Source organism: Peromyscus leucopus, chromosome 9 (genome assembly GCF_004664715.2).
Source record: "Peromyscus leucopus breed LL Stock chromosome 9, UCI_PerLeu_2.1, whole genome shotgun sequence".
Classification (NCBI taxonomy): Eukaryota; Metazoa; Chordata; class Mammalia; order Rodentia; family Cricetidae; genus Peromyscus; species Peromyscus leucopus.
The window spans coordinates 12961524-13033612 of record NC_051070.1 but is presented as its reverse complement, the minus strand read 5'-3'; positions in this window follow the sequence as shown (position 1 = coordinate 13033612).

Here is a 72089-nt window from a genome sequence, read left to right as displayed (position 1 = left end):
TTTATTGCAAGTCCTTATTCAAGTAGTCTTTGAGACTGGATCATCTCAGCTAGTCATCTCAAAATTGCTCTGAGCACCTTGTAGTTCAAAGCTGATCTGTGGATGATGTTTGTCAGCTTAATGATATTATTGTCCATGTGGAATTGTTGTTGTTGTGGGGCCCCATCTTCTTTCTGGAGACTTCAGTTGATGTTAGGCCTGGCCATGATTTCCTGCAGAAAACTGATAAGAGACTCAAACACAAAAACATATATATGCAGCTAGCCTTTTTTCTAGAATTAGTTAGTACTCTATATGACCATTCATATCTTAACAAAGTTTAAAATGTATATATATATATATATATATATATATATATATAAATCTTGTAAATTTTGATATAAAATTTATACTTTAAGAAAAGTTTAAAGAATCAGAATAGAATCAAAGAGTTGAGATTAGTAATAAAATAGTCCCTTAATTAATTTTGCTTTTGTCCTCTACCATAGCAGAAGATGGCTCTTTTATTCTGGCATGATACAGGGAGTTTGCATTTTCCTTTTAACAACATGCTTGATTTTAAAGAAGGAGAGAGCCATTCTCCAAATCCAAAGTCAGCTTTAAATTTTAATTGAACTGGGACTATTAGAAAACCAATAGTGTTAAATCTTTAGAGAAAAGCAGAAACAAACATTTAGGAAGACATAAAAAATTTTTTAGATAATATATACCCATACACCGTTTCACTCTGTTTCTTGGGATAGATGATTTGTCCCTTTTCTTCAGTTGTCTCATTTGTCCAGTGTTCTTCAGATTCCTTAACCTTCATTCTCCTAAAAGACAAAAACAAAAACCTTTCCCCAAGACTAATTTTGTGGATGTTTCCTTTTGGCAAGTTATTATCTGATTAAATGAAAAGGCATGTGTTATTGATACAAGTTAGTTTAAATTGGATGTTCATGTTGGTTGATGAACTATCACCTCCTCTAATTAAGAGGTCTCTCTTGTTCAAATCGAACCCTTATCAATTTTGATGGTACCCACAGCTTATCTTCTCCTGTAGAAACAAAAGCAAAACCTCGTCCCCAACGTAATACATACCCTGGTTTCCATTCTGAGGTTAGCACATCCTTAAAGTATATAGGCTGATTTACTTCTGTAGTTTTTTCTATTATCCAATGTCTCTCTGCAGCTGTTGTTCCTTTCTCATTGGCATTCAGAAAATTCAATGTTAGAAGAGCATTATGCAGTCTATTTCTAGGGGTTTTTGTTACCCATTTCTGTTTGTTTAGCATATCCTTTAGAGTTCTGTTTGATCTTTCTATAACTGCTTGACCTGTAGGATTATGTGGTATGCCTGTAATATGCTTTATATTGTAATAAGCAAAAAACTGTTTCATTTTAACAGAGACATATGATGGAGCATTGTCAGTTTTGATTTGTGCAGGTATACCCATGATGGCCATAACTTCTAGCAAATGAGTGATTACAGAATCAGCTTTTTCAGAACTCAAAGCAGTTGCCCATTGAAATCCTGAATAAGTATCAATAGTGTGGTGTACATATTTCAATTTTCCAAATTCTGCAAAGTGAAACACGTCCATCTGCCAGATTTCATTTCTCTGAGTACCCTTTGGGTTACATCCTGCTGGTAATGGCGTTTGATTGTAGAAGGAACAAGTAGGACATTTCTTTACTATTTCTTTGGCTTGTTGCCAGGTTATGGAAAAATCCTTTTTTAAACCTTTACTATTGACGTGATGTTTTTTATGAAATTCTGAGGCCTCCAGCACATTTCCTATCAATAATTTATCAATCTCATCATTGCCTTGTGCTAGAGGGCCTGGCAGACCAGTATGGGATCGAATGTGAGTTATATATAAAGGATGATTCCTTTTCCTGATTGTATCTTGTAATTGAATAAACAGTGAAGTTAATTCTGAAGCATCAGGGATAAATTCTGCAGTCTCAATATGTAACACCACTCTTTCAGCATACTGAGAGTCAGTTACTATGTTGAGAGGTTCTGAAAAATCCATTAATACCAACAGAATAGCATACAATTCTGATTTTTGAACTGAATTATACGGACTTTGAACCACTTTACTTAAATTTTCTGATTTGTAACCTGCCTTTCCTTCTTTGTTGGCATCTGTATAAAATGTACAAACTCCAGATATGGATTTTTGCCCTACAATTCGAGGCAAGATCCAATCAGCTCTCTTTATAAGATCAACTCTATTGCTTTTGGGATATTTGCTGTTAATTTCTCCCAAAAAATTACTGCAAGCTCTTTGCCAAGGTTCACTTTCTGTCCATAATTTTTCAATGTCCTCCTTAGTTAATGGTACGACAATTTCTGCTGGTTCTATGCCTGCTAATTGACGAAGTCTCAATTTTCCTTTGTAAATCAAGTCAGAGATTTTTTCCACATAAGTTTTTAATTTTTTATTTGGTTTATTTGGTAAAAATATCCATTCCAATATAATATCTTCCCTCTGCATTAATATTCCAGTAGGAGAACGCCTAGAAGGTAAAATAACCAAAATGCAATCCATCTTTGGATCAATACGATCCACGTGTCCTTCGTGCACTTTCTTTTCTACCAAGGCTAATTCTTTCTCAGCTTCAGGTGATAATTCTCTTGGACTATTTAAGTCCTTGTCACCTTCTAAGGTTTTGAACAAATTAGTCAGTTCATCATTTTTTTACCCCAACAATAGTTCGTAGATGAGAAATATCTCCAAATAGTCTTTGAAAGTCATTAAGAGTCTGTAGTCTATCTCTCCGAATTTGCACCTTTTGGGGTCTAATTTTTTGTAGCTCTATTTTATATCCTAAATAATTAATAGAATCTCCTCTTTGTATCTTTTCAGGAGCAATTTGTAATCCCCAGCAAGGCAAAATTTTCTTTACTTCTTCAAACATTATTTCTAAAGTATCTGCATTTGAGTCAGCTAGTAAAATATCGTCCATATAATGATAAATTATAGATTTAGGAAATTTTTTACATATCACTTCCAATGGCTGTTGTACAAAGTATTGGCACAGAGTTGGGCTATTCAACATTCCCTGTGGGAGGACCCTCCATTGAAATCTTTTAACTGGTTGAGAATTATTATAAGTAGCTACTGTAAAAGCAAATCTTTCTTTGTCTTTTTCTTGTAAGGGTATTGAAAAGAAACAGTCTTTTAAATCAATAACTATGAGAGGCCATCCTTTTGGTAACAGAGTAGGCAAAGGCATCCCAGATTGTAGAGAGCCCATTGGCTGAATTACTTTGTTAATTGCTCTAAGGTCTGTTACCATTCTCCATTTACCAGATTTCTTTTTAATAACAAATACAGGAGAATTCCAAGGGCTGGTGGATTCTTCAATATGCTGAGCATTTAACTGTTCTTCTACTAGCTCCTCTAAAGCCTGGAGTTTCTCTGTTGTTAAAGGCCATTGTTGGACCCATGCAGGCTTGTCTCTTAACCATTTTAAAGGTAGAGCTGTTGGTATCTTTGGAAGATCATCAGTTATTGTGCCCTGTTCTTGTATAATATGGATGGCTGGTGACCACTCATTAGAACAATATCTTCTAATATTTCTCTCAGTAACATGTGCTAGTTTATGATTTGTTTCTGAGATTGGAGGGATGTTAATCTGAGTATTCCATTGTTGCAACAAGTCTCGACCCCACAGGTTCATAGTTATGTTAGCCACATATGGTTTTAATTTTCCTCTCTGTCCTTCTGGACCTATACATTCGAGCCATCTTGCACTCTGTTTCACCTGAGATAATGTCCCAATTCCTAACAGTTGAACGTTTACCTCCTGAAGAGGCCATGTTGGATGCCAAAATTCTGGTGCAATTATGGTAATGTCCGCACCTGTGTCTACCAGACCGGACAACAAAACACCATTTATTTTTATCGTTAATTTTGGTCTTTGTTCATTAATAGAAGTTTGCCAAAAAATTTTATGTTTTCTCCTGAATTTTCTATTCTCTCTGTTTCATCAACCTGACCAGCATGATTTATTCCAATAGGCATTTGGTTATTTAATCGCTCTCCAGAGCAGGGATTTCCTCTATGGCTGCAGGAAAGGTTTGAACTGGATTTGCACTGGGGGCCTGCGCGAGGCCCCTCTGGGAGTTTCCCGAAGACTGAGGCAAAGGATTACCCTGTCTGTCCTTTGTTGATCTACATTCGTTGGTCCAGTGTTTTTCCTTACCACACCTTCTGCATACTCCAGAAGGAAGGGGCATTCTGTTGCCATTGTTCCTTGAAGAAACATTGTGTCTGGGAATGACCTGTCTACAGTCCCTTTTCAAATGTCCTTCCTTTCCACATCCAAAACATCTAACACTCCTCAAACCTTTTGAAATTACTTCTCCTACCCATGTATCATCATGCTCATCAGCTTCAACATTAATTGTTTCTCTAATCCAATCTTCCATAGGTGCAGATCTTGCCCTTAATGGCCTGATTATTCTTTTGCATGCTGCATTCGCATTCTCAAAGGCCAAAGATTCAATTATTGCCTTACCAGCTTCTGAATCCGAGACCATTCTCTTTACTGCTGAAGCCAGTCTTTGTAAAAAATCTGTAAAAGACTCTTTTGGTAAAAGACTTTTTTTGTAAAAGACCTTGCCTCACCTTTGTAAATGACTCAGATTTTTTTCCTTTCCTAGTTCCTCAACTCTGTCCCATGCATTCAAGGCTGCCGTTCGACATAAAATTAAGGTTTGGACATATATAAACATTGTGTTTGTACTGAAGCATATTGGCCTTCTCCAGTAAGCTGATCCTGGCAAACTTGTATTCCTTTATCCCTCCATTGTTTTTCTATGTTTTTGGCCTCCTCCTTAAACCAAGTCAGAAATTGAAGTCTCTGGCTGGGTTCCAGAACACCTTGTGCAAGGTCCAGCCAGTCCTGTGGTACTATCCTATTATATGTTGACCAAGAGTTTAACATTTGCTTTACATATGGGGAATGCATGCCATAAGATACTATTGCCTCCTTAAACCTTTTTAAATCCAACATTTCAATTGGAGCCCAAATATTTTGTGTAGCCATTTGATCAGGCATCTGCTGTACGGTTACAGGATAAATTAAGGGTGACTGTGTGAAAACAGGCTTTCTTGCTGCAACCCTATGATCCCGACTTGAAACAACTTCACTGTTAATTTCTTCTGTCTGAATTTTTACAGGTTTAACAAGTTCTTCTAAAGCTGTTATCCTGGCACTCAAGTTGACTATCTTTTTAAATATTAAAATGTGGATTACTATAGTGATAAGCTGCATAATTCTACAATACTAATATTATATAGTTGTTCCATTATCAGACTGCCTAAAATTTCGAACAAAAACCAATTTTCTTCCAATGTACACATAAAACCCATTTGTTTTTTAATGTGGAAAAAATTCTCTTTTAGATAGTTTCCTTTAAAATATCTGATATGTTATGACTTACCAAATCTGCGTAGAACAGTAGAAATCCGAGGGGATTTTCAAAACAGCCACCTAGTGTCCCAGGTGTAAATCCAAAGAGAAAGAGAGAGAGAGAGAGAGAGAGAGAGAGAGAGAGAGAGAGAGAGAGAGAGAGAGAGAGAGAGAAAGAGAACAAGAAAGCATAGCTGGCTAAAGTTTAAATGCAGCCACGTGTTCCCTCTTGTGCCGAGTCAAGGCTTGGGTCTGGCTTCCTTAAGCTCCGACCACGTGCGTTGGCTTTACAGGCAGGGCCCTGTTTGGCAGGGCAGGTCTGAGTTGTTTGTAGCACCGGCTTTAAGCAAGCAGGATTTAAGCAAGCAGCTCACCGATAGTCCAGCCTGAGGTCAAGCAGACCTAGACCCAGGCTAAGAAGCCGCCGCTCGGACTAAGAAGCTGATCGCCGCCGGCCGCCTGCTGCCCTTGCGGGAAAGCGGACCTGCTGCCAAGCCAAGCGGTTTTTAATGGATTCTTGTCACGTTGGGCGCCAGATGTAGATGTAACTAACCGTCTTATTAAATAAGAAACACAGAAACAATGTAAAAGAGAAAGCCGAGAGGTCAGAGCTCAGAGCTAAAATCTCACCCTTCTGCCTGCGGTGTCCCAGCTTCTCGAAAAGAGACCTATTTCCTGTCTGTTCGTCTATTTATAGTATTTTGTTCTGCCTTCTCATTGGTTGTAAACCCAAACACGTGACTGCCTCGTCACTGTCTGAATGTACAGCCCCCTAGGTCTTAAAGGCATATCTCTCCAATGCTGGCTGTATCCCTGAACACATAGAGATCTATGGGATTAAAGGCGTGTGCCACCACCGCCACACTCTGTCTATGGCTCTAATAGCTCTGACCCCCTGACAACTTTATTTATTAACATACAATCAAAATCACATTTCAGTACAATTAGATTACCACCACATAAATTAAAACATTTTAAACAATAAAAGACAACACACACACATACACACACACACACACTGTTCCTCTAGTTCTGCTAATAATGAACAAAACCACATCCTTAGATCTCTTTGCACATCTTATAGGCAGTCCAGCAAGCCAGAGCATCAGCTGTAACTGCTTGTATAACCTGGGGTGGAGGGAACCTTCTAGATCCTTTAAATCTTAGAATATTTTTGAGTCTTGAATATTTCTGAGCTTCCTGAGTCTTCTTAATATCTCTGGTTTCTCTAGGAGTGAATGTTTTAATTTGAAGGATATAGTTTCAAAACAAAGGGATAGCCAAAATATCAGCTTTATGTTCCTTCATATTTTTCTTTTGATTTGGACTACTTCGTATAGGAATTTTATGTTCATATTCCTGGTGTGTCTTTGGCACTCAGTCCACACATTCCCATTCACTCTACAATTTTAAAAAAAGCAAGCAAGCAAACAAACAAACAAAAACCCAACCTCAACACAATGTTTATTCTTTAAGTGTCTTATAATATGAAATGACATTATGGTCAAAAATTTCAATATCAGCATTGCCATTAAACACATACTTTATTTATTAGACAAAGGTCTACTGATCCTCATTTTTAGGAAGCTGCTGCAGGGCTTTGCTACAGTATTAATGACAATGACTGACTAGAGTCATGGATATTGAAGGTTTCTCTGACTTGGAGAACTTCTTAAAATAATGGGTAAAAAAAAAAAAAAAAAAAAAAAACTGCTTCTTAATTTTATCCAGGGAATTTTTTTCCTATTGCTTTCTGTGGTAGTTGACAACATTTTAACAAGGGCACGCCTTCCTTCAAAATTAGATTCAACCCTCTCAAAACCTGTCACTGCATTATAAACTAAGTTTATGTAATATTCATAATTCTTTTTTTTGTCATGCAAATATCTTCACAAGCATCTTTCCCAAGAGTAGATTCCTTGTCAAGAACATAGTTCTGTTATTTATCTTTAAGAAGTAATTTTGCATCTGCACAATTTTTATCCAAAGGCAGAAGAAAAGTTACCAGCACTCAAGACTTCACCTCCAGTTCCAGTTTGCTCATTGTTTATATCACATGTGTAACTACTGGGGTATAGAGTTCCTCAAAGTCCACTGTTGATTTAAAATCTGTTGGCAGCAGTAAGCTTGCTGCCTTAATTTTAAATGCCCTTTTTTGTCCTGTCCCAGTTAAGTTGTTTGTGTGAAATGTGCAGTTGGGTTCCAGAAGGTGCTGGGGATCAGTTCCCCTGTGGTTTTTCCTGTTTGGAAAACAGTGTCTGGCTTGCCTATGGATACAGAGTAACCATTCCTTGACTCCTGCTGTTGGAGTGGTATATAAGCCCTTGTTGGTAAGAATAAAGAGCTGCTTCCCTGAAGAACTGAAACTGGGTGTCTAGAGTGCTGTTTAAACTCGGGGTCCCTTGCCAGATTTCCTGCTCCAGCTATGCGGGCCACAGCAAGTGGAGGTCACCACCGGGACCTGGAAAGAGGGGTAAGCAAACGGGCTCACCTTTACAAAGGAAGAGGGAGGATTGGATGTAACACAGTAAAATAGGGTACGTACCATGGGTAATTCTGCAAAAGCTCAGTTGGCCACTGAGGAACAGGAATTAAGTTAAGTAAACAAGGAACAGGAATTAAGTCAAGTAAGCAAGTAACAGGAATTAAGTCTAGCACTGCACTCACATTTGTGGACACCATAGCTGAAGCAAGTCCTTGCTTTCTGATGGCAGAAGGTTTAAATATTCCAGATTGGAAACAAGTAAAAAAAGATTTACAAGAGATGTTGCAAGAGAAAGGCTCAGATAAATTTTCTACAGCTAAAGTGAAAGTGAAAGAGCAACTTTCAGAGTGTGATCAAGCATTTGCTAAAGCATTTGCTAACGCTCAGGAGGCAGAGATGAATGAATCTTTGAAGGGGGAAAAGGAAGAGGTTGAGGTCCCCTGTAAAGAGCATATAAGATTTAATGTGATGAGGAAGAAGACGATGATCTTGCCTCTGTCTCAGATTTAGTAGAGGAGGAAAAGCTGGTAGAAAAAGAGATAAAGGAACTACAACAGAAATTGTGCTGTGCAAAAATATATTGGCAAAAAGGGGGGGGGTGGCATGAAACATATCCAGTCATTGAAACTCAGAATCAAGCTGGACAGGTGGTCTGGGAGCATGTTCCTTTGACTTTAAAAGATGATGCCTCAGGGAGAAGCTGAGCTGTTAAATGGAGTTTAGTAAGAAATCCACCTGTGTTACTACCTGTAAGTATTGATAGCTCTGTTGTTTTTCCTGCTTTATTTTCTTCTAATTGGATATTGGTACTGCTGCCAGCAATGTAAAACTCCAAGAAGGTTTTGTAAATATTACTTTGCAGTTAAAAAGATGTTCTTTGTTTTGAGAAAAATAGTACAGCTGTCAAGAATAATCTGAAAGGCAGCTTTCATGATTGCCTAGTCCTGAGTAATACTTCTTTGGCAGACTTTGTAGGGAGTTGCAGCATGTCCCATGCTGTGGATCTCCAAGTGTTCCTTTCCCTTTTGTTGTTTGGAATCGTGATGTGGGAGGGGAGGGACTACTAAACTCTTCAGTTCTAAATTCTAGCTTGAATAATTGATGGGGTGCAATTGGTCCCATGCAATGATTGTGAGAATACCTGCATTTGCAGTGATGCCTCTGGAGCGTCCTTCTGATCAGTTTCTGCTGCAACTGAAGAGGACAAGAAGAGACTTTGGCATTACTGCCACAATTGTTGCAGCTGTGGCTGCATCTGCTGTTGCTGCTACAGCTGCTGGGCTTGCATTATCTCAGACTGTTCAGCAGGCTGCCATTATCAACACATTATCTGAGAGGGTGGCTGGTGCCTTGGACATTCAGCGAACATTGAGGGACAATTACACTTTGGAATTCTGATGGTTAATCAGCAAGCAGCACTGTTACTAGAACAAATAGATATGTTGTGGATACGCCAACATATGTTATGTGCTTATGGAATGTCAGAAGTTTGTATAACCCCTCATGCACCTTTTAATGCATCGACCAAAGTTGCAGAATTGAATGCTTGTTTGTGAGGGCCTTGGAATGGAACATTTTGAACTATACAATTCAGTAAGCACATGCTATTGTAAGGATTAATGAAACTAGAGTTGTTCCTGTAAATGAGCAGACTTGATGGTAATGAATGTCTAAAGCTACTGGGTGGATTACTAGATGGGCAGGGTCTGTTTCCCTCTTATTAATCTGTGCAGGCGGTATGGGAATTGGGTTATTTCTGCTATGCCGATGGCAACGCCAGTTCACTCAACACCGACAGGTAACCAAGCAAGCCCTTCAGGCCATGTCACCCTCTGAATCTGCACAAGTGTAGTTACAAATGTTGGACAGATAGTACCCAGAGACAGGCAACTTCTGTGGTCCTCATGGGACCTAAGGCAGGGGGCATAAGGGCAGCCCCCTATGACAGATAAGTTTGGGGATTGCAGCAGGTGACCAAAGGCAGGGGCTATCTGATCTTTCACAGGCTCTTCTAGCCGATGTGTTCCTTTTAAAAAATAAAAAGGGAGGGCATGTTGGCAGCAGTAAGTTTGCTGCCTTAATTTTAAATGCCCTTTTTTTGTCCTGTCCCAGTTAAGTTGTTTGTGTGAAATGTGCAGTGGGGTTCCAGAGGGTGCTGGGGATCAGTTCCCCTGTGGTTTTCCTGTTTGGAAAACAGTGTCCAGCTTGCTTATGGATACAGAGTAACCATTCCTTGACTCCTGCTGTTGGAGGGGTATATAAGCCCATGTTGGTAAGAATAAAGAGAGCCGCTTCCCTGAAGAACTGAAACTGGGTGTCTAGAATGTTGTTTAACCTCAGGGTCCCTTGCCAGATTTTGTGCTCCAGCTGTGCAGGCCGCAGCAAAAATCCACTTTTTCCAAAACCTTGCTCATATCACTATTTTGACCACTTGCCAAAAATTGTAAAAGGTTTTAGTGACATCTTTGGTGTAAAAGGTTCTGGTAATTTGTAATTAGTTACACACTGACCTTTCATTGCAATCACTATTTATAGCAGGTACACCCCTACAAAGTACATTTAATGTATTGCAAGTATTTAAAGTTGAAATTAGTTTCCTTAGTTGTGAGTTATAGAATGGATATTTCATTATCAATCAAAAAAATGACATTAATCTCATACTTCTGAATCATATGATCACATCTGTTGGGTGACCATGTCTAAGGCTGATGAAAATGAATGTTTTGAAAGGAACATTTCTTAGAGAAGTACTTCTTAATGGTAGGCTTAAAATATTCAGCCGACTGATTCAAAATATGTCGAGTCATCCAGATTTTGTTTTTCTATTTGTAGAAAATAGGCAAAAATTTAGCATCCTACCCTGAGTTTTCAAAGTGGCAAATTGGCTTCCATTTGAAGTCATCAGCTGCAGGAGACTCGTGTAAGTGCCAACCTATACCTCAAAGCTTCAGAAAAGGCACAGAATTCACTTTAGTCATGAGAGTCCTAGAAGGTGGCTTCTGATATTGTGTTCTGTAGCTCCACCTACACCGCGAATTTGTTGGGAGTGTAGTCAGCTCTTGCATTGTCTCAGTCAGAAAGGCATAATTTGCTGGAGGTTTTCCCTTACCACGTGGCTCAGCACAAACGCTTAAGCTATGGAGACATTCCTCCCATTCCATCAAAGTTCAGTAACTCAGCTCTCTTCAATTGAAGCTTTCTTAACCTTCCTGAACTTTTGTAGTCTGCATAGAATGACAACCGTTAAAAATTAACACTGGCAAATCTTTGTCAAAGGAGGCCTAGCTTTTGGTCCACCATAGAATTAAATATAGTTTTTTTTTAAGTACTTTTTTTTATTCAAAATGAGAAAAAAATGACCATTACATTTGTAAAATGTGTTGTTCTAGAAGAATTATTTGTAATACTGTTTTTTTTTTTTTCTTACAGAATAAGAAAGTCCAATGACAGGGGGTGGAGATAGCAGAACAGCCAAACAGGCATAAATAATTATCTACTTAGTTCATTATTTAATGGGATTGTGGTTCAGAATTATTCAAAAATCACTAATTCCAGGTTATCATAATACAAAAAATAATATTTCAGTTGTCTGAAAATTTCTTAGAACTAGGGATTATGGCATGGTACAGGAAGCAAGCATTTGTAGTTGGCAATATTGTGCCAATGGACTTGCCCAATACAAAATGCACACAAGCTGTCCATTTGTATAAAATGGGATATTTACTAAATCAAATGTTTCAAAATGTAATAAAGTAGATCATGTTTGTGTTTATTTTTCTGTTGTACTGTTTATATGCACAGAAATAGATATAAAATCTTAATTAATTTAACAATGTGGAGTGCTAAACTCTAGCTGGTGGCTATTCTGTGAAGATGTGTGTGGCAGTTTGAATGTAACTGACTGTCATAATCTCATAGGATGTGTCACTATTAGAAGATGTGGCTTTGTTAGAATGGGAATGGTCTTGTTGGTGGAAGTCCCTATGAGGCGCCTATGCTTAGGATACCACCGACTGTCTTAGTCTACTTCCTTTTGCCTGCAAGATGCAGCATTATCAGTTCCAGCACCATGTCTACCTGCTGCTGCCATGCTTGCTCCCTGTCATGGCGATAATGAACTGGACCTCTGAAACTGTAAGCAAGCCACCCCAATTGAATGTTTTCTTTGTAAGAGTTGTTATGGTCATGGGGGTCTCTTCACAGCAATGAAAACCCTAAGACAAAGTGTCATGTATTATTTAAATTTAAATAAGAGACCTATGAAAGGCGTGTATCTGCTGAAGGTGCTGTTATCATACAATATGTGAAAGTGCAAAGGAATGCTGATGGTGATGCTAATGATATAACATAAATTGGATATAAAATAGCTTCACACTTGAAAATTGCAGAAAAACATATAACATACTAAAATAAATATGGACTTATCAAAGATTAATGAAATGAGTCATAAGTTTAATATATTAATTTTTCAAAAAAAAATCCCAATTCTTACCACAGCATTTACTCACAAAATTTTCAGAATAAGAATCTTTTCTATTGCAAAATCTGGGGGTTAGGGAAAAATTATTTTACGAAAGTTGGAATGTTCAGTAAATGTTATTAGAGATGACCACTTTTTGCCCCAAATCAAGAAGTATGTAAGTGAACACAAAATCATGGTCAGTGACTTAAAAGTAATTGAGAGACAGAAATTTCTTCTAGAAATTGTAAAATTCACAATGTCCTCAAGCTCACACAAAATACTAAATAAGCAAGATCATAATCTGGGACATAAAAATGTAACGAAATGAAACAGGAAAAAAATGTCTTATCTTATTCAACAGTGAAAGAAAATGGGAACCTTATGGCAGAAAGAGAACTAAAATGGCCCACTATATGTGTGCATGAAATAACACGTTAAATAATACATGGACTGAAAAAAGATCAATTGGCATTTATTTAAAAAATTAATTAAGTTGAAAATTAAATTAAAAATTTCTGTACTTATATAATTAATGAAATGAAAGACATTAGAATTACAAAGTAAGTTATACAATTGATGCTGTTAAAATAAATACAGGCTTATCACAGAAAAACTGAAATAAGCACTAATGGTAAAGCATTATTTTTCAAGACATCATAATAATTCTTACCATTGTATTGACTAAAAAAATCTTAAAAAAAGGTTTCTTATCTCTTGCAGTTAAGGAAATTTTAACACGAAATGAATATTTCAAAAAAGATATTTCTGTAAATATTCACTCATGCTTCCATGCCGGAAAATACAAAAAAAACAAGAAAATAATTGTAAGATAAATGGAAACAAAAAATAATAATAAAAATAAAGACCAAAATATTGAAACTGAAAACAAGAAACCAATAGAAAAAAAAAATTTTATTTAGGAATACTAAAAATCAATGAACCTTTTGTCTTTTTAAGTAAGAAAATTCCAGAAGGTAAACATAATTAATAGCAAAATGAAACAGGAAATATTAAAGCATATTAAAAGAATAATGTGCAAAATGGAATTTTATTTAGGTATAAAAAAGAATGAAATTATTATTTCTTGAAAAAATAGTACAGTTAATTTAAGAGTATAATGATAACTTATTACAAGCTGATTTAATACTGTGTCTCTTTAGAGGAATACTAGGAGCAGGTTTTCATCAGGGCCTATAATCTGTCTAACTATGGGTTCTTGGCTTCAGTAATGATGCCAGGTATGGGTTGCCCCTTGTTAGTACAGACTTGAGTCCACTGAGAAAATGGTTAATTCCTCCGATGTAGAGGGAAAGAGAGGGAAAGTGGGTTTTCTTTAGAAGGGTAGCCCTTGGTAGATTGGCTACACTTAAATAGAAGGCCACAGATTTGATTTACAGATTTACAGAAGAGGTTTTAATCTAGGAGAAATTGGGGGAGGGAACTGAACATGTGTAACACAAATTGCTAACTGGTCTTATTAATAAAAAAACCAGAGCCAGATATCAAGGTAAAAGCTGAAAGATCAGAGAGTCAGAGCAGCTTGCCACTAGTTCTTATCCCTATGAAATCCTCCCCTAAAGAGAGCAAGCTCCTCTCTCCACCCTGCTTTATCACTTCCTCTCTTCGCCCAGCTCTATCATGTCCTGTCTGTCAGGAAGTGGCTAGCTCCTCCTTCTGATTTTTAGGTAAGCTTTATTTGTTAGGGCACAAAATAAAATATCACTGCAAATATGATCAAAACACACTGAATGGATTATATATATATATATATATATATATATATATATATATATATGGAAACCTCTTTCCTATGGCACTTAGGTTTCATTTAGAAATGTAAGTATACTTAAAAATATACATTCCATTCTTAATTTTACTCAATTTAAATCTTTTACTGATTTTCCATTTCTTCATTCTGTGAGCTAGTACATCTAGAATTAAAAGAAAAATTTGAGATTCTATTCTTATAAAGGTCTTATGAGTACAATAATCTTTTATAGACACATAAAAAGGGTTGGCTCAAGCTGCTAGGCAAGCCTATGGACAAGTAACATAGTAATGTTCAATGAAGCAAGAAAGGCCATAAATGTGCACAACAGGCTTCCATTTGAATGTTACATTTTAGGAGAAGATGCTGAACTCAGAAACATTTGTTTTAGAGTTGTAGCAGGAAAGACAGTGTGAAACACAGAACAATAGTGAATTAAAGTTAAGCCAAGAATATTCATATTCTCAAATATACCTTAAAGCATTGGTTCTCAACCTTCCTATTTCTTTAACCTTTTAATACACCTCCTCATATTGTGGTGATCCCCACATTTAGAATTATGCTATTGTTATGAACTTTAAATAATATCTGATATGTGACACCCAAAGGGGTCATGATACACAGATTAAGAACCACTGCCTTGAGTTAATTTTAGTATAATGTTTTTATACACTGTATAATGAATTTTTATTTTATATATGTTATAGTGAGTATATTTTATACAATACAATGTACAATGTACTATTTTATATCCAATGTAATTTTTTTTTTTCGGTTTTTCGAGACAGGGTTTCTCTGTGTAGCTTTGCGCCTTTTCCTGGAACTCACTTGGTAGCCCAGGCTGGCCTCGAACTCACAGAGATCCGCCTGCCTCTGCCTCCCGAGTGCTGGGATTAAAGGCGTGCGCCACCACCGCCCGGCTCCAATGTAAATATTATATTATAAACTATATAATTATATACTAGTAACATATAATGAATATATGAATAATTATACATGAATTATATACTATATAGCATATAATATAAATGTAATGAATATATAATAAATATATAATGAAAATATGAATAAAATGAATGCATATAATGCATATAATGAAAGAATGTAATGAAAATTGAATGAATATAATAAATATAAATATAATGAATTAAATAACATAATGAATATAAATGATATAATGAATATAATAATATATGATGAATATAATTTTATGTACTATAAAATGATTGTTTATTTTTATATGTACTTTATTATAAATATTTTAGTATCAATAATTTAAGTATATTTTTATCTTACAAATATTTCCTTTTGTTTTTTTTTTTTTCAAATTCAAGGACCACATTAAATGATCAATTGCTACTTGCTTGTTTCTAGAAAACTCACTTATTATCTGCTTTGTTATACTTAAAACAGTATGATTAGTGTTGATCTATTGTATAGTTTATGATTCATACCTGAGAAAGAATTGGAAGCATTTGACAAGTTAGTATGATAGCAACTACAAATATTTTCCTATGCTGAAATGGAGGCGTCTCTTACCACAGGAAGGATACTGGGACTCATGCTACTCTGTTAATTCTCTGTCCTCCTGCACATCACCAGTGCCCCTTTGTTTGCTTTCTGACCTCTCCTGACCCCTTATCAGTTTCCTAAAGTTTCAAAGAATTTACCCCACATCATCCTTGTAAGTTGCCGATTTACAATGATAAAGTATTAAACAAAACAAAATTATTTTTGAAATTCAAAAAATTTCTTAGTACAATACTTTTGTGTTCAGAATTTCTTTAGTTCCTCTTGATCTTCTGTGTGTCATGAATCTCTCAGTTGTTTTCTTCTATGTATGATAAATTGCCATTGGAATTGTCATTGGGATTTAACTGACTCTGGGAAAAGCTTTATTGTAGGATGACCATTTCACATTAGTTCTCCAATTCATGAGCAGAGCAGGCATTTCCAATGCCTTTTTTTTTTTTTTTTTTTTTACTTTTTTAACTTTGTATCTTAAAAAGTTCATTTTAGCAGTCTTTTCTTTCCTTGGTTATGTATTTTCCCAGTATTTAATTTGTTTTCTGGCTGCTTGATTTCCAATGTGTCTTTTTCAGTCTGTTTGTCATTGGTATATAGGAAGGCTACTAAATTTTGTGTGTTAGTTTTATATCCTGCCATTTTGCTGAAACTATCAACTCTAAAAGATTTTTGGTGGGATATTAAGGCCTCTTTTTATAAAGTATTATAGGATCTCCAAGAAGAGATGCATTGTCTCCTCTTCCTATTTGTACTCATTTTATTTCCTTCTCTTACCTTGTTGCTCCAGAGAAGACTTCAAGAACTATATTGAAATGGGGTGGTGAGTGGATACCCTTGCCCTAGTGAGAACTCATTAAGAAAAATAAAACTAAATCTCCTTCACTCATTGTGCCCTAAACTAGATAGCAAATTGATCAAGAACTTCAACTTAAGACTGGATACCCTGTAACTGTTAAAGTATTTGCAGATAGCAAACAGACTTCAACTTATAGGCCTAGGTAAGAATTTTTTTTTTTGAAACAATAGCACAGAAAATGAGACCAGTGAAATTAGACAAGCATATCTCTTGTGCTTTACATACCACAGTTCATTGTCCTGATTGTCATAGGGCTGTGATTTGTACCTCAACTGTCTTATGTCATTTAGAAGTCATTATACAAGAATGTGCAGGCCTATGATATTCTCTTACTTGATCTCAGTGGCTTGAAGTGATAACAAATTCCCAAATTTATTTGAATATTTATGCTTTTTGAGCGGGAGAAACCATTAAAAAAATGGATGGCCTTGGTGTAACGTGCCTGTGCCTTTCATCCTAAGGGGGCAGAAGAAGGAGGATGACCACTTACTTTAGTAATTCTTTGATTTCACAACAAGCTTCTACCAGTCAAGGTGAAGTCTTTGGTTCTTATCTCAATATCTTAACTAACTAAATTAGGAATTATGAAAGTGAAGAGTGGAGACTGTTTTTACCTACAGGATTACAGAAATGCATTTACATGGATAAGTAGAACTGGGTTGCCTCTGTTTTCCATCCATGTTTCTTTCTTCATAGCTGGTGCTAATTCTATGATTCAGTTAAGGAACACATATAAAGCTAGGATGTAGCAATGTTTTATATTAGATATGGCTCCCGATGTTAGAAGTCTGTTGTATTACAAGTCTCATGGAAAAGCCAGAGGTGTCTTCAGTTGCCTTTTCCCCTTTTCTGGGCTCCGCCCCTTTAGACCTCCCTCTTCCTTTAAAATCAGCAGCGATTTTTCTCTGGCTGGCTTTCCCTGCATTTCTTCCAGACTTAAAATAAGCAGAGAAAAAAACAGATTTGAAGAATGTACTTGACTAGATATGGATAACCAAGAAAATCTAAGAAAAAAAACTGCTTATCTCAAGGTACTTAATTTAATCATATTTGTAAAATTGATTTTGATATGAAAGTAATATATTCATGGAACCTACATATTAGTATGTGGACCCTTTAGGAGCTTATTTTCAGGTTGGCATCACAATTTTGTAAATTCTGTTGAGGGCAAAAATTATAGAAATATAAAGAGCAAAGATTAGTTATAATAATAAAATCTCATTACAAAAGCAGGGTTTTTTTTTTATATATATTTCTTATAGCAATCAAAAAAGGCAATTAGCCGGGCGGTGGTGGCGCACGCCTTTAATCCCAGCACTCGGGAGGCAGAGCCAGGCGGATCTCTGTGAGTTCAAGGCCAGCCTGGGCTACCAAGTGAGTTCCAGGAAAGGCGCAAAGCTACACAAGAGAAACCCTGTCTCGAAAAACCAAAAAAAAAAAAAAAAAGGCAATTAATATATTGTAGCTAGAGTTTTCTCTCCGGGTCCCACCAAACCCTGGGAGTCCCTTATCCCACTTATAAAATAAACATACAGATGCTTATATTATTTAAACTGCTTGGCCATTAGCTCAGGCCTATCATTGTCTAGCTCTTACTCTTATATTCAGCCCATTTCTATTAATCTATACTTTGCCACGTGGCTCGTGGCTTACTGGTACCTTACATCTTCCTTGTCCTGGTGGCAACTACAGTCTCTCCCTCTGCCTTCCTGTTCCCCCAATTCTCCTCTCTGTTAGTCCCGCCTATACTTCTTGCCTGGCTACTGGCCAATCAGTGTTTTATTTATTAGCCAATCAGAGCAACACATTTGCCATACAGAACATACCACAGCAATATGTGTTATGAAAACATGAGAAATGTTTTTTTATTTATTTTAATCAATTACTTAGATAAAACAGTCCATAAATTTTAGTTTATATGCTATATATCTTCATGATATATAGCTTCCTGTTTGCATGAAGTTTTTGAAAATAGCTAGGACTTACATTGTAATGTGGAGAATCCATATTCATTCACAATATTAGTATGTAAACTACATATTAAGTATTATCTAATTGTTCTTAGTTTCCAATATGAAGAGACTTAATCATTTATAACCAAAAAGAATTGGTTTAAATAGTGGATGGATTAAGAAAAACTTAGATTTTCTTTGTCCTTCAGTTATCTCTGCCTCTTCATAATATCAAATTTGATGCTAATGGTTAGCCTATTAAATCTCTTATATAACTCATAAAATATTTTCTTATAACTAATATTTACATTTAGTCCTGAAAATATGATAATGTGTTAAGAATGAAGGTCATTTTTATTTTGCAATAACTATGTTTCTAAGAGTTCTGTTTCTCTTCTTGTTGATAAATGAATTAATTATACACAGTTTTGGTGTTTGTTCTACTGAAACAAGTTTCAATGTGAAACAGACTAGTTTTTGTTAATCCACCTAGAATAAAGAGAGACTTCTGTTGTCAGTCTGTGGAGGTTTGCCATTCATCCTTCATGTGAGAGGAATATTATTATTAAGCAATATATATATCATCAGTATCATCATTGCTAAGGCTCAAGAAGGAATGTGTTTGAGAAAAAGTTGGGTTGTTTTATATATTCGTTGCATACTGACCCCCACAAAGAGGCCCTGATAGGAAAGGAAAAGACAAATAAACAAATACAAAAGAAAACAGGCAAAACAAAGTAACCAATGAAAAGAAAACAAAGAATCTAAAATTCCTTTAAATGTTTGAGAATAAAGGGGCAAGAAACCTGAAATTGTAAAATATATCAATCACAAACTTTTTAAATATGAATTGATACCTTCCAGAGTCTTCTAAGTTTTCCCAAACATGTTCTTTAGTAATCTTTCAGCATTTACACTACAGTCATTGCTCACTTTAATTTATTCTTTTGAAGCAAATGGTATACCTGTGATCATGCTGAGCTTTGGTAAGACAGAAGAAATCATGGAAGCAGACAAAACAATGGGCAAAGCCGACAGAAAGAGAGAACGGAATCTTCAGAATTTAAATTGTGAAGAACAGACAGTGTGACTTGGATTAGGATTTGTTTAGACCTTGGTAAGATTCATAAATATGATGTGACTTTGCTTCCAAGAATAACAAAATCTTGAGTCATGAATGAATATGCATAACTGATCTTATTTTTAAATGCTATATAAATTATTTACAATACAAGAACAAGATTCTATGTTTTATCTAGAGTTAAGGAAAGAGCCCATCAAGAAGTATCTAGAGATGCTTCCGCTGTCTTGTAACACGATAGACTTTTATTGTTGAGTGAGTCCTTCATATGTTGTTCCAAATGGTTTAGTCTTGAAAACAGTTCATGTTTCATGTTCTCTTATGATAATAACCCTGGAAAAATGATCTGATGCTACAAGAGCCTCAATTGTGATTGTTAAAAGCATTAAAAAACCTCTTAATCATGAGCAATTATGTTCAATGAATAACAAGTGAAGGAAACTGAAATTCTAAAAATAATTACTCTTTGAAAGTTCTATTCATGCACAGAGAATATTTTACTGTACTTGCCTAACACCCTTTATTGTCTAACCCCCACTTCCACTCAATTCCTTCTTAATTCCCCCTTTTTTAGGTGTGTGAGTGTTTCTGTGTATGTGTGTGTGTGTGTGCGTGTGTGTGTGTGTAAGTGTGTGTGTACATTTGTGAGTTCTGACAAATTTAATCTGGGTGGATTTTATGAAGAAGCATGGGAGCTCATAGGATTATAAGAAACTTACCATAGCTTATACTACTGAATAGAATGACTCTCTGATATTCAGGAAGCATGAACTTTTTATAGCTCTTCTGGGATGTGGGAGGACCTGAGCTACTCCCCAATTCATAATGGAATGTTGACACCCTGATTTGTTCAGGTTCTAGGCAAAGAAACAAAGCTGAACGAATACACTGGCCATATCATGCTCAGAAGACAACATTTTACAGTATTCTTCCCCATCTCCTGGCTCTTAAGGTCTTCCTTCTCTTTTACCATGATGTTCCCTGAGTTCTCATGATATATATGCCCCACTTAAGGTGAACACCCACTTACTCTTAGCACTTAGACTAGTTAAGTGTCAGCATTATTTTAAAATATCAATTAAAATATTCACTGAAGTTATTTGAATAAAATATGTAAACACAGTACAGAGGATATAAACAACATAACTTACATATTATAAATAGTAATATATGATGAATAAATCATGTCCTGCATAATATATTGAACAAATATGTAAAATTATCAATGTTCCATAACAGAAAATATTTAATGTTTTTCTTTGCAAATTGTACTTAGAAGTGATTCAAATGAATAAAGTAAGTTTGAAAAGCAATGCACATTTTTTCATATGGAAAATATGGAAACACAGATTTTACACCTAGTGTCCACTTTGCAAACTTTAGTTTTCATAGGCAGTGAAGAGCAAAGGCACCGAGCAGAAGCATGAGCATTTAATGTTCATGATTTTATCCTTAAGGCTATGCAACTTTCCATTAGCTTTTTCAGTCTCCTCAGAGTTTATCAGTAAGTTAAGCAGAAATAGAGATATCTGACTATTGAATTGCATTCATGTGTTATTGTTTGAGTACTTAAGGAATTTTTAAGAAGTATGAACAGAATTTGGCTCTTAAGTGAAACTGACATTTGAACAAAGTTATTGATGTTAAATTTGATAGAGCCAGAGTAATCAGATAAAAGCATAAATACCGTGGACTTTATTAAAACTAAAAGACAACATAAATTATTTTAGGATTTCCTTTTAATTTTTACTTATGAGTATTTCTGTGTCTTGCTGTCTGTCTGTCTCTATGTATGTATGTGTGTGTGTGTATTTATATGTATGTATGTGTATGTATATGTATGTATGTATATATGTGTCTATCATCTAAGTTTTCTATTAGTCATTTACCTACCTACATATACATTATATATATATATACATATACATACACATTTATATCTACATACAGATAGGTAGACAGATGATAGATAGATAGATAGATAGATAGATAGATAGATGATAGATAGATAGATAGATGATAGATAGATAGATAGATAGATAGATAGAAGGATAGATAGATAGATAGATAGATAGATAGATAGATAGATAGATAGATAGATAATGCCATGTATATTGGGGTACTCACAGAGGGCAGAAGAAGGTATTGAATTGAATAGGACTGGAGTTATATGTGGTTGTGAATTGTCTTACACAGATAAAGATAACACAACTCAGATAAACTGTAGTTACTATCAACTACTGAGTAATCTTTCAAGTCTTATCATCAAAGAATATTTAAAGAATATAGAAACTGAATTTCATAATTATACAAATATATTGTTTAAAGTACTTCTTCCTAAGCTAATTACCTAATTTCTCAATTGACAAATGTCATGCTACTTTTCTGTACAACTTTAGAAACAGTTACAAATAAAATTATAATGTGTAATTAAATAACAAAAATTTTCATGGTAGGAAGTAGCTGAGTGAACATATAGAAATCAAAATGAATGCAGCAGGTTTAAAAGGCAATCATGGATATATAGGTAGCTGATGTTGGAAGCTTACCCAAATTTAAAACAATACACAATAAGGTTTGGTAAGAAAAAAAGAAAACTGCACAAATGGAACCTCCTAATGCCTCTTGTTAAGTGTTCATTCTATACTACAATATTGACTTTGCCATACTTCACAATAAATATCTTAATTGTCATGCCTTATGATAACATACGTGTTCAATGTATGAAGACTTTTATAAAGTCCCTAATAATGATTAACACTATTATTTCAAGCCTTTTAAAGTGAATTGATTTAGATTTCTCTATCCACCCATGGTTGTTAACTGAAATGTAGGTCATCTCTACCCTTCTAAGCTTAATTTAGTCACCAGAACTTAGTCCAGTTTCTGTCTCTAAAATCAACAGTGGGATCAAAGTGGATCCCTGTATAGCCAAAATAAGTTGAGAAATGTTTTTTTTTATTTCTACACTTCAGATTGATTTCATGACCTAAATCTTATGTTCAAAGAAATACTCAATAGTAAGGCATTTGTGTCTTCATTATTCATTCATTACTTCATTTATCTGTTAGACGGCATCTCTCTAAGTATCTAGATAGTCTCCGAATCATAATCTTTTCAACTCAGCCTTCTCAGCACTAGGATACCAAAATACAATGACAAAAGTGTTTTCATCTTCTGCTTTAAATAGTGGCTAAAACGTAGATAATTCAGTGGTAGAGTGCTTCCAGAAAATATACAAGGGTGTAGTTTCAATCTCAGTATTTATGTATGTGTGTGTGTGTGTGTGTGTGTGTGTGTGTGTGTGTGTGTGAAAGAGAGAAAGAGAGAGAAACATGTGGAAATTATTTATGTTATATATATATATATATGATATAATAAGTATATATATTAGTTATATATCATCATATATATATGTGGTATCCAAAAATTTCATACTGTGTTTTCACTATGTACTTGTTTCCTGTATATACTTTAAAGGACTGGATGCTATTATGCAAAAATTTATTCATCATTCAGAAAGTATAAGCAAGCTAATTTCTGTGAGTATGAGTCCATCATTGACTACATACTAAACAAAAGTCCAGCAAGGGCTGGATAGTGAGAAATCTTTGCAAGAAGTAATAATATCACATTGTGTGAAATTTTCAAGCATTGCTCTTCTCTTGACAATGTTTACTTCCCTCACTGCTGAAATTTCTCCAGCCACAGTCTTCTCTATCACATATAAAAATATTATATATATATTTTACTAATTCCTCCCTTTTCTCTGAAGGCCTGCTCATGTTACTTTCCCTAGTGGTTCTTTTCCATCAGTCCCAGAAATGTGCACTAAGTTAATTTCTCTAGTCTAGAGAGAACACTGGTCTTTCCTCGACCAGGTTACCTGACTCAGTGGAATATTTTCTGGGTAAATCCATTTTCCTGAATTATTTTATAATATCACTTTAATTAGCAGTTGAATAAAATCCCATCATGCATTTCTCTATCTTTTTATAATCCATCCATCAGTTGGTGCACACCTAGGCTACATCCATTCATCCATTTCCTGTCTGTTGTGAATAGAGCAGAAATGACTGGCAGATACTTTTAATGCTACCCAAATTTGTAATCTAAGCCCCTTTAGAAGAAAGAACAAATTTGTATTTGTTTGTATACAAACTTGAATATTCATAAAATATATTGTATAGCTCCTAGTTTTGCAGTGGCTTTGATTATTTAATATATGAGTTTTGTGTAGATTTATTTGTATTGTTTGCATTAGTATTCATATTCAGTCTCCTTGTTTTCATCCCAAATTGAGAATTTTGTCATTTGTAACATTTTTTTTTGTTTTTTATTTATAATCAAACTTGTTTGGAGTGCTATTACTGGTAATCACACATATACAATATTTCAACAGTGTTTAGATACATACAATTTTGCATCTCTACCTCTGTCTCTGTGTGCCTGTTTCTTCTCTCTCTCTCTCTCTCTCTCTCTCTCTCTCTCTCTCTCTCTCTCTCTCTCTCTCTCTGTATGTTAGATCATGGGGGTAATAAGTAAACTAAATGTTGAAAACTGAGTGAGTATTTTCATATATGGCAACAATCTTTATGATGTTCTGCTGGAATTTGTACATGAACTTTTTATGATAAGTTGTTCTTAATATGTTTCAGGCAATATTCCTGAAATCAGAAGTTTTAACACACTATAACTAACAAACATACTTGAGCTGCATAATTTCTCTTGACAGTAAATTGGAATACTTAGGTTTTCAAAGCTAATTGCACTCTCATTTAGTTAATGAACATTTTCAGTAGCAATATTATGATTCTTGTTTCTTTGGGAAAGAGCAAATGATACTTACAAAGTGTTCAGTTGTACTGCGTGAGACATGTGGCTACTTGGGGATTTTTTAAAACTTTTAAAACAATTATCTTAATTTTACACTGCCAATTATGTCTTATGGAAATCTAATCCTTTACTGCAAATGCATTCATAATGCCTAGAATAATGAAGGTGCTGTTCAGCAACATCATTACTATTCTAAAGAAAAATTGGCTTGAATATATCAGCTGTAATTATTTTTTCTTTACTAACAAGATTATCTCTGCCAAAGATCAGTAGCTGACATCTCTTCATAAAAAAGATAAAAGAGTGAGAATCATTCTAAAACACTTAGACAATAATGGTCACTTTTAGAATTATTTTAATCATTATTTTTATGTCATTTTTTTTAATTTAAAAATTAATTAAAATATGATTTTATTATTTACTACTTCCTTCTCTGTCCTCCCTCCAGCCTCTTACAAGCCACCCCATCACTCTATCTTTATTTTATGACCTTTTTATGGTTGTTACATATAAATACATCCTGCTGGGTAAACTGAGTATGGCTTGTGTATTTGTGAATTCAGGGATGACTGGTTTGTACTGAGTAACCAATTGAGGGTTTTATTCCTGGGACAATTTAATTCTTCCTCTCTGTGCAGTTATTAGATGCCTCTAGTTTTTTGCCTGGCATGTTAGCATGTCTATTGGCAGAAAAATTGTTCAGATCTTTCTTAGGTAGCCATATTGTTGAAGAATCAAGGGTTTAATATAAGACCCAGGAGACATCAAGGAACATGGAACAGAAAGACTGTATTATTATTTTAAATATGATTTTATGTAAGTGAATTGCTATTATGTTGACATTTTGTAATCTTTAAACATCATTTTAATTAAAATATAATTGCATCATTTCTCCATCCCTTCAAGTCCTAGCTCTTGTTTAAATTCATGGCTTCTTTTTCTTGATTAATTATGTTACACACACACACACACACACACACACACACACATACACACACACACCGCATGTGTATGTGTGCAAATAGAATCAATTGACTTAAGTTAGTGTTGCTTGTTATGTATATGTTTTTCAAGCCTTAGGTGCAGGAATTATGTTAAAATATTTGATGGCTAAGTTATGTCCATTTGCATAAGTCAGTTCTTTGACACTTCTATATTGAAGATAATTGATTTACATATACACCCTTGTATTTGCTTGTCATATTCCATATTCTTTTTTTTTTTTTTTTTGGTTTTTTGAGACAGGGTTTCTTTGTGTAGCTTTGCGCCTTTCCTGGAACTCACTTGGTAGACCAGGCTGGCCTCGAACTCACAGAGATCCACGTGCCTCTGCCTCCCGAGTGCTGGGATTAAAGGCGTGCGCCACCACCGCCTGGCCATATTCCATATTCTACAGAGGGGACCTCTCATGTTGTCATTGAATTTGGTTGTATATGAATGTGCCCAATATCATTCTTCATAATAGAAACTCCTGCAGGTTTTTGTATATGAATATTATTAAATTATAACTTTATTATGAAATTTTGTACCTTAAAAAAAATTCAAACATTTGAAATTGACCAGATTCAACTTTGTTCAACACAGTGAATATCTACAAAGTTAGAATAGTTATTCATTCATTACTCATCCCTAACATTTTCTTGTTCTTTCTCTCTTTACAAGATGCTATAATCTACCCATATGTGTATTTATTTACATACATACAAATATTATTGGCCTGATTCCACATGTGAGAGAAAACATGATCATTTCTAGATCACATACAAAGGCTATTTATTTCACTTTGTATCTTTTAAACTTTTTAACTTTGAGACTGAAATACAATAACACTTCCTCCTTCCTTTTCTACTTTCTCTCTCTCTCTCTCTCTCTCTCTCTCTCTCTCTCTCTCTCTCTCTCTCTCTCTCTTTTTGAGACAGGGTTTCTCTGTGTAGCTTTGCGCCTTTCCTGGCACTCACTTGGTAGCCCAGGCTGGCCTCGAACTCACAGAGATCAACCTGGCTCTGCCTCCCGAGTGCTGGGATTAAAGGCGTGTGCCACCACCGCCCGGCCCTTTTCTACTTTCAAACTCTCCTATATAGCCCTTCATTTCTTTTTTTTTTTTCTACTTTTTTTATTAAGAGATTTTTCTATTCATTTTACATATCAACCACAGATTCCCCTGTCCTCCCTCCTTCCACCCCTAGCCTTCCCCCCCAACCCACCCCCTATTCTTGCCTCCTTCAAGGCAAGGTCTCCCTAGCCCTTCATTTCTTTCTTTGAAATCCATAAGCTTTTTTCCCATGAATTGTTATTTTACACACACACACACACACACACACACATACATATGTGTGTGTGTGTGTATACATTTCCCTGAAGAAATTAATTTATTGAAGTTATTTTACAGAAATGTTCAGTAAGTTTTTCACTACGTTCTTGAAATAACTCTTGGCTGTCTTTCTGAATTAACTTTCTACATGCTGGATAACCGATGTGAGTGACTACATCAGACTCATCTTTCTATTTTTATTTTACTTGTTGTCAAGGTTATTACTCTTTTTTAGGTTTTTAATCTTTTACTGAAAATAGATTATTTTGTCATGTAATATATCCCGATTGCAGTCTCCCTTCCCTCTCCTTCTCTTAGTTGCTCCCACCTCCCCTCCAATGCAGACCCACCTCTGTTCTGTCTCTCTTTAGAAAAGACCAGGCTTCTAACAGATAACAACAAAATAGAGCAAAATAAAATGTCCTGGGATAAAACAAAAACAACCACATCAAAATTGGACAAGAGGAAACAGAAGAAGAAAGAGCCCCAGGAGAAGGCACAAGAATCAGAGAGCTACTCATTCCACACCCTGGAATCTGTAATGTGTATGCAGAGGTACAGATCCGTGTAGCCTTGTGCTTGCTGGTTATGCCTCTGTGAGTTCATAGGAGCTTTTCTCGGTTGATTTATAGGGCCTTGTTCTCCTGGTGCAGTCCAGCTCCTCTAGATCCCACGCTCCTTCTGCCTTTTCTTCTCTGGATTTCCTGGTGCTCTGCCTGTAGGAATTTGATGCAGACATCTCATTAAGACCTATGTGTTCCAAGGTCTCTCTCTCTGCCTCCCTGCATAATGTCTGGCTACAGGTCTTTGTAACTCTTAAAAGAAGGTTTCATTTTATAGTCCAAACAGTCCTTTGGTAAAAAAGGATGGGCAATTTTTTTTTTCTAAAATATCATCTCTCCCTGAAGGAAATAGTTAGTGTACAGAATTTCCCTAGAAATGCCATTGGCTGTCCATTACATATTTTAAATGTAGAAACATACCATGTATAAAAGGAAGTGTTTTTGGAGTAAGTGGTGTCATTTTAATACCTCATATTTATTGCAAATTTAGTCATCCATCCCAACTTTAATTTGTTCCACAAGTCGGTATCTTACCTAACAAATTTTGAAAATGAGAATTTTATTAAGAACACTATGATAAATCATATTGTGGATGTTGTTAGTGTAAATTTCAGTTTTAATTAGTTTTGCATAATGTTGTAATAAAAACTTCATTCTTCTTAATTAAGATCACAATTAAAACTTTAGCTAGTCTAAATGATTTATAATCTTTACAGCATCAGCTTTCTAATCTGAAAGGTGGATTCAGGGATGATGGGGTGCAGGGAAATGGTTTAAATTGTAAATATGATATTATTAATAATAGTAGTAACAATAATAATGAATAAAATAATTATCACATTTGTTTACCTCCATTCAATATATTGGCTTTTATATTGATTATTATTTATTTTTCTTTTTATTTATTGTCTTTTAGTGAAAATAGATTCTTTTCTCATACATTATATCCTCTAGTTTTGCCTCCAACTACTCCTCCCAGGCCCTGCCTTCCAGATAAACTCCCTTACTGTCTCTCATTAGAAAAGAATGGAGAGCTGGTCAGTGGTGGAGGACACCTTTAATCCTAGCACTCAGGGGGCAGAGAGAGGCAGATCTCTATGAGTTCGAGGCCAGCATGGTCTAGAGAGAGAGATCCAGGACAGACACCAAAACTGCACAGAGAAACCCTGTCTCGAAAAACAAACAAACAAAAAAGAACGAAAAGAACAGAGGCTTCTAAGAAATAACAGCAAAAAATTAAATATAACAAGATGAAGAAAAAAATCATTAAATTGAAAATGATCACAGCAACTCAGTAGAAACAACAGGAGGAAAAGAGTCCCATGAGCAGGCAGGCAAGAGATTCAGAGACTCACACGTTCTCAAATTCAGCTATAATACATATGCACAGGACATGTTGCAGACCTCTGCAGGCCTTTTGCATGCTGTTTCAGTCTCTGTGTACTCAGATGTAGCTTGCTTAGTTGAATCAGAGGGTCTTGTTCCCCTGATGTCCTCTATCCCCTCTGGCTCCTCTTCCAGGGGATTTCCTGAGCTCCATGGGGAGGAATTTAATGCAGACTTCAAATGTAGACTCTCTACATAACGTCTGGATGTTGGTTTCTGCATCTGTTCCCCTTTCGTGTGTGAGGAAGTCTCTCTGATGATTGGATAAGGCACTGATTTATATCTATAGCATAATATCATCAGGAATCATTTTATTGATTTTTTTAGAGCAGATTTTGTTTGCTTGTTTTACTCTAGGCCTTGGGGCTATCTGGTCTCTGGTTCTCTGTTGCCCAAGCAGTATCTGGTATGAGTTCCTTCTCGTGGAGTATCCCTTAGTTCAAATCAGGCATTGGTTGGTTACTCCCACAAGTTTTGTGTTACCATTGATCCTCAGTGTATTTTCTAGGCAGCACAGTTGGTAGGTGGAAGATTTTATTGCTGGGTTGGTGTCCACATTTCTCTCTCAGTAGCCTGCAAAGTTCCTTCATGAGCTGAAGAGACTAAAGCATAAAAGTGAGGGCTCCAGTAGGCACCAGCCCAAATTTTCCATATTCATTGAATTGTGTGGATGTCTTCCTTGGCAATGGGGCTCCACTGTCTATTTACAGAGATCAACCTTTATGAGAAATAGCTGGAGTTGTTAAGAGATTTTCATAGAACCCCTGGGCCAATATCTCAATTCACTATAACCTAGTCTGCCCAATGGAAGTCTTTTCTGGCTACAAGAGATCAGCAATTGAGACTCTCTTTCCCCAATGTCAGGATTAATCATTACAATCACCCTTATAGGTTCCAGGAAGCTTCCACAAAACTAAGTTTCCACAAGACCTCCAAAATCCCCCTCCCCAATTCCAAACATCTTTCCCTGTACCCTTTCCCTCCATCCCATCTTGTTTCCACCGGATTCCTCTGCTCCCATCCCCATCCATCCACAGTCTACCTGTGAAATCTACTCTACTTTGCCTTCCCTGTGCCCCGCTGCTCTCACACCACTCTTCTTTATCTGATATCTCTGGGTCTACAGAACGTAGCTTGGCTATCATTTGCATAATGGGTAATATACCCTTATAAATGAGTATATATCACATTTATCTCTTGGTGTCTGCATACACCACTCAGGATGCTTTTTTTATAGTTTCATCCTTTTGCTGCAATTTTTTTTGATGGCTTTGTTGTTGTTTCTGTTGTAGGACTTTGATTTTTCATTATACAATGAAGTGTGTCTGAGTCCTAACATTCTCTCTGGACAATAGAAAAAAATTGTCATTTCTTTTAGAGTTGAGTACAAAAACCTGATATAAATTAAGAGAGCAAATTCATTTCCAGATGTCAGTTCAAATACTTCCCAACTCAAGGCAAGTATTAGCCCAGAGTGGTCAGGAGTGAAAATACCAGGAAAGAAACTAGGTCTTAAGTCTTGGACTTTACAACCATTTTAGACTGGCAAGATGAAAGTGGTAACTAGTGCAGGAACCCTTGCCATCCTAAAGGAATTCTGGAAGTCAGCTGTCAGTTAATACCCTGCATAGATAACTTCATGGAGCTCACACAAATCCAACAGTCTGGGGACTTCTCTTCCACAGTGTGTTCTCCTCAGCTACCAAGTGACCAAGTCACATAGACTAAGGACTAAATCACTTTATCACCAAGGTAGTAAACATATATCAAGTGGGAGTTAACTTAAATACAAGGTCAAAAGTCAGCAACAAGTTATACCATCCAGTGCTGATTTGGATACAAGTTTCAAGGATAGCTTTCTTTCATAGGCTTATTCCAGTTTCATGAGACTAGTATGAGGCATGTGCATTTTCTAGGGCCAATTGACATTTTAAAATCAACTTCTGCAGCAGGTGCTTGGCAGCTGCTCAGTCCATCTAGTAGTAATTGCAGTGAACAGTGGTAGAGCCTGAGGTCTTATTGTGATTGCTGATTCACATTTGCTGGAAGATGGAAAGTGAGGAAAAGATCAAGACACCAATCTAAACTGAATACTTGCATTTAGGGCATCAAGAATCTTAATGTTCATTGTGCTGAGTGCTAGGGCTGTGGTATCCTTATGCATCTGTCATCAATGCCTGGATACATGGTAATACCATCAGATAGCACAGAGTTAGGATACAGACACACATTTGTTCACATCACACTTCATGATGGAGTTAAAGGTGGTCTTGTGGATGCCACAAGACTCCATGCCCAGGAACGAAGACTAGAAGAGCACCTCCAGACGCTGATGGTGATCACCTGCTCCTCAGGCAGTTCATAGCTCTTCTCCAAGGAGGAGTAATATGCAGCAGTGGTTACTTCTTGATCAAAATCCAGGGCAGCATAGTAGAGCTTCCCCTTAATTTCATGCACAGTTTCCCTCTCAGCTTGGTGGTGAAGCTGTACCCACACTTAATATGGATCTGCATAAGTTAATCTGTCAGATCCCTACCAATCAGGTTCAGACTTAAGATGGCATGGAGAAGAGCAGAGCCCTTGAATATGGGCACTGTGTGTGACCCCATTTACCAGAACCCATAACAGTGGTGTGTCCAGATGCATATAGGTACAGCATCACCAGAGTGGTCTCATACAGGGCTGGGATATTGAAGGTTTCAAACATTATCTATCTTTTTTCTCATGATCCCCATAAGATTGCCACCACCCCCAGTCAGCAGGAAGTAGTATGGGAAACTACTCCCAAATTCCACAAATATTGCTTATGAACGTTTATTTTTATTTAAAGTCTGCTGATTATACATGCAATCTTTTTCTAAAGAAGAAAAAGATATAGATATGATAGGATGAAAAAGTATATTGAATCTACTTTTAAAGAGCAACAACTTGTTTGAAATGTTCTACATTGCTATGGATTTTAGTTTATTGATACAAATTGAAAGATAATTTTGTTGTACTCCATATATTTCTACTCTTGTTTAAGGTATTATGTCTATGCAACTTATTTAAAATTATAATGTATAATTAAGAAATACAGATTAATAATTAGTCATCTATGACAATCAAACTTATAGTCATGTTAGTTAAGTTTTTTAGGTTTATATAGATATATTTCAATTAAGTAAGTAATCTTCAAACACTTCAAAGACCTACAGAATATGGCATTTAAAATTTTTTAAGAATCTAGACTTTTCTGGACAGTGAGACACATCTGCTCCTGGCAGTACCAATTACTTCAAAGAGGATAATGGGCATCATAGAAACTCATTATGGAGTTTGTTTTCTTTATGGTGAAAGTTAACCACTGGGCAAAAAAAGTGTCCTTGCCTTGACTGCTTGACAGGATGCTATATAAACTAGACATGCAGGACCCATAGGAATGTGACCACTGAACTTTGCAAGGTGAGATGGTCCTTCAGGTTCCTGCTTCACAGAAGAAACTCCCAGGCATTCTACTGGACATTGGGAGAACCAACTGATGAACTTTGTCAGAATGGGTGGAACAATACTTAAAATTTCCTGCCAGAGACTCTAGGCCTGTAGGCTAAAGATAGATGCCTCTGTTGCTGGAGAATTTCTCTCCAGGTCCTGCCAAGCCCTTGCAGTCCCACAGCCCACTTATAAAATAATCACTCAGAAGCTTATATTAATATAAACTGTATGGCCGTGGCAGGCTTCTTGCTATCTAGTTCTTATACCTTAAATTAACTCATTTCTATTAATCTATAAGTTGTCATGTGGTTCGTGGCTTACTGGTATCTTAACATCTGCTTCTCATGGTAGCATCTGGCAGCATCTCCTCTCTCAGCCTTTCTGTTCCCAGCCTTCTTCTCTCTCTTTGTCCAACCTATACTTCCTGCCTACCTACTGGCCAATCAACACTTTATTTATTAACCAACCAGAGCAACACATTCACAATATAGAGAATATCCCACAGCATGCTTCAACATTACAAAGGGAATTTGGATGACTTTCCAGGTAGCCAGATGTCTCTGTCATTTCTAGAATTATGGAAGTTCTTTGCCCTGTACTTCCTGCTTACTCAGATAATATTATATCCTTCCTCAGTATTTGATGGAGTTGAAGACTAGTTATAATTTTTCTTAGTCATGATAAAAGATAAATTAGATACAAAACTTTAGACTCACAAAAATAGTATAGATGATAGAATATTTTCTTTAATTTTGCTAATACAAATAGACAAGATATTGTTACTGTAATTCTTGCTTGATAACTGTTTTGTTATATATAATTTTACTATGTTAAATTAAAAACTTTCTTTTTGATGAAACAGAAAAGAAGAAGTGCTATGGGATGTATTTCTGTATGCTGTGAATATGTATGGCTCCCATTGGATAATAAATAAAGCTGTTTTGCCCTATGGCAAGAAATCTTGCAGCCAAATGGGAAATCCAAGCAAAGATAGTGAGAAGGGTGAAGTTGAGAGAGACACCAGCTACTGCCCAAGGAGCAACAAGATACCAGCAGACCAGTAATGCCACAACCACATGGCAACATATAGATTAATATAAATGTGTTGAATTAAGTTGAAAGAGCTAGCTAATACAAGCTGAAGCCATAAGCCATACAGTTTGTAATTAATATAAGCCTCTGAGTGATTATTTATAAGTGGCAGTGGGACTGCGGGTGGGAGAGATTTGTCGAGACCACTTGGGCCTGGGCAGGACCAGAGTAACTTCCAGCTGCAAATATCTGTATCCTCTTCTCCCTGTTAGCCTTTGGGGTTCAAGATAGCCTCAGTCAGTGGCGCTTGGCACTCTTCAGGAGCCACACACAGTTTACTGTAGAACATGTGGTGCCAGATTTCCATGTTATCTGTTGGTGACAATGACATTCTTGATAGTTTAATTCAGGGTCAGGATACTCCTCTTGTTCTAAGCCCAGCCATCCATGTCATTGTCTTTTGGGCCCATGCCAACAATGATGCCCTGGTGTCAGGGAGAGAATGATGGAACAAAACATGGCACTCAGGGCATTGTCAGCAGCAAAACCCAGTTTACACATACTTGATGTCGTGTTCTAATGGGGCAACTAAGCAGTGGAAAGACACTCAGAGTAATTTGGCAACAAAGAGTGAGACCCATGATATCATTATTTTTAATAGCTCAGTAATACTCCATTGTGGAAATGTACCACATTTTCTTTATCCATTCTTCTGTTGAGGAATATTTAGGTTGTTTCCAGTTTTTTGGATATTATGAATAAAGCTGCAAAGAATATGGTTGTGCAAGAGTCCTTGTGGCAGAATGGAGCATCCCTTGACTATTTGCCCAAGAATGGTATAGCTGGATCATGAAGCAGATGGATTTCCATTTTTTTTTTGAGGAACCACCATATTGATTTCCATAGTGGCTGTACAAGTCTGTACTCCTTCCAGAAATGGATGAGAGTTTCCCATTGCTCCACATCCCCTCCAGCATAAACTGGCCCTAGTTCTCTATTGGATGAGGAGTTGGTAAAAATGGCACTAAAAAGACTTTGATTTTTGTTATTTTCTTGAGAACAGAATGCAATTGTATCATTCTTCCCTTCCAAAACCTCATATATTACCCTCCTTGCTCTCTTTCAAATCCACAGCTTCTATTTTCATCGATTTTTGCTACAAGCATAAATGCATATGTATATGCATATATTCCTTATTATAGCATGCTCAATGTATACAAAAACTGCTTACATGTGCATTTTCAGGGCTGATCATTTGATACTGATTAAACAATTGGTGTGCTCTTCCCTGGATAGGACTATTTACTCTGCTCTCATTATTGCTTATTTTCATATAGTTCTTCGTGCAGGTTTGAGATCTTTAGGGCTTTCTCTGTATACTTTGTCATAACTGTTTGTGTTGTCCTTGTTCAGCTCCTGGTTGTGCAGTCATGTTTTTAATATTTTATGGCTATTGCTTTTGACATTACTAGAAGTCACTGTCTTACAGCAAACACTCTACTCTTCCAAAGTTATAAACTTTTTTCTCCTTCTGCAATATTCCTCGAACCTTTGGTGTTGGAGTGTTTTTAGAGATATATTCACTGGGACTGGACTCCACAACTTTCCATTTTAATTGGTTGTATTTTTTATGTAACAGTCTCTATCTCTTGCAAAGTTAAGTTTCCTTGAAGAGGGGTAAGGAATACATTTACATGTGAGTTTAAGGACAAAAATTTAGAGATTAGTTAAGGATTATTTTGTTTTAGTCAAGTTGTGCCTATAGTTGCTCTTCCAAGACACATGACTACTGCCCTGACCCTCAGAAGATGTCTAAGTTTCCAGTAGCAGGCATGCTTTCTATCTTTTTTATTAGGTCTTAAGTCAAATTAGCAAGCTGTTGGTTGATGTCAAGGTATACGTGTCACTAGATATCATAGCTTGGTAGTACTGTTCTTTGCTTCACTTCTATGGAAATTTTCATGGTTTCTTCTGATACTGTGAAGCTAATCCTCTGGGAGGAAAGGTTCACATCAATGTCAACCCAGAGGTTTCTGAGCCCTGGAAATGCATAGTGTCTTCAGCATTAACAACATACTTTTCACGTCTTGTGGTCAATTAAGAGAAATACCAATTGCACATAAATTTTGAGAGTCTCTTGGACAGCCACACCAGCAACTTAGTGGAGGGCCTCTCATGCTTGGAGTTGAGGATTTTGTTAAGTAGACTTTGGCTCTTAGAAGAAATTATTAGCTTAGATGAGAAAATTTTATTTAAACTATCTATGTATATTTATACTCAAACTTAAGTGTATTATAGGTACTTTTAAGGTGAATAGCTAATAGTATTCCTTGCGGCCTTTTCAGACATTCTTATTATTTTACCCTCCTTCTTCTTTATTCATTTCCTTCCCTCTTCTCTAATTAGAGCTCTTCCCTTTTTCCAATCAGATTATATTGATTTTTAATTGTTTTAATTGTTTAATTGTTTTAATAATCATTATTGCATGCAAGAACACTTACTCAAACTTCATTATCTAGTAATTGTAGAAACTATTATTTACTTAGTAGAAACCTTTTTCTGCATCACCTTAAAAAATTTCATGTTTTATGTTTTAATACATCTGTAGTGGGTAGCCATTTCAGCTTTGATCTGGAAGTTCCAACCCCCATTGAGGCTTAGGTAACTGTCATGCCTACAAGGCAGGGACAAGAGAGGACCATGAAGACCCGAGACCCAAATGCGCCGGCTCTCTTAGTTTCTGGACCCTGGAAGTTGGAGGTAGACCAAGCAGAGTTCTCCAGAGAATACCGCTGGACTGTGCCACACCTTTCCTAGACCCTGTAAACTATCCCTTCACATTTAAGTTACCCCACAAAATAAACATTCCTTTTAACTACATGAAGTGGCCTTAATAATTTCACCAATATACATCAAACAAGTATCACAATTTTAAAATCATTTATAATTATTTTGCCAAATAACAAGAGTGATTGTCACAGTAATTATAAAACTCCCTAGAAAATTTATTACTGCTCATACTATATAGCTCATATATAATTGTTTTGGAACTACTACCAAATTCTCATAGAGATTTTGAAACTTGAAAAATCATTGTTCATTTTCTTTATTCTTTCTTTTTCAGAGACAGGATTTCTCTATGTAACTGTCCTAGCTGTCCTTGAACTCACTTTGTAGACCAGGCTGGCTATGAACTCATAGAGATCTACCTGCCTTTGCCTCTGAGTTCTGGGATTAAAGGCATGCTCTACCACCACCCAGCCACTATTCATTTTCTTATGATTTCAATTTATAGCTTAATTTTATAGAATTATATATAGAAAAGTTCATTTTCACTGTCCATATTTACAAAAAAGAATTGTCTCTTGTAAATTAAATCAGAAAAATATTCACGTGATAAAATCTTGGTGGCCCCAGATGGTCCAATTGGAACGTGATTGGATTTTTTTTTTTGTTTTGTTTTGTTTTTCGAGACAGGATTTCTCTGTGTAGCTTTGCGCCTTTCCTGGATCTCGCTCTGTAGACCAGGCTGGCCTCCAACTCACAAAGATACACCTGGCTCTGCCTCCCAAGTGCTGGGATTAAAGGCGTGTGCCACCACCGCCCAGCTACGTGATTGGGTCTTAAGGACTCTGCTTCTAACCTTAATGAGTCTATAGGTGAATTCATAGTCAAACATTATTATCAGGAGGTAAAGACCTCGGGACAGGGCCCAGATGAAGAAGGTGAATTGCAACATGTCTATCTTTGAAGGATATGTTGCTGCTCTAGCTTCTTTCATTTTTTTTCTATTTATTATCCATATTACCACTGTCTCCACTGAAATAGCACTTTATTAAATTACCTAGAGAATGAACAGGTATCTCTGGAGTGCTGTAGAAAGGGTGATTGATTGAGAGTTTCTTAAAAAAATACAGTATGCATAAGTTAATGAGACATGATTTCTGGAAAAAATGAATATAAGCAGTGATATAAATTGGAGGTTTCATTCAGGCTAAAAGCTTTCTACTTTTGATTAAAAATAAAAAAGAATAAGACACTTTACTGAGGTACTTTTCATTTGCATTTGAATATTGAATCCTTTGGATTCATCCTTTCATAGATAAAGATGTTTAGACCGTTTTTAAATTATAGCAAAAGAGTGCTATTGCCCTTATCTAAATTATCTACTTTTCTCAATGTTATTATTGTACTCTATGATGACATACTTATATGTATTTGTGTGAACACCTCACTGTATATTTATTTGTATTCTGGCAGTAGATATTTTTACACAATATACACAGAAATAGTTAGCTATCTTATACCTCAGTTTCTGTATATGCAGCCTTTTGTTTTGTATCTCTGCAAATGAGTATGAGAGTATATTAATATCCATAATGGACATGCTGAGATTTTTATTGTGAATAAAATTAACATATAGATCAACTTATGACATCTTAATAACAGCAAATCCTATCACTCATATTCATGGTACACCCTGGTCACTTATTTAAGACTTCAGTTTCTATCAGTAATGATTATAATTTTCAGCTCTGATAAATTTTTAGTTTAAGCATTGAGAATTCCATACATGTCTACAATGTACTTTGGACATATCCACACCAACAGCCTCTAACTCTTCCCAAACCTCTTTACCCAAACTTTATTTCCCATTCTTATTTTGTTCTAAAATGGTCCACAAGGTCCAAATTTAGTGTGATTGAAATGCACCTGAGTAGAAACCCACCCCATGGTTCAAGGTCAAACTACCTCAGCCACACCACTGAAGAAAACAACACTCCCCTTCACAGCAAACATGACACTGGCAATAGATTGTCAGGAGCAGTGTGTTAAGGCTCTCAGGCCCCCTTTTCATCCATGCTCAGATGCTTACTAGCTTGATCTTGTGCAGATCCTGTGCAAGCTGACATAGCTCCAATGAATTAATGAGTGCAAAATCCTTGTGTTGTTCAGAAGATACTGTTGGGCAAAAGTCTTCCTTTTCTGCTTGAAAGAAGTATAACTTGAAATTGTATAACCTCATCTTTCATAATATTCCCTAAGTCTTGGATGTCACGTTTAGGGATGAACATCCTATAGGTAACTTTTCTGTGCACTTTGACAAACAGAGATCACATAGGGCATTCTCTCTATCCCTGCCTCCTGTAACTTCCACAATGTGTAACTTTGTGGAAGCTCGATCTGAACACCAAACATAGGCCCAGCTTGGGATCATATAAGGTGATCCCTTTGTACTCACAGCCTGTGAACCCTGCCTAACCCTTGAGCATGGCCATGGGCATCCAATCTCCCTTCTACCCTCCAGTCTCTCCTGAAGGCCCTTCTTACTGTTGATTTATGAGCACCACACTGGTATACTGAAAGCATATAGCAAAAATCACAAACAACAACCTAACATCAGTTGCCCAGTCTCACTCAAAAAATACACACAACAAAAAATATAAAAAGTACACTACACAAAAAACATTAATTTTATTGTTCTAATAACTTAAAATCTATTATTTTTTTGTGTTTTATATTTTGTTGACATTTAATGTTATTGCTTCAGTTAAATTTCTTTCTATTCTTGGGAAACAAAAGTAGCATCTTTTTAGATTCATTGACCTTGAATTATACAACCTTGGGACAGTCACTTCAAAATTTGACTGTGAGTGTTAATTAAATGTATATGTTCATAATTTTCAGGAAATTTATATTTATTATCTGGGAGACTTACACTGATTTCTGAAAAGAGGTTAGATCAATTACTAAGTAGCTTTATAAAGCTAGAAAATAATGCTAATATAAAATTTATTCCAATAAATATCAAGGGAAATAAATTTATATGGAAATAGAACTTGCTCTTTATTTTCTGTTTCTAAAATGAGAAAAAATAATTACATTTAACCAATTATAATATTTTAAGGATTAAAAATATTATTATGCAAAGCTCTTGAAATTGCCAAGAATTATAACTCATGACAATGTACTATGTGATTTTTTCATATGCATGCATAATTGTTAAATGAATTGAGTCTTAGAAAAATAGATGTTTTAGTTGAAAGCAAATATTACCTGATTATCATTGAAACAAAAAATGTTTTACTTACTATATATTAACTCTTTTTATACATTCCAATATCACTCATCATTGAAAAGAAAGGGTTTCTTCTTCCTTGCTTTTATTTTTGCAACAAAAGAATATAAATAAATAAAATGCTGGAATAAAATAGACTTTCCAATATGAAAAATAATATTTTCTGATTCATTTTACATGCATTTTTTTCACCTCTTTGAAACTGTGTTCTTGGTAAGCCATTTTGGTGAGACATCATGGTTATAACTTCTGCTGTTTAAATATAAATATACCCAAAAACAATTACAGAAAAGGAGGCCACAAATTTTAAGTAGAACATGAATGGGGTACATGGAAAGGTTTTGAAGAAGAAAAGGGAGGAGGAAAGGATGTGTTTACACTCTAATCTCTAAAAATAGGAAAAATGTAGCAAGGTTGTTCTGTATCTGCCTGTGATCTCTGCAGTTCCAGCATCTGCCTCACACAGCCAAGGTAAATGATGTACAGTTAGTGACTTCTGTGCTATTTCGGCCAAAATACCTAAACACAAAAAAATTGAGTATTGTATTGCATTGCTATGTAGATATTTTATTGTAGCAGTGCAAAGAAGTAAAATTAAGCAAATTAATAGCATGTGTAAGGGATGTAAACAAAAGTATTTTGCCCTGCATGGATGAACAAATACTTTCTTGAAAATGAAAGTGGTGGTATATGGTGCTTTGGAAGTTATAATATAGAATATGGTTAGAAAAATAGAAACCAATGTTATGTTATACTTTTATGTATGCAACATTAAGACAATCATGTCAAATTCTATATGTAAGACTTGTGCAAAGTCACTGATGAGTGAGTAGAAAGATTTTTAGACCCAGAGGATCAGTATGTATGCTCAGAGATAGCATCTTCTGGACATGACTGTGATGTTATGTCTGTGAAATATCAGTCATATGGTTTCTCACTTAAGATCTACTAAAAACATTCTCTCTCTCTCTCTCTCTCTCTCTCTCTCTCTCTCTCTCTCTCTCTCTCTCTCCCTCTCTCTCTCTCTCTCTCCCTCTCCCTCCCTCCCTCCCTCTCTCTCTCTCTCTCTCTCTCTCTCTCTCTCTCTCTCTCTCTCTCTCTCTCTCTCTCTCTCTCTCTCTCACACACACACACACACACACACACACACACACGGGCATACACACATGGCTAAAACAGCAATGATTATAGAAGAGGCCATAGACACTAGAAGGAATGACAGTGATTGGAAAGGAAAAGGGTGGGACAGAAATCATGTAAATATACCACTCTGCTATGAAAGTCTCAAGAAATGGCCAACAAATTAATTAATCAATAAATAAATACATGACTTTGGTGGTACATGCCATTTATCCCAGGACTCTGGAGTCACAGGCAGATCTCTATGAATTCAAGTCAGCTTGTTCTACATGGTATGTTCTTGGTTAGGCCAGCCCAAACTACATAATGAGATACTGTCTCCTGAAGAAAAGAGACAAAGAGAAAAGTCATATTCTAAAAAAATTATGAAAAACACTATTATAACACAGAAAATGAATAACCTAGCCCAATTTAATATATGAAGTCAACATTTCAATTAATAAAAGATTCTGAAAAGTAATAAAGGAGGAAAAGCTTGGTTTTTATTTAGCCATGTATGTTTTACCTAAGCAATTTTTCCAAAGGAGTTTGGATATCATATTATGGATTGATGTGTTTTTCTACAGAGTTTTATTGTGGAAGTATTTTATGTGATTTTAAATGCATGCCCAAGGCATGATTTGATACTACTATTCTTTTCTCATATTTCTATAAGAATATCTACTCTAAACAAGGAAGAAAATGGAATGAATGCTTATATTTCAGGGAGACAATGCTTAAATTATGCTTTACATACAATAGCTGAGGAGCCCCCATGGTACAGGACTAGGCCTTCTGGATAAGTAAGACAGTTGTTGAGCTTGAACTGCTTAGGGGGCCCCCAGGCAGTGGGATCAGGACCTGTCTGTAGTGCATGAACTGGATTTTTGGAGCCTAGTACCTATCCTGAAACACTTTGCACAGCCTTGGTGCAGGGAGGAGGGGCTTGGACCTGCCTCACCTGAATGGACCAGGCTCTGCTGACTCCCCATGGGAGACCTTGCCTTGAAGGAGGTGGGAATGGGAGGGGGGTTGGGGAGAAGGCTCAGGCGATGGGTGGGAGGAGGGAGGACGGGAATCTGTAGTTGGTATGTAAAATGAATAGAAAATCTCTTAATAAATAAAATAAAATGGTGATCTCCATTTTTAAAAAGCTTTATCATTTTTAATGGGAACTCAATGATCTGAAAAAAATTCTTCAAAAACAAGATGTTCATATGAGGACAAATGTTTCCCAGCCTCCTTGGCAAAGCACCACCTTCTTGTCACTTTGCCTGTGTGCACAGCTATAAAAGTAGGGAAGCAATTTTTAGAGTTATGCTGATTGGGATAATCTTCATGATATGCTGATCTCCAAAGCCTGGTATCCCAAGGGTTGAATTTGGAAAGATGTAAATCGGTTTCCTAACACTACATTTTGCAATGTGTAAATTAATAGCTTGACATTTCACAGCTGTTTTAAAGGCTATGCTTTACAGAATAAAATATCAATCACAAACATACATCTACCCAGAAATGTCAAATCCCGCCCAAATGAATACCGCTGCAAATTAGCAGCAGGTCATATTGCTCTGCTGTCTTTCACGTGTGATGCATTTCCTTTCTTTCCAGGTTAAGCGTTCCCTGGGAGAGGCTGACACCTATTTTCTACCCCATATAAAAGATGAGTAGTAAGCTGCTTTAATAACAGAGCACAGTAACCAAATTCTAAGCCTGTTTGAGAGAGGCATTGTGGTATCCTTAAAATAAGAAATTAAACTAGAGTTACAAATATCTGGATTGAATATCCAAGCTCACTCTCAATATTTGTTTGTATTTAATGCCTCTCAAAATCCAGCTAAATTCTAATAACATTATTTTAAAATGTTATTAAATATATTGATGTTGTGTGTGTGTGTGTGTGTGTGTGTGTGTGTGTGTGTGTGTGTACACATAAGTGGGTAGCAGGGAGAACATTCTCATGTCCTTGTGAAGGTCAGAGTACACCTTTCTAGATTACTTCTCTCCTCCCATCAAGTAGATCTGGAAGATAGAACTCAAGCAATCAGGATTGGTGTTTCTGTCCTCTGAGCCATTTTGCTGGCCTCTCCGAATTATTTTGAATTGCTTTGTTCATCACACAGAGGTTCATGAAGTTCATGTAAGTTAAGAAATTTCAGCATTTTTAAAGAATTAAAAGGGATTATTAATTATGTAAAAAATTATGTTTCCTTTATTTTTATACTTGTATTATTCAATGTCTGTATCCAACTCATGATATCCCAACGGTAATGAAAACGTGCCTCATATAATTCAGAAAACCTCCTGTTTTAGTATTCAAGTCCATCTGGGATAAGTATGAGCCTAAGGTACTCTTCTAAATTTCATGTCAAAGGGACCTCTGTCTTCCCCTTTATCTATTTCAAATGATGTTCCAAAATTTTGTACTTCTCTTGTGCCCTGTCATATTACCAAGCAATGGTTAGCCCCTTTAATTTTTAACGTAATTCTCTACTAATTATTCATATTGAGTATGAATATTAGTCAAGATTAGATAAGTTTTAGCAATTGTACTGGGTGGTTAGTCCCAGATATTCTGGCATATTTTAAGGTCACTGCGGGCATACCATATATAACTCAAATGCTTAATTGGCATTTCACACAAAATATAAGGGTCGCCGGGCGGTGGTGGCGCACGCCTTTAATCCCAGCACTCGGGAGGCAGAGCCAGGCGGATCTCTGTGAGTTCGAGGCCAGCCTGGGCTACCAAGTGAACTCCAGGAAAGGCGCAAAGCTACGCAGAGAAACCCTGGCTCGAAAAACCAAAAAAAAAAAAAATATATAAGGGTCAAGGTCAAACTTCACTCAATGTGGGGAGGCTAAATTCAGTTGACTGCAATTGGTTAGGATGGAGGAACAGTTTCACCAACTCCACTATGTATTCTCAAAAAGGGGATAAAAATTAATTAATTTTTGCATAGTCTGGATACCAATCATGGTTTTCTTAACAGTGTTGACACTGAATAAACACAGTGGATAAATAAATAATGCACACATTATTTATATATTACATTTAATGTTAGCATCCTGAGAATCAAACAATATTTCTCTGTCTATTGAAAGAGATATTCATATGAAGGATACTCTTAAGGAAGTGTTCTATGTCATTGATCAATATAACTATTGGAATGAATAATCCTTAATCTTTTTGCTTGTTTTTCTTTACAATAGAATATCACATTTTCCAAGGTAGTCTCAAACTCAGTGTATAACCCGTGATGGCCTTGGCTGTGGATCCTTATTCCTCTACATTCTCAATTCTGAGATTACAGTCATATATCTTCATACATAAATTATGCAGTTATGGTAATCAAACCTGAGCTCTGTATATTCATAGGCAAGCATTTTATTGACTTAGCTACATTCACAACCACATAAATTTAATCTTTTAAGATGAATTACCTTGTTCAATACATATACCATGTATGTATTCCTTTTGGATAAGACACTAAAGTTTTATTTATACTATCATATTGACTGTGAGTTCATGTGCAAATGCCTTGCCTCCAGAAAACACTGCTTTCTTGATATTATCCATCACTTCTTGAATTTACATTTTTTCTAAACTCTATTCTTCAATTATCCCTGAATCCTTGTGGAAAAGAAAACAATATAGACATCCCATTTAAGGCTGAGATTTCTACAGTCACTTGTTTTCTTCGTGGTGAAAGCTGATAATCTGTGTTAACTGTCATCTACAGAAATGAAAATTCTCTGTTGTGGCTGACAGACACTATGATCTGTAGTGCGATAAATCATTATAAGTCATTTAATACTATGTCCATTTAGCAGAATAATAGTATTGGGTTCTCCTCTAAGGCCTATAACCTTTCTAGCCACAGAATTGATTGACCATATACTCGGCTGGATGCTACTTCCAAGTACAATTGTGCAACAGAAACTGGGCTTCATGAGGGGCATAAAAAAACATAGTTAGCTGGGTAGGGAATGTAGTGTGGAGAGTGTGGTTACAGGGGTAGATGGGTGGAGGAGGTCAAAATCTTCACAAGACACTTAAAAAATTCTCAAAGAATATAAAAATATACATATACTATGTATGTGTATTATATATTATATATAAAATACATATAATAACACACATATTATATGTATGTTATATACAGAGACAGAAAGGAAAAGAGGGAGAAAAGAGAAAGACAGAGACAGAGAGATAGAGAGAGTGTAGATTAGTGGCTGTTAGAGCTGAGACTGTAGCAGATTGAGAGTCACAGCTTAAAATATGAGTGAACTATACTCTGCATTAATAAAGTTATTTTTAAATAAAAATATATGTGGAATAAAAATGGACTAAATAATAAATTCCATTATATATGGAATGTTAAATGTATAGTGTTTTCATTTTTTAACATTCAGTGCTTTTTCTTACATAGTTATCATAAATATATGAAATATTACAGAATATAGTATGTACTTTGTCTTCATATCATTCAATTTCATTTATTGGGATCATATCAGATATAGATTGTAGTTATTATTGCATGTTATTTTAAGTTAATTGTGTGTTTAATTACAGAAAATAAGTTACCATTGATGTAAACAAAACTATATTGACTGCCCCATGTCATAGTAAGGAAATCAAACATATTTTTGATTTTGCAATCTTATTTTAAGGGCTATTTTTTGTAGCTTGGTGGTAGCACATTCATTCATCAAGTCTGAGGTCTTTGGTTTGATCTCCAGTACTGAAACCATAACATTCTCTGGTATTGTGATTGACAGTATTCCAAATGATACTTGAGAAACTTGGGTCTTGAGTAAGATATCTCTAAAGTGTAAAAATCTGGTAAACATAGAATTAAAATTATCATTCTAAAATTTGTGTTTTATTCAATAAAATCTTCAGGAAGCTTATCTGTGCTTTTTAATAATTTATGCTTTGAGGAATTTATTTAGGAAAAAAATGCTTAGATAATTCTCACATACTTAAATAAAGCCACAAAACAGAGAATGAATAGGGGGTAGATTCTATCCAAACATATAATATACATTTATGAATATTTAATAAATAATTTAGGTAAGCTTCAATTTTCAAACAAGTAATGTTGAAAGATGAATTGCATAAGCAGCATTAACCGAGGTTGCTAAGACGTATATTAAAAATATAACAGGTTGCAGGAATTTATGTGTCATGTTAACAAATCTACACAACAAATAATGAAGTACAGTCTCAAATATAATTATAAAAAATGTATTTCAGTCCTAATATTAGGTACTTACCATATATCCTGGACATCCTTTTATTCTTCCCACATGATTGCAGTTTAAACAAGAATGTTTGGTGTTTTAAATACATTTTATTTACTAATGAATAAAATTTCTGTCTTCTCCAAATTTCTACTCCCATAAATAGGTGTTACTAGCTTGATATCCGTATTTCATTTTACCTTTTCATTGAAAATTCATTCTCCATATTCTGATTACAGTGTCCCTTCCTCCCTCCACTCTCAGACCCTCCACATTTTCCCTCCGAACCAATACCAATCCTTCTTTTTCTCCTTCTTTAGCAAAAATATCAAAAGATGAAAATAAACCAGAGTGAAAAAAAGTGAGAAAGCACAAGAAAGATACATGCACACACGAACAAACAAACAAAAATCTATTAAAAACATTTTGGAAACCATAATATCCAAGCAAAAGAACCATAATAGAGTACGGGGTGAAACAATGGAATATAAGGCAAAAAAATCTACTAGAAATATCTTTGATTTGCTTGTATTCTCCATCAGCTGCTGAGCATGAGACCTATTCTTTTGGGTGATTATATACCCAGTGAGACTCCATTGGATACAATGATTTTTTTTTTTCTTTGTAAGAAGTGCTTAGTTGGAGAAAGCTTTGTGGTTAAGGACAGTAGTATGTATCCCTCTTCCTCCAGTCAACACTGGAACACCATCTGGTGTGAATCTGTGCAGATCTTGCGCATGCTGCCACAGTGTCTGTGACTTACATATGTGCATCATTACTTTTTGTCTGGAAGACATTGTATTCTTGGAGTCATCTATCCCCTCTGGCTATTACATTGCTTTAGCTTCTTCTGCATAACTTGCTGAACCTTGAAGGGAGGACTCTGATGAATATATCCCATTTAAGAGTGACTGTTCCAAATGCTCTCACTCTCTTTACATTGTCATTATGGGTCTCTGTATTAGTTCTTATCTACTGCAAGAGGAATAATTGCTGGTACTATCTGAAAGACAGTTATGCACGGGTATAGTAGCATGTCTTCAAGGAGACATTTATTGCTGCTTTCCTTTAGCATAACAGTAGTACTTGTTCTTTCCCTAGGCCCATGGCCTATCTTATTACAGGTTTATTGGACACTCAAGCAGTGACAGGCATAGGTTGCTTTTCCATGGAGTGTGTCTTCCTTTGAATCAGATAAGGGTTGGTTATTTTCACACATTTCATGCCACTATTGCACCAAGATATCATGTATTCAGATCACAGTTATGAGTTCCTGGGCTTGCAGATGGGTTGGCACTCACTTTTCTCCTCTGGCAGAATGTAGAGTACCTTTAAGAATTGGGAAAACTAGTCAGTAATGGTGAAGGCTCCAATTAGGCACCATCTCAACTTCTTCCTGTTCAATGTGTTATCTTCTGAAATAGGGCCTTATTATCAGTTTGTGGATAGAAATCAACAGCCATGGATATAGCCTGAGTTATTTGGGGGTTTCCATGGGTCACCTTTGGCCAATAAATCAATTAGGTGTGACCCAGTCCTGGCATTTGATGTTTCACTTGTTGGAAAATTATGTCTACTTGTGGTGTGTGTCTCCCTCAGTATTTGGAGACCCCACTTATATTTCTTTCATTTATGTATGTATTTGAAGAAGATTCTACATCAGTAGGTTTCCAGCTGGCCCTAAAATGGCCCTTGGAGATAGTTGCCACTCCACATACACCCCATTTTTCTTTCTTTTCCCATTTAATCCTGTTTCATTCTGGGTCCTGTCACTCTATAATTTTATATTCTATTCCTCTGCCTTGGGTGATCTTTGGCTCGCCCTCAACATTAAACTTTTGTAGTTAACATGATAAAAAATTAACCCATAAAAATCTGTAGTCTTCCTATGTACAAATGACAAACAGACTGAAAACAATCAGGGGAACATCATCTTTCATAATAGCCTTCAAAGGATAGGAAGGAGTGAGAACTGCAGTCAGAAGGTAAAATAAATTACATAAACACTCTCTCTCTCTCTCTCTCTCTCTCTCTCTCTCTCTCTCTCTCTATATATATATATATATATATATATATATATATATATATATATTTACTTGGTCAATTACCCCAAGATAAAATATATAGAAGAAGAAGACTTGTATAACCACAGTATTCTCTAATACCTTGGAAAAGATTGTCAAGTAGATACAGTAATGAAATGAAAGAATTTTACGATATTAAATGATTCATAGAGTGCAAGAGAGGTATAAAGAACGTAATTTATAAAAGTCACATATTCTCCACTGTTATAGGCACCAGAAAACTATACCCACTAGTGAGAAACTATTGTGGACACTGCCAAAAGGACAAGCTCTAGTCTCATGTCCAGAAATAATGGAGACAGAATTCAGGATTATCCCTCTACCTCTCATCAATTGTCATTTCTGCCACACAGCCCACTTAGTCAATTTACCATTGTTAATCAACTAAGAAATAGCAAAACAAGAGAAAACAGCAACAATAAACAATAAAGTAGAGACAGCACAAAAACAAAATGAAAATAAAAGAACTATAATAAGAACAAAACAAAATATTGCATGGAGTCCATGTGTGTTCAATAACTTCTCCTATTGTTTTATTGATTTTTTTATTTTACTTCTACTAGGGAATTCCTACATCTGATTAACACCTTTAGTAATGTGGCAGGATATAAGATTAACTCAAAAAAATTAAGTAGCTCTCTTATATACAAATGACAAATGGGCTGAAAAAGAAATCAGAGAAACATCACCCTTTATAATAGCTGCAAATAATATAAAATACTTTGGGTAACTCTATCAAGTGAAAGACATGTATGTCAAGAACTTTAAGTCTCTAAAGAAAGAAATTGAAGAAGATATCAGAAAATGGAAAGATCTCCCATGCTCATGGATAGGTAGGATTAACAAAAAAAAAAATGGCAATCTTACCAAAAGCAATCTACAAATCTACAAATCTACAAATCTACAAAAGCAATCCCCATCAAAAACCCAACACAATTCTTCACCAACCTGTAAAGAGCAATACTTAACCTTATATGGAAAAATAAAAAACCCAGGATCCCTAAAACAATCCTGTATACCTCTGGAGGAATCACAATCCCTGACCACAAGCTCTACTATAGACCTATATTAATAAAAACAGCTTGGTATTGGCATAAAAATGACATGTGGATCAATGGAATCAAATAAAAGACACTGACATTAATCTGAACATCTAGGAACACCTGATTTTTGATAAAGAAGCCAAAACTGTATAATAGAAAAAAGAAAACATCTTCAACAAATAGTGCTAGCATAACTGGATGTCAACATGTAGAAGATTGCAAATGAATCCATATCTTTCACAAAGATGCACAAAACTCAAGTCCAAGTGGGTAAAAGACCTCAACATAAATCCAATTACACTGAACTTGATAGAAGAGAATGTGGGAAGTATCCTTGAATGCATTGGCACCGGAGATCACTTCCTAAATATAACCCCAGTAGTACAAACACAGAGAACAACAATTAATAAATGGGAATCTCCTGGGACTGAGAAGCTTTTGAAGGGCAAAGGACACAGTCAACAAGACAAAAGGACAGCCTATAGAATGGAAAAAGATCTTCACCAACTCCACATCTGACAAAGGTCTGTTCTTCAAAATATATAAAGAATACAAGAAACCAGACATCAAAATACTGAACAATTCAATTAAAAATGGGCTACAAAGCTAAACAGAGAATTCTCAACAGAAGAAGCTTAAATGGCTGAAAGACACTTAAGGCATTGCTCAACATCTTTAGTCATCAATGAAATGCAAATTAAAACAACTCTGAGATACCACCTTATACCTGTCAGAATGGCTATGATCTGATGACAGCTTATGTTGGAGAGGATGCAGTGCAGGGGGAAAACTCCTCCACTGTTGGTGGGAGTGAAAACTTGTATAGCCACTTTGGAAATCAGTATGGTGGTATCTCAGAAAATTGGGGTTCAATCTACCACAAGAACCAGCTATACCACTCTTGGGCATATACCCAAGGAATGAGCAATGGTACCACAAGGACACATGCTCAACTATGTTCATTGCAGAATTATTTATAATAACCAGGACCTGGAAACAACCTAGGTGACATAGATGACCCTAAATCAAATGATGGATGAAGAAAACATATACACAGTGGAATACTCAGTAAAAAATAATGACATCATGAAATTTGCAGGCAAATGGATGGAACTAGAAAATATCATCCTGAGTGAGATAACCCCAACTCAAAAGGACAAACATAGCATGTACTCACTCATAAGTGGATACTAGATGTAAAGCAAAGGATAACCAGACTACAACCCACAGCTCCAGGGAAGCTAGCTAACAAGGAGGACCCAAAGAAGGATGTATAAATTGCCCTGGGAAGGGGAAATAGATGGGATCTCCATGAGCAAACTGGGGGTGAGTGGGGCAATGGAAGGTAGGAGATGGGAGATGAGAACATAAGGAGACAGGATGCTTGAGCTGGAACAGGGATGGAATGGGAGAGCTGTGGGATGTTCTGTATGTTAAATGTGTTGCTTTGATTGGTTTATAAATAAAACACTGATTGGCCAGTAGCCAGGCAGGAAGTATAGGCGGGACAAGGAGAGAAGAGAATTCTGGGAAGTGTAAGGCTGAGGCAGAGTGATGCTGCCAGCTGCTGCCATGACAAGCAACATGTGAAAGATACCGGTAAGCCACAAGCCATGTGGCAATTTATAGATTAATAGAAATGGGTTAATTTAAGATATAAGAACTAGATAACAAGAAGCCTGCTGCAGCCATACAGTTAATAAGCAATATAAGTTTCTGTGTGTTTACTCATTTGGGTCTGAACAGCTGTAGGACTGGCAGGTGAGAGAGATTTGTCCTCCTGACCGTGGACCAGGCAGGACTGGAAAACTCTAGCTACATGGGAGAGAAAGGAAAGAGATACCACGGTAGAGGAAGACATCAAGGGAACAGGGAGATACAGGGTGTTAAGAATGTTCCAAGGAATCCACAAGGATGACCCCACCTTAGACTACTAGCAATAGTAGAGAAGGTACCATACTAGAGTACAGTAATCAGGCTGTCATAATAGAGCCTCTGTCCAGCAACTGATGGAAGAAGATGCAGAGATCACTGCCAAGCACCAAGCCAAGCTCTAGTAGTCCAGTTGAAGAGAGAGAAGAGGGATTCTATGAGCAAGGGGCATCAGATCATGATTGGGAAACATACAGAGACAACCAAATCAAACTAGTGGGAACTCATGAACTGTGGATCACTAGCTGTGGAGCCTCCATGGGACTGGACTAGGCTCTCTGCATAGGCAAGACAGCTGTGTAGCTTGACCTGCTTAAGGGGGCCCCAGGAGTGGGATCAGGATCAGTCCCTGTTGCATTAGTAGGCTTTTTGGAGTCCACTGCCTATGGCAGGACACCTTGCACACCCTTGGTCAGGGGGAAGGGGCTTGGACCTGCCTCAACTGAATGTTCCAGGCTCTGCTGACTCCCCATGGGACTCAATTGGAGGAGGTAGGAATGGGGGATTGTTTGGAGGGGAAGGCTGGGGGGAGGGAGGAGGGAGGAGAGTGATTGGTATATAAAATGAACAGAAAATTTCTTAATAATAAAAAATAAAAAAAGCAACAATAAACAATGAAATAAAAACAACACAAAAATAAAATAAAAACAATAAAACTATATTAACAATAAGAACAAAACAAAACTGCATGGAGTCCTTGTGTGTTCATTGACTTCTCTTTTTTGGTTTATTGAATTTTTATTTTAGTTTATCTGTTTTGATTTTTAATTTTTGTTTATTTTTCATATTTGTTTATGTATTTTGTGTTTTTTTGGGGGGATCTTTGAGAGAGAGAAACATAAACTTAAATGTGTAGACAGATGAAGATGATCTGGAAGGAGTTTTCAGAGGGGTAAGAACCTAATTAAACTTTTTATATTAAATATGTTAAATAAATATATTATATATTAACTAAAACTAAAAAATAATTTATTGATAAATGGACCTAAAAGCAATCATCTTGAGAGAAGTAACCCAGACACCCAAAGTCAAATGTTAAACATTTTCTCTTATATGTGGATACTAAATTTTAAGCTTTAGAAATGTGTTTTAGTGTGAATAAAAATCGAGGTTAGGTAGTTAGTAAAGGAATATAGGAAAGAGGAAATCTTTCAAGGAAGGGTAGATGAAGTATAGTGTTACCAAGAGGTGAAGAGGAAGTAGAGTAGGAGAATTCAGTGGAGCTGGAGAGGCCATCAGGTAAAGAGGGCTGTGGAAAGTGACGAAAGCAAAGAGAAAGAAAAAGAAACTCAGGAGGTGGGTCATTCAGAATTTTGCAGATGCCACTGGCTCCTTCCTTTCTAAGAACTTGGCTAGTGAACATTCTGATGGCTTTTGTAGAATGCTGTCCATCCCCGATTTTCAACTGTATGACTCTTCTGACTAGTCCCTTTACTAAGTAGAAAAATACATAAAAGAACAGGTGTCTTCAGTAGCTTTATGTCACAATTTACAACACAAAAGTTTTACTTATGAGACTTTTTGAGTTGGATTATCAATCAAAATGGAACATAGTTTCTCTAAAGGAGTATTTCTTCCAAGCTAATTCCAACTTACCTGTTTCTAATTTGCATACAATACAATAAATCATAAGATTTTTTTTTCTTTTCTCTCATTGGGAACATTACTTGGACACACAAAGCAAAAATAAAATTTTACAACTCTGAAATATTTAAATTATATTCAAAGGAGAATTTGTGATTAACAGTATTTGCCACATCTCAAATATCACTCTTGAAAATTAGTTATCATAGCCAGAAAATAGTTAACTGCCTTCAGAATTTCTGCTATGCTATTGTGATAATAAGCTGTATATCTTCATCTATTCACTTGTCCATGGAAGAGTATAGATATTTCTCTAACAGCACAACTTTAATTTTATGTAAACCATTTTATCTCTAAAGGCCATAGGGACTTGCATCAATCATTCCTGTTGCTTAATTTTCCAGACAATAAAACAGGGTAATTTTTCCACCTCTACATTTTTGCACAATATACTCTTCAAATATTTAATGAGCTTGGTTTTAAATCTGAATTTGTTTCATGAAGCAAAACTTCTTACACTGCATGTCTGCAGTATCTGCTTCTATTGATTGTGATGAATTCTGCAATAGATGATTATTTGGGCAGATTTCCAAACCAATGGAAGAAGTGAAAATGTTTCACAGGCTACACATTTACAATTTTACTTATAAAAAATAACAAATATTATATAACTCACATCATACCTCCAGACAGTTATAAACATAATTCAAAAATATTTACATTGTTTACTACTGAATTCTAGGTTTACTTTTAAAAAAAAAAAGATAACCTATATTTATAAAAAACCTTATAGAAATTCTTTGAGGCCAGGAACAAAATTATAATATTATAAAGCACCAATTATGTATTCAACATCAATTTTACATCTTACATCCTACAACACTTTTCCAATGGTGTTTACTTCTATGTGCAGAAAAAGATAGGTTTGAAATGGCCCAGTGAGCTAACCCTGCTACATTCTTTGGATGATAAAATATTTGTAGAATTCTAAAGCTGATGATGACCATGTAAATTATCTTCCTTGTTGGAATCTGTATGAGTAATAGAAGTTCCAAAAAAGATTTCCTTTTAGTATTCACAAATAAATCATTCCCAATTTTGAAAAATTTAACTGATTAGCTCTTTCTTTTTTCAATCAGTAATATGGGATGATTATAACAGCTTTTATACATTCATATGAAAATATACTATATAAAGAAATCATGATGAAAACTTTAATTTCTCTCTCAAATAGATGGAATTCTGATTTTGGGGTGGCATGATTCATATACAAATTTTACCACTTGTTTTTATTTTTCCTTAAGCGAGACTACAGACAGACCATTAACTATTACACAGAACTCTCTATTTCTAAACCTTTGCTCCTTAGAAATGTTTCCTGGGTTCTCTGAATTTCTTTTGGTGAATCCTGCTGTGATTCTGCCTTCTTTCATTAAAAGAAAGAAAGAAAGAAAGAAAGAAAGAAAGAAAGAAAGAAAGAAAGGAAGGAAGGAAGGAAGGAAGGAAGGAAGGAAGGAAGGAAGGAAGGAAGGAAGGAAGAAAGATAAAGGAAGAGAGAGAGAAAGATGGAGAGAGGAAGAAGGAATGAAGCAAGGGAAAGAGAAGGACAGAGAGAAAGGAAGAAAGAGAGAAAGAGAAGAAATAAAGAAGAAAGAAAGAGATGTTTTACTCAAAATAGGAACAAAAATACAGCAAAAGCAGTCAGGGTAAAATTTCAAGCATCTCCATCTTGCTTGAGGCATTCATCTTCAAATGCATGTTTTGAATAACCACAGGAGAACACTTAAGGAAATAAAGTGAGAAAAAGCTGTTTACTTGTGAAAGAAATATGTAAAAATAAGAATGGTACAGTGATCCCAGGATCTGTATTTGAAGAAATAATTTTATCTTATTCTTTATAGGGTTTTGTCAAATTCATTTTATGAGCCTAGAACAGGGAACATAGAAAAGAAGGTATTAAATTTGGAGTTAAAATTTGATGGATTTGAGATAACATAGAATACAATTCATATGTTCAAAGGAACATCTACTTTCAAGTAAAATGTACATTCATACCACTTTTCTGTTTTACAGTTTTAAAATAAAAACTGAGCAATACTAAAATATAGATCAGTGTAGGCTTTCTCACTGGTACAAGTTGGTTGGAATAACGCTGAAAGACATTTGGTAACTCAGCTCAGACCCACCATAGATTGCAAGGGCTCCACTGCCTATGTTTGAAAGGGGGTAGGAAAAATGCACAGAATCATAATACTCTACCATGTTTTACAATAGTCGGCCTTCCACTGAGCACTGTACTTTGATAATTAAAAATGACATTCAGGGCTCTGTTTCCCCAGGCCTAATCCCTCTGTCTTTTCCATAGCACTGCAATAGAATACCAGTTGAACACTTCTTTCCCACTGCCCTCATCTCCTGTGGATCCCACAGACTGTCTCAGATCTCACGTTCATCATGTACTTCCTGCTACCCCAAGGCCACTCCTATCAGGGAAACGAGCAGACTGAAGGCAGACACATACCTCTACTACTGTTCCTGAGATCTGATGATCCACCTAGCCTCACACTAGATTCTCAGCTCTGTAGCAGAAAACCTGTTGTGGTCTCACTTTCCTCTCTAACACCATCCCCAGTGGATCACAAAGACCTTCTCCAATTTTCCTTCTTTCAACTCATCCCATAACCTCTAACACCAGCAGACATTCCCTGTGAACACACCAGCTGAACAGGTCTGGAAAACACTCAACACACAGGCATCATTCTCTCCAAAAATACAGAAAAGTAACAGAAACCAAAGAACAAAACATTCACCCAAAAAACACAAATCCAAAAACCAACATGTAGACCTATAAACATCCCAAAGCCAGATATCAAGACACCAGCATAAAACCACAAGCAATGGGGTCCCAAACAAAGCGTCAGAGACAGCCCCTGCTTCCACTGCTAGGAGTTTCATAAGAAGACTGAGCCACACAACTATAACATATGTGTAAAGAGCCTCAGTCACTCACATACAGACTCTGTGACCCCTGCGAAGCCAGGGTAGTTGACTCTGTGGGTTTTCTTGTGAGGTCATGATCCCTCTGACTTCTACAATCCTTCCTACCTCTTTTCTGCAGGATTCCCTGAGCTAAGGCCTAATGATTGACTGTGGGTCTCTGCATCTTTTTCTACCAGTTGCTGGATGAAGCTTTTCTAGTGACTATTGGGATAGGCACAGCCTAACACAAGGCCAGATGCTTAGTCTTACCACAACTTGATATGCCATGTTTTGTCAATATCCAGGGTAATCCTGCCCTTTTGATGAATAAAAACTGAAGTGGAGGGGTTGGGGATTTAGCTCAGTAGTAGAGCGCTTGCCTAGCAAGCACAAAGCCCTGGGTTCAGTCCTCAGCTCAAAAAAAAAAAAAAAGAAAAGAAAAACCTAAATGGAGCAGGGAAAGCAGAGGATAGGTGGGTCAGGGAGGACTGGAAGGAGAAGAAGACCTGGAAAATTCAGTGGCAATGTGAAATGAATGAATGGATGGATGAATGAATAAATAGAAAAAAACACAATCAATAACAGCCACTCCACTAGAGCTCATCTATTCTACTACAATAGGCCCTGAATATTACAACATAGATGAAACACAAGAAAAACAACTTCCAACAGCCTTTATATGATAGAGGTCTCAAAAGAGAAAATGAATAAATCCTTGAACAAAATCCAGTAAAACACAAATGAGCAAAAAAAGAGGAACTAAAATTGTCCGAGACTTGAAATTGGAAATAGAATCAATAAAAATAATAATAATAAACTAAACAAAGAGAACTACAGAAATGAAAACTTTAGGATTTCAAACAGGAACTACAGAGACATTTCACCAACAAAACATGGAAGAGAGAATCTCAGCCACTGAATATACTATACATGAAATTGCTACATTTGTCAAAAATAAAATGCAACACATAAATGGAGATATATTAGAATTATAACTAGACTTTTCAATGAAGACTCTAAAGCCAGAAGAGCCTAGACCTAGGTGAGAGAATCTAAGAGACCGAAGATGCAAGCCAGACTGCAGTACACAGCAAAATTTTCTATCATCATAGAGAATTAAGATATTCCATGATCAGTCAAATTTAAACAGTATCTTTCTATAACTACACCCCTAAAGAAGGTATTCGAAAGGAAACTCCAACATAAGGAGTTAAACTAAAACCAGAAAAACAGAGGAAATAGATAATCTCACACTAGTAAACAAGCCAAATCAAAACAAACACACCTCTGCCAACCTGGTTAACTCTATTGTGCTGCCTAGGCAAGGGGCAGGGCCCTTTTTCCTGAGTGCTGCAGCTGGTAAGAGGAAGGTTCAGCTCCTTCATCTGTCCCAGGGAATGCAGGACAGGGTAAGGGGGAGGGCGTGTCTTCTAGCCCACACTACTGCATGGCAGATGAGTGATGGAGTCAGCTCTTGCATACTCACAGTTTCAGGGCTGGCTCACGCACACTTTAATGTTGTCAGAGGTGTGGGCGAGATAGCTCTGAGCCCTGAGTGCGTGAGAGTGGGATAGCTGGCCACACCCAGCTTTGTGGGGATGAGGGTGAGGGAAAGATTCCCCCCTTGCTCATGCAGCACTTGAAGGATGAGTCATGGGGACTGCTCTCCCATGCTCCCAACGTTGGGGCTGGCTCTGCCACAACCCCACCAACAGGGTTCTCTCTTCTGTGCTGCCCAGGTGAGGTACAGGATCTATTTTCCAGAGTGCTGCAGCTGGTAAGGGGGAGAGTCAGCTCACTGTCGTACCACAGATGGTAAAATCAAGGGCAGAGGGCCTCTTTCCATCACTCTCACCACCACATGGCAGACAAGGGGTGTGTGGCCAACTATTCCACTCTCACACACTTAGGACTATTTCACCCACACCTCTCACCAGCTGCAGACCTTGGGAGAGTGACCCTGCACCTCACCTGGGCATCAAAGTAGAGCTGGACCTGAAGGTGGAGGTGTGGGAGAATTGACCCTAAGGAGGTGAAATCAGGAGGACTGGCCCCATCCTTTATTCATTGCTGCCAGAGGTGAACTAGCCAGGGCAATGCTGGAGATCTTACCTTTGTAGGAAAAACAAGGGAGACCTAGTGGGCAGACAAATCCTGCAGCTACCCGGGCCCAAAACCAGAGTTGTATGTTGGCCTACCCCAACATTTACCTCATCTGTGAGTTGCTGGAGCACAGAGGCCAGAAGGGGTGCCCTGTGGACCCAGGACTGCAGGATCTCCACAACACAGGGCAGCAACGACGTGTCCAGGAAGAGTCCCAGAGAGGACCCAGCATCGATGGTGTAGAAGAGACCAGGGGCCTTGAACCAGACCAATGATTCTTTGTGATGAACACCTACATGTAGAAATGTCTGGATGAAAGGGTTTATTGTGTGACTCACTGTGTCACACTGAAGCTTAAAAAACAACAACAACAAAACCCCCCAAAAAACAAAAAGAATAAAACATTGACTCAGGGTAAAATGGTGTTGGAAAACAATATTCCAAGCAATTGAGTGGGACCATTTTAATATCTAACAAAACAGACTTCAAGCCAAAATTAATCAAAAGTGATGCAGAAGAATACTACATACACATAAAAGAAAAATCTACCAAGCTAAAATTGCAATTGTTAACATGTATGTCCCAAACATAGTGGCAATCAAATTTGAAAAGGAAACACTATTACAGCTTAAATCACATATTGATGTTCAGATACTAATAGAGGGAGACTTCAATATCCCATACTCACCAATGGACAGATAATACAGACAAAAACTAAACAGAGACATACTGGCGATAACAGATATTTTTAAAAACTAAATGGAGCCGGGCGGTGGTGGTGCACGCCTTTAATCCCAGCTCTCGGGAGGCAGAGGCAGGCAGATCTTTGTGAGTTCGAGGCCAGCCTGGTCTACAGAGCAAGATCCAGGAAAGGCGCAAAGCTACACAGAGAAACCGTCTCGAAGAAAAAAAAAAAAAAAAGACTTTGCTGGGTGGTGGTGGCGCACGCCTTTAATCCCAGCACTCGGGAGGCAGAGCCAGGCGGATCTCTGTGAGTTTGAGGCCAGCCTGGGCTACCAAGTGAGCTCCAGGAAAGGCGCAAAGCTACGCAGAGAAACCCTGTCTCGAAAATCAAAAACAAACAAACAAACAAGCAAACAAAACCTAAATGGACCATATGGACCATAAAGGTATTTATAGAACATTTCACAGCAAGACAAGAGAATGCGTCTTCTTATTAACACCTTATGATGGAGCTTTCTCTGATATTAACTGTGTACTTGGACACAAAGCAAGTCTCAAGAGACACAAGATAATTGAAAAAAAAATCTGTTCATTCTGTCAGACTACCACAGATTATAGCTGAATAGCAAAACCAACAGGAATCTTATAGACTTATGGAAACGAAACAACTCTCTACTCAATGAAAAATGGGTCAAAACAGAAATGAAAAAAAGAAATTAATGTCTTTCTACAATTCAACAAAAATGAATACACTGCATACCCAAACTTATGGGACACAATAAAAGTGGTGCTAAGAGGCAAGTTCATAGCACTAAGGGCCTACATTTAAAAGAAAATGCAGAGATCTAATGTTAGCAACTTAACAGCACACCTGAATTCCCTAGAAAAAAAAGAAGTAATCATACACAAAAGAGCAGATCATAAGAAATATTAAACTAAAGTCTCTATCATTAAATAGAAAAAAGAATAAAATATAAGCAATCAATGAAACGAAGAGTTGTTTCTTTTAGACAACCAAAAAGTTGAACAAATGCTTATCCAAAATAACCAAAAGGCAAAGAAAGAATAACCAAATTAACAAAGTTAGAAAAAAAGGGGGTCACATAACAACAGATACTGTAGAAGTTCAGGAAATCATAAGGACAAACAAAAATCTTTACTCCAACATGATGGAAAAAGCAAAATAAATGGATAACTTTCTTCATATGTATGACTTACCATAGGTAAAGCAAAGTCACTTCAACAATTTACAAAAACTTATAACCCCTAGTGAAAAAGCATTAATTATTAAAATTTCCCACCAAAATAAAAGCCTAGGGCCAAAGAGTTTTAGTGCAGAATTCTACCAACTTTCATAGAAGAGTTAATGCCAATACTCCTCAAATTATTCCACATAAAAGAATAAGAAAGAACTTTTCCCACTTCATTTTCTGAATCAACAGTAACCCTGGTACTTAAACCACACTAAGATTTAACCAAGAAAGAGAATTACACAGCAATTTCCTTTATGAACATAGATATAAAAATGTTCAATAAAATACTCGCAGACTGAATCGAAGAACACATAAAAAAATATCATCTAGCATGGTCAATCTGGCTTCAACCTAGAGACTTAGAGATGAGTCAATATACGTGAATCCTTAAATCTAATCCACCATTTTAGAAAAAATTAAATACAAAAAAACCACATGATCATCTCATTAGATGTAGAAAACACCTTTGATAAAATTCCAACACCCCTTCATGATAAAAGTCTTAGATACACTAGAGATACAAGGGATATAAGCTTATAGCTAATATTCAATTAAATAGAGAGAAACACAAATCAATTTGACTAAAATCAGGAACAATACAAAATTATACCCTCTCTCCAAACCTATTCAATATAGTTATTTAAACTTTAGCTAGAGTAATAGGACAACTGGGAAACTGAAGAAGATCAAGGGAATATAAAGACATTATAGTATCACTATTGTTATTTGCAGGTGATAAGATAGTATACATAAGTGACACTAAATATTCCAACAGGGCACTCCACTCTCAAAGATGATAAATACTTTGGCTGAGTGGATGGATACAAGATTAACTAAAAAAAAAAAAAAAAGTAGCCTTCCTGTATACAAATGAGAAACAGATTGAGAAACAAACCAGGAAAACAACACCTTAGCCTTAAATAATATAAAATATCTTGGGCTAACTCTAACCAAGCAAGTGAAAAATTATGTTTGATAAAACCTTCAAGTCTTTGAAGATAGAAGAAGACATCAGAAGATGAAAAGATCTCCCATGCTCACGGATCAGTAGGACTGATAGAATAAGAACAGTAATCCTACCTACAGCAATCTATCGATTTAATGTAATCCCCATCAAAATGCCAACATAATTCTTTACGGACCTTGAAAGGACAATTCTCAGCATCACATGGAAAAACAACAACAACAAAACAAACAAAAAAGATACAGGATGCCTAAAACAATGCTGAAAAATGAAAGAACTGCTGGAGGTCATGCTATTCCTAATTTCAAGTCTATTCAGAGCTATAGAAATAAAATTTGCATTATATTGGCATAAAAAGAGATATTGATTAATCTAATTAAGAAGAAGCAGACATAACTCCACACATGTACAAATTAATTTTTATAAAGAAGCCAGAAATACACACTAGAAAAAAGACAGCATATTCAAATGATGGTGTTGGTTTAGCTGGGTATCTGCATATAGAAGAATGCAAATAGATCCACAACTCAAGTACAAGTGGATCAAAGTTTTTAACATGAAACAAGATGCACAGAAACTGATACAAGAGAAAGTAGGGAATAGCCTTGACCACATTGGCATAGAAGAGAATTTGCTAACCAGTAGCACATGTACTAACATAAATAATTAATAATTGGGACTTCATGAACCTGAAAAACATCTGTCAGTCTATCTATCTATCTATCTATCTATCTATCTATCTATCAATTTTCTATCTATAATCTGTCTACCTATCATATAAATATATATGTACATATATTCATGAAAAAACAAATAATCCAATATATATATTTATATCTATTTTATATATATTTAGAGTATATATATATATTATTTAGAGTTTTATTGTTTTATATATATTTAGAGTATATATATATATATAGAGAGTATATATATATATATAGAGAGAGTATATATATATATATATACATATATTTACTCTAAATAGATATAAAACAATGATCAAATTAAAATGAAGGGACAGTGAATTCTCAATAGAGGAATATCAAATGGCTGAGAAACACAAAGAAATGTTCAACATCCTTGGTCATCAAAACTACTTTGATATTCCATTTTACCCCCATCAAATGGCTAAGATCACAAACACAGTGACTATTCATCCTGGTAAGGAATAGGAGCAAGAGGAACACTCCTCAATTGCTGGTAGGAGTGACACCTTTGTACAGCCACCGTGGATATGAATATGGTTTTTCCTTAGAAAGTTGGGATTGTATCTACCTCAAGATCCACATATGACACTCCTGGGCAATGGTGGCACAGACCTCGTGGGAATAGCCAACCAATGATGAATGTGACATAAGGTCTACTCTACTTAAAGGAACCATACCTTTACCTGCTTGGATAACCAAGAACCAGCGACTACATAGCCCAACGACTTAGTAAAACCAAACAAAACTAGTCTTAAAAAAATCAATAAAATGCTATACTCAAAGACCAGTGCCTTATTAAGTCATCATTGGAGAGGCTTCCTTGAGCAGCAGAAATGAGAACAGATGTTGAGACCCACAAACAGGCATTATGTATAGACATAGTGAAAGAACTCCATCAAATACCTCCCCTTATAGCTCAGGGAATCCAGAGCAAGAGGAGGTGGAAAGATTGTGTCATAGGAGATGGAGGACACTGGGAGAACCTGGTTCTCTGAATCAAGTAAGTAAGGCGCATATGAGCTCACAGAGACTGAAGCAGCATTCACAGAGCCTACTATATATAGCAGCTCCTCTGCGTATATAGTATAACTATTAGTATAGTGGTTTATGGAATTCCTGATTGTGATAATGAGTGAAGTGTATCTCTCACTCTTGTGTCTGCTCTTGGGACTCCTTTCCTCTTGTTGGTTGCCATGTCCAACCTCGATAATGATCATTTTTTCCTTCATCTTATATTTTGTTTTGTCATGTTTGGTTGTTATCTCTTAGAAGTCTGTTATTTTCAAATGAGAGACAGAATGGTATTGGATTTGGAGGTAAGGGGGCTTGGAGAGTAACTGGGAGAAAAAGAGGGATTGGAAACTCCTAATCAGGATATAATGTACGATAGATAAATCTATTTTCAATAAAAGAATAAAACAGGAAGTAAATTGTTTATTATTTTCTATTGTCATTTTTTCATATTTTTCTGCTTTCTTGTGTATCCACATACACACTAACCCCAACATCATCCTATTTGTTTCCTTTCTCCCCTCACTGTAAGGAATAGGTAAGGAATTTCTTACATTTAATTTCTGTGAAGTTTTATGTTATTTCAATGACATGGCTTACTTCTTCTCCATTTCTCCCAAATTGCAACATTTTTTGTTACAACTAATCCTTTTGATTCAGTTTTTATTCTTTTGAGGATGTAATACGCAAGTTCAAATTTATCATTTCCAGCTGTCCTTCCACTCCCTCTTAAATTCACTTCTTATTTAATAGCTATTATTGTTCCATATAATGAGTCAATTCATTGCCACTTTTATGTGCATGTGTTGAGGGTTGAGCAGATGGGTCTAGATAGCGGTTGAGAAGATCGTAAGAGTCAGAAGACCAGGATATCTGATGCTAAATGGTGTTGTCTAGTCATGACTGGCAAAATGAATCCCTCAAATCTCAAAAGTGTGCCTGCTCAAAACAAGACATAATAATAACAACTGCATCTTTGCAAAGAAAAACTTTCGATGTCACAAGAAACATTAGTCTTAGGTCTTACATAAACAGACACAGACACACACAATCATAGTTTAGAACAAAGTTAAGAAGGCAGAGGAGACAAAGCAAAATGCTAAAATGTCAGGACTGATAAACTTCTCAAATGAGCTCTAACATGAATATCTTCAGGTTAGGAGTTGTGTTTTTATATTTTTCACATAAGGAGCTCATTTGTTTCTGAAGTCTTTCTGTGTTTCTCTGGAGATCAGAGCATTGTGCCTTCCCTCTAAGAAATATTTTATCGATAAAAACCCATGATGCCTACCAAGAATGTCAATTTTGGAAGCATAGTACTGAGCTAGCAGTCTTTTACTTTTTATCAAGTATAAATTTTGTATCAGTGACGAGTGAGGAATGCTTTAACAAAGTAAGTAGAGAAAAAAAAAAAACTTTGGTGATTTTTTTCTCTGAATATATTTTCTAAAGATGTTTTTAAAATGTGCTTTTGATAAGTCCTCATGTTTCAAAAGGTATTCTTGTTGTTTACTAGTTCTTGTTTTTGAAGATGGGTTCCCCTCTACAGTAGTCCTTTTTCATTCACAGTACATTTAATTCTTTTCTGGTTTTAGCTTTCTGTTTTTTTAATGGACGGGCAGATTCTAAGAACAGGATATTTAAGGGGAAACAAGTCTTATAGAAAAATGACCCCCTCAGGATGACAGGTCAGTTAGCAAAGTTTCTTTGGTTCAATATCTATTTTTCTGGTGCTTTTCTTGATCTTTCCAGAACATGAAAGAAGTAATTTTCAACCAGTTCTCCCAGGCTTGGTCAATTACAGAACACTTCTGACCTTTACTCTAATTCCCTTGCCCGTACAGTTTCCAGAAATTAGAGTGAAAACCTGTCATTTTTACTTCCAGATACATGTCAGGTATGACGAAGGATAGGAAGGAAAGAGAAGGCAGGAAAGCAGGTCCGGGCAGGGAACATGTAAATATAAATGTATCATGTAAAATAACTATAGATGCAATGTTTTCAAATGCATTGAAACTGTTTTGCAAATAACTCTGAAACATTGGAATGTTCTAGTGATTAGTAGTCATTTTTAAATAATGAACCACATTTCACAACATAATATTAAAGAATAATAACCCTTAAAATTAAGTTACAATGAATGTCTTTCTTCTGCTTTTGTGGAACCATTATCTTCAAAAACATGCACATTTGAAAAAGTTTTGTTGTAAGACAGATAACTTATGCATACATACCCAAATAGATTTTGAACATAAAATATTTGTGAAAGTAAAAAGAGGGTAAGAGAAATGATTGCCATGTTGTCATTTTATCATTAAAGAGAATATACTGTATACTGAATATTGAAATAATCAATGCAGAATATATACAGACATACATATGCACATTTATTCTGACATGGTTGGCAAGTTAGAAAGAAAACATTACCCAACTAAATTTATGAATAATTTTTAAAATTCATTTTTCTATATAATTGACAAAAACCAAGGAAGTGGAAAAACCAAAAGGAAAGGGACAAAGAAGAGGAAGAAGGAAAACATGAAAGAAGCAAAGAAAAGGGACACTAAAGAAACAATTAATTGATTTATACAAGACCAATGTACCTGAACTAACAGAGTAAGCAAGATAATAATAGTGATTCAGAACTTAAGATGTATAAGATAAAATGAAATAGAATATTTTAGATTAACAAATTTTCCATTATATATCTCAAAACTACAATGTATGAATATTTTTTATAAATCTACAAACAGAAATGGATTATTTAAATAAGGAGCTGATACAACTAGATATTGTCCAAAGAGTTAAATGGGAAAATAATATTAAATTTAAAACACTAATAAAAAAGTTGTGTTATCTGATAAATGATTTCCTATGTTGGAGAGATGATTCAGAGGACCTGAGTTCAATTCCAAGCACCCATATGGCAGCTTATAACTGTTTCCAATTCCAATTCCAGAGAATATGATACCCTCATATGGACATACATGTAGACAGAACACCACAACACATAAAATAAAAATAAATAAATCATTAACAAAAATAAATTACTTCTTAAGCATTTAAACTTTGGGGAAACATTACTGAAAAATCATGTCCTATTATATCCCATGTAAATTTCTTCATGAAAATTCCCTTAATTCTAAATTACTTCAGTCTTCACAATAGCAGTCTGTAGCATCTCTTGAAGGGACCTTTGATATACTTAAAACCTAAAGGTGAGAATGCTTTATAATCTAGCACTGGTAGCAAGTTAATCATTTTTTTTTTCTTTGAGATTAGGGTGGAGTCCCAGGTCATCTGGAATTGACGGTCATTTTAGAATCCAGCTCCACCGAATGCTTTTCATAAACTTTAATTGACTGTCACATTAAGAAAACCGTAGATAGTGATGCTCTTCTATACCTTCATCAGCTTTACAAACATCTTTCCATCCCCACAATAACTTTAATTAGCTTCTAACCATTTCCAGTTGAGTATAAGAATCCTCCATATATTTCTCATGGATTGCTACAACTTGAATATTTACTTATGATTATACAAGCATTTCCAAAAATACACAGGGAACTTGACAATCTTAACTTTATGAATTATGTCTGCATATTCATCTTCAGTATCTGTGGGGAAGTAGACTCTAACAAAATTTGCAGTGTTTTACATACTTTATATAAATGAGCACAGCACTTGCATGCAAGCTATATGCATAGTCTTTTGAACTTTGAATGTTCCTTATTCTTAAAATTATTTCCGTTTTTATTGTTGTGTGTATACATTTATGTGTGCATGCATTAGCACAAATGGGAAAGTCATAGAGCCATTTGTTGGAGCCACTTGTTCTCATCTACTTTTATGTGCGTTCAATGCATGGAACTCAAGTCACCATGCTTGTACAGTAAGAGCCCTTATCCACTCAACTGTCTCAGAAGCCCTGGTCTCTAATTTTAAGAGAATTTTACTGCTTGTAGTCTAATCTGGGGTTGTCCTTGTGGTCCTTGGGAATTTTCCTAGCACGAGGTTTCTCTCTTACCCCATAATGTCTGCATCTATCAAGATATCTCTTTCACTGCTCTCCCACTCTGTCCTTCCCCCAGCTATTAGCAACAGTGGTGAGGGTGCCTGAACTGGCCTACCACGATAATCCGATTGGTGAATACCCTAACTGTCATCATCGATCCTTCGTAGAGTAACTGATGGAAACAGATCCATAGATCAACAACCATGCACCAGGCAGAGCTCTGAGAGTCCAGTCTAAGAGAGGGAAGAGGGATTATATGAGCAAGGGGAGCGGGGGTCAAGATCATGATGGGGAAACCTACAGAGACAACTGAACCAAGCTCAAAGGAACTCATGAACTTTAGACTGACAGCTGTGGAGCCTGAATGGAACAGGACTGGACCCTCTGCCTACAGGAGACAGTTGTGTAGCTGTCTGCTTGAGGGGTCCCAGCAGTGTGATCAGGATCTATCCCTGGTGCATGACCTGGCTTTCTGGATCCCATTACCTGTGACTGGACACCTTGCTCACCCCTGATAAAGTGGGGAGGAGCTTAGTCCTGCCTCAACTGAATGTACCAGGCTTAGCTGTTTCCCCATGGGAGAATTTACCCTGTTAGAAGAGGGGGGTAAGACAGGGTGGGGAGAAGGAGGAGGGATGAGAGGAGGATCTGTGGTTGGTATGTAAAATGATTAAAAAAGTGTTTTAAACCAGCAGATGTGCCATGTGTGTGCCAGTGAAGGTCCAAAAGAAGGACTCTGGATTCCTGGAACTGAAATATGAACCACTGTGTGTGTGCTGGGAATCAAACCCAGGTCCTCTGGAAGAGCACCACTTCTCTTAACCACAGAGCCATCTCTCTAGTTCTACTGACTCCAAATTTTTAAATGTTTTTTAACCCTTTGTGATTTGGATCCACAGATATAGAACACACACACACACACACACACACACACACACACACACACACACACACACACACACATATATATATATATATATATATATATATATATATGGAAAGGGAATACTTCATCTCCCTTTTAGCATTCATTCTGAATCTATGTTTTCTGATACAGACCTAGCAGCATTTTCTATACTTAATATCTTCCTGGTTGATATATTTCCATTGAAACTGAAAGAAAAATAAAGCAACTCCATTCTTTCACTCTTACAGTAGAAATGAATTATAAACTAACAGAAGCTAGTACAGTCACTAGAGGCAGGTCCAAACCCTTCCCCTGCATCAAGGCTGTCCAAGCTTCCCACTATAGGTAGTGGGCTCCAAAAAGCCCACTCATGCACCAGGGACCTGATCCTACTGCCAGGGGTCCACTTAAGCAGATCAAGCCACACAACTGTCTTGCTATGCAGAGGGCCTAGTCCAGTCCTGTAGAGGCTCCACAGCTGTTGGTCTAAAGTTCATGAATTTCCACTAGTTTGGTTTGATTGTCTCTGTAGGTTTCCCCATCATGATCTTGGTGTCCTTTCCTCATAGAATCCCTGTTCTCTCTCTTGACTGGACTCCTGGAGCTTGGCCTGGTGCTTGGCTGTGGATCTCTGCATCTGCTTCCATCAGTTATTGGATGAAGGCTCTATGATGACAGAGTAGTCACTGATCTGATTACTGGGGTAGGCCAGTTCAGGCACCCTATCCACTATTGCCACTATTGCTAGTAGTCTAAGCTGGGTCACCCTTGCGGATTCCTGGAGAATGTCCCAGAATGTTCTAGGCTCTGCTGACTCCTCATGGAAGGCCTTCCTTGTTGGAGGAAGGGGAAGAGGTTGGGTTGCGGGGGGGGGGGGGGGTTGCTGGAGGGGCGGGAGAAGGGAAGAGAGGGGGCTTTGTGGTTGGTATGTAAAATGAATAAAAATTTCCTTAATAAAAATAAATAAATAATAAATAAATAACTGACAGAGGACTTAAGCAATTGAATTCCAACAAAGCATAAAACATCTCCATTATTTGAGGGCATGCTCTTCTTGTTCTCCTGGAATAACCTCACATCAGCACCTCCAGACAACATACTGAAGGCTTTTGTTCATGTGACCCAGTACTTAAATATGAAAGTATGAGTGAAACATTTAAAGAATCAAAGAAGGGGCACAAAAATAAGCACAATATTATGTCTATTCTCTTATTGCTAGGGAGAAAAGGAGACATTCCATTTTTTCTAGGTGAGAGCCAGATAAAAGAGATGGGTCTTTACTAACAAATGTAGGCTTCTGAATTACTGTTCCCTCTGTGTTAGAAATGAGAGATTTGAATCTGGTGGATTCAATTCAATTGATATATTACTATAGCTGGCAATTAAGAGGAAAGGTGGAAGGCAGAACACATATGCTTCGTTCAGAAAGTCCCCAGTTCATACGTACATCTACTTACTTATTCATCACCTTTACAGGAGATGCTATAAAGTTTATGACTCAGCACTAAATAAACACTATCATGAAAATGCACTAAGGGGAAAAAAACATTAATCACATATAGAACATATGGTATAGGAGAAAAATCATTTAAAATTCTATGTGGTAAAGTGCATGAATAATGAAATTTAGCATGTTATACAACTGCACAGGAGGGTACATAATCTTCTCCTACGGGCACTGTATAAGGCTGGTGAAAGAAAATTATTTCTGAATAATAGCTAAACCTGGAAAGGTGAATGAATCATGAACGGAAGTGGAAATAGCAATAAAATACAGCATTTTGTGCAAAACATAGCATTAAAAGAAATATAGAGTCACTCAGGAAATGAAAGATATTTAATTTTGTGAATAAGAGATTACTTGTAAGGTTGGTTTGTAAAAGGCAGGAAATTAGGTTTGCCAGGAAAACAGGGGCCACATTATTCAAGGTGACTTATCCCTCCTAAAGATGTAGGAGATCATTTTGAAAAAGCAAGAAGTACTCTTGAAGTTTTTCATGAAGTAAAATTCCCTCTAATTTGCATTTGAAATGATGCTCTTCCCATGTTGTTTGGAAAATGGATTAGAAAGAATTAGAGACCTAGTTAAAAGAATGTAATTAGTAAGAGGTTGCAATAATGCAAATAAGAAATGCTATTTACCTAGACTAGAAAGTGACCCTGCCAACAGAAAAAAAAAAATGTGGTTAACTCTGAGAACAAATACAAACCAGAAGAATGGAAGACTGACATATTTTGAAAGGAGGAAGAATTGAAAAGGAATTCAATCTTATCCTGAGGAAAATTAGTTGAATTTTGGTATTTCTCACTAAGATCTGAAACCTATTCTGAGGGTACAATAAAAATGATGTTGGAATGTTTGAGCTGTTAATTTTGAAATGAGGTGAGCATGCTTCCACAGGCTGATGTGGAGTATCAAGGTAGATAGGCAGATTCAAGTGAGTTCCATCTAAGAGAATAATGATAATTTGAGTGTGAAAAGTTCATACCAGAAAGGAATTTGAAGAAGAAGAACAACAATGGATGTATTAAAAGGACAGATTTTAGTATGGCAATCATCACTTGGAGTTCAAAGCAACCTTGTGAGATGTTCCTGTATTAATGAGGTAGAGAACCCATGGTATGAGGACTGAGACTTTATGGTCTCACAACTTTCTTTGCAGAGTACCAGGTAAATAATAACATCTTGAGACTGTACTATGTCATATCATAAATAGTGAGATGTTTACCAAATCAGTTCTTAAATGTGGAAAGCAAATTATCAGTTAAAATTATACAATGGTTGTGACACAAAATCACGATGTACAAGAAAAAATAAAAAGAAGATATAGAAAATGGTAGATCATTGAATCTGCTCTGAAAAAAGGAAAGATACAGAAATGATAAGATAAAAAGTAGATTTTTGTATCTACTCAAAAAAAGAGAATATGGATATGATAAGATAAAAAAGGAGATTATTGAATCTACTTTTAAAAAGGAACTACTTGTTTTAAAAAGGATAACTAATGAAAAAATTTTAACTGAATTTGTCAAATGTTAATAGACTAGACATTGTTAATATAATTCTTGACAGTATATATTGTATATACTTATTGGATATGATTTTTTTTGTATTAGTTATAAACTTTTTAAAATTTTAGACAATAAAAGGGGAAATGTGGTAATATATTTTGTCCGCCAATGTATTGTGCACCTTAATAAACTTATCTGGGGTCAGAGAACAGAACAGCCACGAGATAGACATAGAGGCCAGAAAATGGTGGCACACATACCTTTAATCCTAGCATTCCGAAGGCATGGATCTCTGTGAGTTCAAAGCCACACTGGAAGCAGCCAGGCATGGTGACACAGGCCTTTAATCCCAGGAAGTGATGGCAGAAAGCAGAAAGATATTTAAGGCATGAAAACCAGGAACTAGAGCTGATTAAGCTTTTAGGCTTTTAGCAGCACATTTCAGCTGAGAGCCATTCTGGATGAGGACTCACAGGCTTCCAGTTTGAGGAAATGAGATCAGCTGAGGAACTGGCAAGGTGAGGTTAGCTGTGGCTGCTTCTGTTTCTCTGATCTTTCAGCATTCACCCCAAAATCTGGCTCCAGGTTTGTTTCTATTAATAAGACCTTTTAAGAGTCATGCTACAGTCAATGTTTCACTCACTGCTTTATGCTATGTATCCAAAGAACAGCAAGAGTCAACAGAAACATATATTAGAGAAAAATTCTGTTTTCCTAAATACCTGCATATGCACACATATGGCTTTGATCCCTATTAACCTGAAAAACAATGTAAAGATTTAGAGGGGAATTTTAATGATCTCACAGAGATAATCTTCTTTGCTTTATAATGGCAGAAGTATGAGTAAATTATTCATGAAATGGAAAATTTTAAATGTATGCATAATTATCTGGTGGGTTGATACATATGGTGATCAATTCATTGTTATTGATTGTGATAAAGTACCTATAATAAAAATGTGTTAAATACAAGATATAAATTAAAAAATAATTTGTAGGGGATATAAAAGCATCAGGATATGCTGAGTTCTGGAGTAAAGTCTCATTCTCATGTTACCTCAAACACATGTACACAGGCAATGCCTCCAAGTGTTAATTATTTTGGTTTGATTTGTGGCTTTTTTCTTTTGTTTTAAAATGTTCTGTGATTTTATACATAGTTGCTATATTTTAATATTTTTCATCCCATCTCTTGTCTCCTTTGAATTCCCATTCCCACCACTACATATTAAGCACAGGACGTCTTCTTTAATTATTATTTTTACACCCCCAGGTGCACTACCTGCTGAGCACATTTAGTGTTCCATGTATGTGTGTTTCGAGCTGAGTATTTAGAGTTGGATAGTCTATCATGGGGCTTTTTCCCTGGAAAACACTGTTTCTGCCTCTGTCAGTGCATATAAGGAGAAACCTTATGAGACGTCCCCATCTAGAACTTGTATTGTCTTTTGTAGCATGAATCTTAAAGAGTCTTATTAATAAAATCAAACCTGAGGCCAGTTATTGGGGTGAATACTGAGTCTTATTAATAAAATCAAACCTGAGGCAAGTTATTGGGGTGAATACTGGAAGATCAGAGAGACAGAATAAGCCACAGCTACCTCACCTCACTGGTTCCTCAGCTGGTCCTGTTTCCTCAGACTGGAAGCTTCTGTGTCACAGAAGACATTCTGATATTATGAGAACAACTCCAGAAAAGGAACTCTCAGTTCTGTTTCAGCTTTTTTCTTCTTAAAAGCTCTCAGCTGAACTACTGCTCAAAAGCCTGAATGCTTAACCAGCCAAATGCTGGATCAGGCCAAATGCCTCTAGTTTCTGGTCCTCACGCCTTATATACCTTTCTGCTTTCTACCACCACTCCCTGGGATTAAAGCGTGAGTCACCATGCTTGGCTGTACCCTTGAACAGATGGATTTCTGCCTCTGGAATGCTATTATTAAAGGTGTGTGCCACCACTGCCTAACTTTTATATTTAATATTGTGACTGTTCTGTCTCTGACCCCAGATAAGTTTATTAGGGTGCACAATATTTTGGGGAACACAATACCACCACAGTGTTTGGCACAGCATGTCTAGGCAGCCACATTGTTGAGAATCCAGGTGCAACTCTTCTGTCACATAGAGAAGACACTATCTCACAAGAGATATCTATGTCCTCTGGCTCTTGCAGCCTTTCCATCCCCTCTTCCAGAATGTTTTCTCAATATAGGTTGTGTTGTACATG